General features: G+C 38.7%; 1 protein-coding gene and 1 non-coding gene across 3 annotated transcripts; both read right to left on the bottom strand.

The window, feature by feature from the left end:
* Positions 1-1,288: 1,288 nt before the first annotated feature.
* LOC131228444 (U11 spliceosomal RNA) lies at positions 1,289-1,413 on the bottom strand. Its single transcript, XR_009162947.1, has one exon. It is a non-coding gene; the product is annotated as a U11 spliceosomal RNA (small nuclear RNA).
* A 377-nt stretch (positions 1,414-1,790) lies between these two features.
* On the bottom strand, positions 1,791-27,638 carry LOC131227996 (transcription factor TGA2.3-like). Of its 2 annotated transcripts, XM_058223811.1 has the most exons (11): positions 26,913-27,638; positions 25,682-25,785; positions 24,485-24,558; positions 24,168-24,362; positions 10,801-10,878; positions 10,639-10,698; positions 9,588-9,665; positions 8,392-8,443; positions 5,949-6,220; positions 3,072-3,320; positions 1,791-2,403 (listed from the first exon to the last, which is right to left on the bottom strand). In XM_058223811.1, exons 1-11 carry the CDS (start codon positions 27,011-27,013, stop codon positions 2,257-2,259), a joined length of 1,410 nt encoding a protein of 469 aa, XP_058079794.1. In that variant the 5' UTR covers positions 27,014-27,638; the 3' UTR covers positions 1,791-2,256. The 2 variants fall into 2 exon arrangements, with proteins under 2 accessions (XP_058079794.1, XP_058079795.1); XM_058223812.1 differs by lacking the exons at positions 25,682-25,785; positions 26,913-27,638 and adding an exon at positions 24,789-24,807.
* Between the last annotated feature and the right edge of the window lie 23,350 nt (positions 27,639-50,988).

Here is a 50,988-nt window from a genome sequence, read left to right as displayed (position 1 = left end):
ATGTGCCTTACCTGATGAATGGCCTAGATCTTTGACAAGTGTGATGTACACCCAATCTTGGACGTGTCTGGCCCACTCAGGTCTGGAACGTGTTTGGGAGAAATCGGATCTAATGTGATAGATTTTCAGGGCCCACATTCTATCAAAACCCCATAAGGTAAGGTGGCGTTGTTACGTATACAATGACATTATTGTAACACCTTCCTATAAAAAGATTGTATACTAATACGAAGGACAGTTCCTCCACCACATGTATTTCATGCAACTCATATCTCACACAAGTGTTCTGCGTTGGTACACATGCGGATATATAGAGATAGGCAGGCTTTTTACTAAGAGAAAAAATAAAAGAAGAATCAATAGAGGTGGGATACACAAATGATCTTTTTCCGTTACATGTGATTGTCAAACATTTTTTTAATGAAAATTCTTAATAAATAATTTCATAAAATTGTTCTTGTAAATCAATTCTACACTTCTTAAATGCAGCGGCCTCTTGTTTTTCCTAGTAAGAACCCTGCCTATCTACATCCCAACATGTGTGCCACTGCAGAACACTTGTGTGAGATTTGAGGTGGGATACATAAATAATCTTTATTTTTGTTACATACACTTGTTGAATAATATATACAAGCAATCCTAAATAAATAATTTTATAAAGTTGCTTATTGTAAATCAATTCTACACTTCTTAAATACAATAATATATATATATATATATATATATTTCCTTAGTAAAAACCCTGCCTAGATCATGCACGCTTGTGTGCCAATGGTGGGATACACAAATTTCTTTTTTCCATGAGCAATTCTTAATAAACAATTTATAAATTTATTTATAATAAATCAATTCTACAGTTCCTAAATGCAGTAATTTTAGCCTTTTCCTTGATAAAAACCATTCATATCCACATGTGAGCATGTGTGCTAGTGTAAAACACCTATGTGAGATCTTGGGTAGGACACACTATTTTTTTTTTTCCATAAGCAATTCTTAATAAATAATTTTATGAAATTATTTATTGTAAATCAATTTTACACTTCCTAAATGCAGTAATCTTATTTATTTTTTCCTTGGTAAAAACCTTACCTATCTACATGTGCGCATGTGTGCCAATGCAAAACACTTGTGTGAGATCCGTGGTGGGATTTAAGTCGGCTTGTCAAACATGTTTTTTTTTTTTTCATAAACAACTTCAGTGAGAACCTCTTAAATCAGTGTAGAAATGATTTAAAACACACTTCCTAAATACAATGGCAAAGACACCCCCAACTGAGTTGTTTAAATATATGATCTAAAGCCTTAAAGGATTAGTAGAATCACAAATTATGTGGGCCATATGTCTTGATAGCCATACAGCACTCACCATCCGAGGGCAGGCGTGGCATATTTAGCTAACAGACCACCCTTTTTTAAGAAGTAGAATCAACACAGTACATTTGTAACTTTAGTAGGGAAAGTTACAGAGAAGAGGCTCAATTAAAACTGATAGTCAAGAAATTTCTCAAAGCCATTTATTTCATTACCTTGGTTCTATTATTCAAGAGGATGCATATACAGAAGGGGACGAAGCATGCCACAAATCACACCGGTCAGGGAATCCTAACCCTTTTGATTGGAAGCCTTCCAACATTGCAATCTAAAAGTTCTCCAATCAAAGGCCAGGATCATCTGACTAGTGACCATTCCTATCTGTAGGACCCAATAAATCAACGCTCCAAATCTCATGCACATATAGATGTCAGCACAGAATCCTTACTTTCCCTGGAAATTAGTACTCAAAAAGACACTCAAGAAACAGGCTATCTGCTAAAAACCAGTTGGAGACCGCTACAAACCGTCTTCCACATTTCTACATGATGTTGCCATATTTCATCAATAAATATATTTTACATAGGGTAATTTCTGAAGATTTTCACGTGCAAACATTGGCATATGATGCAGAAGATAATTAACTGACTAACTAATCACTGATTATTGCCACTATTGTTTCATGCATTGCATTCATGTAACAAACATACAACAATCCAGTGGTGATACACGAGATGCTGAAGCCATGACGAGGATATGGATTTAAAATGCTGCGTGTTGGAACTCCTGCTACGATTGACAAGAGAGGTGGGCCACCAACATCACAGAAACATGACTTAAGCATTGCCAGTGCGACAAGCTTAAGCCCAAAACTGTTTGGATATTTGTGACTGCTGGCAGGACGCATTATCTTTTCTCCAGACGAAATGCATTCAATGCATCTCCTCACTCCCGGGGCCGGGCGAGCCAGAGAGAACTCAGAGCACGGAGGCGGGAGAAGTAGTCATTTATGGCGAGTAGGGCCCGTGCTGATTGACGTGTCGTTAAGATTCGGTGCATTTGTTGTAGTGTTTGCTGCCGCAGATTGTCAGCCTGTACAAGTAATGAGGTCACTGTAAGATGATCATGGCACAAGAACTACTCGAGCCGTTTGAGAAAGAACTCATGGGACTCTCCCGTGGGCTCTCAATTCCAGGGCATCATGAAAGTGGCTCCCAACCATGTATTTTTTGTTTGCCCCAAAATCAAGACAGCCAGGTCATCAGTTAGTTTGCAAGTGTGCAGACTGTGGACGGGGGGTGAACTTTTCTAACCATCCAAATTTCACACAGACCACCATGGGACAGGCCCAACAATGATACTTCAGTAGGACCTGCGCGAACAGCATGTATGATATCATATTGGGAGTACGACCCACATGAACAGCATGTATACGGTATTGCATTTGGGTTGAGAATCTTCATTGCAAGTAGTTCATTTAAGTACACATAAGCGTGTAGTTATGATATCACATTAGGAGCAGAGACCCACAGGGACAGCATGGTCATGATATTGCATCTGGATTGAGTATCTACTCATTGCAAGTAGTTCACTGAAGTAAACATACGGACATAACTACACATGCTTATATGGACATGCAGATGTAATGATGTTTTTCTTTTCTTTTTTTTAATTCAGAATGTAATGATTTTTTTAGAGTTCCAAAAACAGAATTCACGGAGGACATCCACATAAAGGAAAGCAATTGAAGAAATATTTACCTGGCGGAGGAAGCCCTCAAGTGTCCCAAGCTTTCCCATGGCCATTGCCATCTGACCCATGTAATTCGCCACATTCCCAGATGACCCCGAGGGTCCAAGGGACCCGGATGCCAATGTTTCTGCCAGAGATTGCTGCAATGCCTCCATCCCCTGAGATAGTGCATCCTCCGCCTGCTGGGATGACTGTTGTAGGTTGCAGATGCCAACCAACTGTTGTTCAGTGAGCGGCTCCAGATGGCTCACAAGAAGCTGCAAAGGTGCATGCTCAGTACAAAGAAAATCCATCACAGAAACACTCGAGTGGAAAATATACAAAAATATCTGATCATGCAATTTGCACTTTTGCAACAATGTACACATGGACAAACCTTTTGGGTATCAAAACTGCTCAGCGGAATCATTTGGATGTAAGTTTAAAAAAAAAAACACCCATTAATCGTCCTATGTAACATTGCCCACTGGCTGTAACTATCCAATTGTAAGCCACCAATCAGATTGACTGGATAATCCAAGAGAGGACTTGACCAAGGGTAGGATCCCACCTGTATTGCAGGGTTGAACACATGACATTTCTTCCATACAAACACAACCTTTTTTCTTTTTTTTTTCGAAAGGTCAATCAAACACTACCATGTATAGCTGGTTGTAAAATCACCCAACATCATACTGAAGCTGATGTGATTCATCTCAACAACCCATAAAAGAACAACCCAACAGGATGACAATAACACCATTCATTTTGACCAATAAACCCAATAGGCATTCAGCTCGATAGAAATCATTTTTAAAACTGATCCCCAACAGGATATTCAAACTAATGCAGTCTATACAAACCCACCCATGAATAAAAACACCTGACGGATTCAAACCAATGCAATTCACTTTGGTCAACTTGTCACAGAAATACAATCGATCGTTTGAACAAGAAAACTCATCAGTAAAACACCCAAAAGTGTGACCCAAGACTCATTTTTTTAGGATCCCAAGTTATTTCAAGTTAGGGCCATAATTTGACAATCCAGACCATTGATAAAATGGCCCTCATCCATTAATGGAACATAACAAAAAAATGTCCTTGATGGGACCATCCTAATCCTTCAATCAGGCCAGTGTTCATTTTTCTTTCTTTCTTTGTTTTTTTTTTTTTTTTTGAAAGGTAAAGATGACCAAAAAAAAAAACAGAAATGGCCCACGATTTGGTAGACAATGATTGGTTGGCTAGGATCTTCCCATCTGGAAAGTTTTGGGTGCATGGACCTTCCAATATGGGTCCCCTCAGTCCAACAGTCTTAGAATCTAGATATCTGAACTGACGATATCATATGTATGTCAGATTGAGGATCATATAATTCCTCAGTTCGAAAATATCACACCAGCTGTGTGCCAGAGACCTGGATATGACACAGAAGAATGAAAGCTCCTGTGTGCTTTTAACAATGCGGATGCATGCTTAGATTTAAAGATCGATTTTTTTTTTCTTTACAAAGAAGGGATAATTCCAATTTCTTGCTGCTAAGTTTTTCTTTCCAATTCCTAGGAAACTACTACACTCTCACATTCTTTATAGAGGTTTCCTAATTTTCTGCACTAGTAAATCCCAGCTCCTCTACTAGATGCCATGCCACCTGTGCCAACCTGGCACGCGTGGCATCCTAGCTGGTTCATTCATCGGACATTTTTAGCCGTGCACCTGATGAGTAGATCCTGATATTGACCAGGTTCCCGAGTAGTGATTGAGGAGAAGATCGAGTCTTCTCCATATCCTATTCCGGAAAGAGCTAAATCCATTGGCATAACTCAACTGATGGACAGCTTGGATTTTGCATAAAATCATGTCATGGCATATAGAAGGGGTGTACCAAATCGGTTAAGTATCAGCCGTAACGGCCGATACGTAATAGCAATGGCCGAGTCCATTACGCGATACGGGGGTTGAAACGGTGACCCCACAGTTTTTTTATTGGATTGGTCGTTACGGGGGCGTAACGGGGGCCACAACAACTGTTACGCCCCGTAACGGCCGTTATTGCCCTTTAACGGTCAGGGTGTAACCGGTCATAAACAGCTAGTTTATTTTTTTCTTCTTCTTCTTTTTAAGTTGCGATTTTCTCATTTTTTTGGCACTTTTCTCTTCCACATTCTGACCACTCTTAGCTTGAATTTGAGGATCAAAATAAACTATTTCAAGGATTTTGTTGAATCGAAGGTCCGTGGGTCATTTCCGAAAAATCTTTTAAAAAAATGTATTTATACCTTCTTTTTAAAATATTTGTTGTTATGGTTGAATATGATGCATTATTCAAATTATAACATATGAATGTGCATTTTACATATCATGCAACTGATTTTCTATATTTTTTGTATTTTGAACTATTTTCGATCAATTTTTAAAAATTAGCAAACACCTACACGTGAGATATTTTGATATTAAATTCATTCTAATATATCTATCTTTAGTATTCGATAGAAAATTAAATCTATGAGTTTTGCAGTCAATTCCAAGTTGTCAGGTTCATAAATTCATCCCGATACAGCTTTCTCACCAAAGAGTGAACCGTTACACCACCATAAACATGTTCAAAATTATAAATGAAAGCATATTTAGAATATTTAGAATTTTCTGGATTTTTTTAGAACAAAATTTTTTTGACCGTTACAAGGCGCATATCAGCCGTTACGGCCTATACAGCCCATAACCGTATCGGTAACGGTGGCACCGTTACCGCAACGGTCCACCTTGGGCAGAATCGATGTGCATGTGGAACTAGCAAAACTCGTGTCTCATCGGTTGCAGTTCTTTAAATGACTAGGAAAGAGGGCAGTTCTTTAAATGACTAGAAAAGAGGGAAGCTTGCTGGAATATCAAACTTTGCTCACCTTAAGGAGTTCAGATGAACGAAAGCCCCCCAACCACATAAAACACCTCTCTGCCGGAGTCTTCCACATGCCCGACAACATGTGGAAGACATCAGCTTTAGCAGCAACACCCTTGAGCCTAAATATGTCATCGTAGTGGGACATAACACTGTTAACAATAGTGCGAAGCTCATTATCACCCGCATGAGAGTTCACGGCTGCCCTCAGCTCATTGACCTGCCGGTTGTGCTCTTCCAGCCATCTTGTATACTCAATGTCAAACGCCAAGGCGCCTACAAAAAGATGTTCAGTTAATAGAAGCACTGATGTCCAAAAAAAAAGGGTTAATACTTAATAGAAGTGTTCCTTATGGAAATTATTTTATAAGAAACAATGTTTTAGAATGTCAACTGCTAGTTGCCACTGATGGTGAAGGGAACAATAATAGAAGCAGGGAAAGTCCTACATTAGAAACATTAGACTCTCGTAAGTAGACAAATGCCTCGTCACGTAACTAGTCGCACATATGAATTGATTGCCAGTGGTTGTGCTCAGTGGGCTTGTCTGGCACTGGATGTTCTAGAAGATCAACTGGTCGCAGATTCCCTTTTGTGGGTAGCCCGCCATAGTTATGCTAAGGTAGTGTGGGGCCTCATCATGTTAGCATGTGAGTTGCATTGTTAATCATGTATTTATTTGTGGGTTGCTATTCTGAGCAGCAAACTACTTGAGCATGACCTTTCATGTGGGTTGTTTCATGCTTACCTGTTTGCCTGGTAATTGGCCTTCCATGACCCTACCTTTGCTTGCAAACTCTTCAAGGTGTGTATGCAATAACTGGATTATGGATAAAACTGGGTTGAATTTGGCATGTGAGTGGTATCACAGTGAGACGCTGTCATTGCTAGTTAAGTGGGGGTGGCAATGGGTCAACCCTACCCAACCCACTTGTGAGGCGGGTTTTGGGGCAAGCTAAATGGGTAGTGAGTCAACTTCAGGTCAGCAAAAGCAGCCTGTTAAGTAAATGGATCAGGTTCGGATTGAATCCTGCGCAACTGGGGACCTGTTCATATATTTATAATGGGCTGGAATAGATGATCCGGCCCAACCTAATCCAAAACACAACAAATTAGCAAACAATAAGTAGATACATGCACAGAATGTATGTGTTGGTATGAATTCGCTAATTGGATCAGCCCAGCGTAACCTTAGCTCCATATTCAATTCTCAAATGTAAGTGTAGGCTGTGCTAGGTTGGGTCAGGTTGGTTGATCCTCACCCAATAGCCACAGGGTAGTAGGTCGTGTTCAGCCTGGAGTTCTTGCCCCGTTCAGTAGAAAGGTCATGCTTGGGCTGACCTCGACCCAGCTTGAACCCAACCTGTTGCCACCCCTAGTTCCAAGAGCATAGATAACAACAGAAGATTGATATCTGGTAGCCGATCTACCATTTTAAAAGCCAACCCCAAATCACCGGTAGAAAGGCTAAGATTAAGATAACGATTACAAACTCGCATGATCAGTGCCATGAGTGGAGAAGCTATTCTTGGGATGCTAAGAGATCTTACCCACTACAAGGTATGACATTTCCATTAAAGGCCATTATAGACCATCTTGAATATATTATCCCTTTGTAGTCTTCTTTGCCCATAGGATTCATTTAAAATCTAAAAATCCCCTTTATCATAAGGAGTCCAAACCAGCCAGATGATTTTTAAGACTTTAGTTGAAAGTATGCATGCATTAAAGTTGCATAAGGCAAAACACAACTGTTGCATACATCACTCCTCAAGAGCCCAAATTGATAAACATAAACCAGACATCAACTCCATAACCAAACCGAGGAGATGAAATGGACAAAACAATCCTAGTAATGATGGAAATTAATGAATGTTCATAGTTTGAAACTCGTCCAGGCTAGGTGCTGAGCTCAGAGATGTTAATGGAATGAACCAATTATAGTGAGGTGGAAGCAAGGGCTATATTATGGAAGGTTTCATGTCTGTCTATTTTTCTGTCCCCCTGAGATTTTGCTATGACTTCCAACCCCTTAGTGGCTTCTTCTTTTTTTCCAGAAGAGATTCCAAAGTTAGCTTCTAGAATTAACATTTTCTTCACTTATGTAGGAAGAGAAGTTAACGAAATCACTTATACCTTATCTAAAGGTGCAGTGAGAACGCCTCTTTGTACAGGGAGTGTTCCCCTTGCCTTGATCTTCTAATTTGTTTTTAATATACTTACCTTTATCAAATTTATATATATATATATATATATATATATATATATATATATATATATATATATATATATATATATATATATATATAAAACAGAGAAAACCGGATCTCACATGACAAAGACAGCAACCAAAATCAAATGGAAATATCTCTAGCGCCTACACATAAGATGAGTTTTGCTATCTTGATTGAAGGATATTTTTCATGAGGAAAGAGGCAGTGAAATACCATTTCCACTCATTGAATGGGCTTGATCTCCTGAGCTTGAAATGAAGATCCCCTGCAAAAATAAATCAATGGGGTAAGTGCAGTGAGTGCAATCATGCATGATATGGACCCATCATCCTAAAGTGAGCATAACAGATTACTAGTATGGCAAAAAAAGGCATACTAATAAAATGGAGTGCTAAAAAGGGCAGTGATTCAAGGCTGCTACCATGATGGTGTGCTCTGTGGAGTTCCACTAGGTGTGCAACAAAACATCTCTATAGCATACATGTGGCACTTATGTACATGGATCAGAATAATTGAGTTGATTTGGTTGGCCACCACATGGATGGACCATATCTCAGAAAGTAAGACTGAGGTAGCCATCTGATCAATGGCCTGGACAAGAAACTGCTAACTGATTTTAAAAAGAAAAAACAGCAAGAGTTCTCTGGCCACAGTTGGATGGAAGGGTCAATAAAAAAGGATGGTTCAGGTTGTCCAATCACACCTACCTACGGTGTTTTAAATAGCTATGCTATGTAGTGTGTAGCTTATGCTATGTAGCATAGCTTTGCCTTAATGCTATGTAGCTTGTGAAAATAGCTTAAGTCGCGTGTAGCCTACGCTTCATGATAATTTGTATACACTACATTCTACTTGGACTACGCTACATGCTATGTGGCTCACATTACAGGTTATTTTTACTATAACATTAAAATCAATTAATGTTTTCAATGATTGGTTACATTCTTCTATTTTCAATAATAATGATTTTAGTAAAAATGATATAAGTAACAGTATTAATCAATTTCCTTGCTATTTCTTTACCTTGACACTTAATGATTACCCTTTCCTATTACTTTATGTTGTCTTTGGTTGCACCAAATATCATAAAATTTTGTTAAATTTCATTATTGATCAGTCTAATTTGGTGAATACCATGAAATTGATGCAACCAAGCGCAACCTTTATTAAAAATCTGGAAGTAGCATGTAGCTTACACTTCAGGCTTCAGAGTGTACGCTACACTACACGGTGTTCGCTATTTAAAACACAGATCGCACTAGGATCTTTTTGCTTACATACCATCCGCATGGTGATCCACCAGATCAATGATCCCAACCACAATACATGCTTGCCACACATGCAGTAGGGATGGCACTGGCAGCACCTCATAAGAGCTTCACCTCTAGAAAGGATACTGGAATCCATACCTGCTGGCGAGCTCGTTGTAGCTCCTGCTCAAGTTGGGTTAGCTTCAGCCGGCTACTTTCTAGCTGTTGTACATATGCCTACCAAAGAAATAAAAAGGGGCACCTCAGTAGAAGTATTTCAAGCAATGACAAGATAATAAATTGAAAGGTATAATAAACTTTTGGAGGATATGAGAAAATTTTACTTAAATACAGAGTTCAATATGGAGTTCGCCTTTGATGACTTTATGAAAAATATAAACCATGTACCTAGTGCAGATCGAGACATGACACAAAAAGGAATGGATGGCATTCTAAATCTACAGAGAAGAATATTGAACATGAAACAGTTTTGTTTTTTTTTTTTTTTTTTTTGTCATCCAGAACATCTACATAATCCATCCCACGGATCAGAGTTGCAGGACCCTGTAGAAGTTTGGTCCATGTTTGTTGACAGAACTTTTCACCTGATCAGCCTTACTATGGGATGGGAGATGTTCAAATTTTCCTAAATTGGAAATGTAACAATTCTTCAGTCAATGGCCAACAAATAAGTGGTGAAGAGGAATACAACAAAGTTCACAATAAACTAGGAATAGGCCATGGATAAAAGGATTAGGATCTTCCAAACGAGGAGATTTTGGGGAATCTCCATCCAAAGTAGGGCTTGGGCAATATGGTGGCCACTCAATAGCCTGGGAGAAGGAGAACGGATCGTCTCAGGTAGGCAGCTGGTCATAAAGCTTTGGCCAAGCAATCATGATAATTCTTACTTTAATGTGATTGGCAAAATGGGATTTGCAAATCCAACCCCAAATAGCCTGAACAAAGCTCTGAATCTCTGATGGCTATGATGTCAAATCATGAGAACTGACAAGTGTTTGGAAAAATTATAACAGCAGGATATGATCATTACGGAACTTCCCTTTGGTGGTTGCCGTGGTACAACATTTGTCAAATTACAGCTACTGGTGATTACTTCCTACTTACTGGAATTATTTAGTGATTCTCAGTATAGCAAATATCATTAGCAGGAATGAACAATATCAAATCAAATGATAAAAGAACCCACTTTCTTCCTTAACCGGCTCTTTCTTGCAGCTTCACGGTTTTGAGCAAGCCTACGAAGTGTCTGCAGATAAGAAAAAATAGAAGCAATAAATAAAAATGGTAATAGTTGCTACTGACATCAGGGAAATGCTCTTAAGTAGCTAAAATTTCAGCTGATCATAACCTTTTGATCCCCCACTTTATCCTTTGATCGGTCACTGGAATCAGAAGCACCTACCAGAGCAGACTGACCTGCTTCAAACTGAGCATGAAGAAAGATAAATGTCACTACCTCAGTAACTTCACCTATATGCACATGCATGCACATAACTCTTTGAATAACTGAGAAAAAAAATTAACTGTACTACAACATGGACACATGCATGGTATCACGAAAATAGAAGAAAATGTGTCCGTGCATGCACGTCAAGCGCCCATGCAGATAATTGGGGTATATGAATCCTCATAGGCAGATAAATGTATACATATATCAATATGAGAAAGTATCATGTGCAAAATGCTACATCGTAGTTGTTGAGCATTCAATCTCCCTGCAAGTGGCGCATATGTATGCTATCACTGTCGATAGGACGTAGAACAAGAAACACACTAATGGAGTAAACAGGCTACTGATGATGAACACTATATATGAATATGAGAAACTTCGCTTTTGCAAAACACTATATCCTAGTAATCAAGTTTCAATCTCCCTACAAGTGGCACACGTGGACAATATCCAGACGGTTCATTTGCTGGAACCTGCTCTGGATAGAACGTAGCACAAAAATACACCAATAAGGTAATCAAGATACTGATGAGATGACTTTTGAGGATTACCACTGGGAGGGATATCATCATCATCATCATCATCGTCATCTAAGAGCCTTATAACAACTAATTGGGGTCAGCCACATGAATCCTTTTCCCCCATTCTACTCTATCCAAGGCCATAATTTCAGTTGACCATAGGTTAAGTCTTTTATTACTACCTCAATGGTGTGAGGTAGGAGACAATCCTACCCACCCCCCTAAACTGAGGGAGCGGATTAGATACTGAACACTTCAGTAGCCAAGAGGCTACTGAAGTGACGTGGTGAAATAGGATTGGTTGAACGCCAAGAGTCTGTTGCCTTACAATTAATGCTCTTTCCGTTGGAGCTCTGTTAGACTTCTCTCTCCGTTTGGCAGTGCACGCACTCGACCATGAAAGGGTAAATGATCTTTCTGTTGGACTATGATGTATGCCCATTCGTTTCGCAAGATCATTTTAGGGCAAAATCCAAAGAGTGAGAAAGATCCAAATTTCAAGTGCTCCCCACCGCAGAAAACAATGGGGATTGAACGCTTACCATTAAAACCTCTTTGGGCCACAGAAGCTTTCGATCAAGCTAATATTTATGCTTTACCTTATTCTTTGTCTTTTTTAACTTATAAAAAAGTTAGATCTCAAATAAACATCATGGTCAACCCTGGGAAGGTTTCAACGGTGGCCGTCACCATCCCACTGTTTTTTGTGGTGGGGTCCACTTAAACTTTGGATCTGCCTAATTCTTTGGCTCACTCGCTAAAACTCTCTCTCCAAATGGATGGATGGTGTGGATACAACACATACATTATGGTGGGGCCCATAGAATGTGGTGATGTGGTGTGCATACAGCACACCATGAGTTTTAGATATGCGTCATTTTTGGGCCTACATTATAAGATGATATGGAAAAAAGGATGGACGGCGTGGATTTCTCACAAACATCATGGTGTGCCCCACCTAGCTTGCCGTTGAAGGAAGTTCATGCTGATGGCTTTGGCCGTAATCCGCGTCCATTGGAAACGGAAGCTGGTTGGCTACTTAACCAGACCTTAGCGAGTCCGGCTACTGAAGTGACGTCAGCACGTTCTTTGGGCCCCATCATGATGTATGTGTTGTATCCACACCATCCATCCATTTGGAGAGATCATTTTAGAGAGTGAGCCAAAGAATTAGGCTGATCCAAAGTTCAAGTGGACCCCACCAAGGAAAAAAGTGGGACAGTGACAGTCACCGTTGAAACCTTCCTGGTACCAACCATGATGTTTATTTGAGATCCAACTTATTTATAAGTTAAAAAAGACATGGAATAAGGTAAAGCATAAATATTAGCTTGATAGAAAGCTTCTATGGCTCAAAGAGGTTTTAATGGTAAGCGTTCAATCCCCATTGTTTTCTGCGGTGGGGTGCACTTGAAATTTGGATCTTTCTCACTCTTTGGATTATGCCCTAAAATGATCTCGCGAAATGGATGGGCAATGTGGATACAATACATACATCATGGTGGCACCCACGGAAAGTGGTGACGTCACTTTAGCAAGGGAGCCAATAAAAGAAATGACTTGAAAATGGCATTGGTCGAGTGTATGCACTGCCAAATGGAGAGAGACGTTTAACGGAGCTCTAACGTAAGGAGCATTAATTGTAAGACAACAGACTCTTTGTGTTCAACCAATCCTATTTCACCATGTCATTTCAGTAGCCTCTTGGCTACTGAAGTGTTCAGTATGTAATCCGCTCCCCTGCACTGATGCAGGATTAGTACCACTTGTCATTTCATTTTCCAATTATGTCAACATTGAGTCCTCGGGACCGGCACAGGAGGCCAGAGTAGGGAGACTTCCCCCGACTTATAGAAAGAAGTATATATTTATATAATAATGAAGAGAAAAAAAAAAATTCTTAAAATGACGCTTTTGGCTCCCCCTTTGAATTTTCAATTCCTCCTTCTTGTTCTACTTAGGTGGAGCAATCTGAACTCTTGACAGAATATAAAAGAGGACCGCATGCCTATGTAGATAGCTAGATAAGATAGCTATCAGCTAAGAGGTGTCAAAATACATGATACTATGGAATTTCAACGGTGCGTATGTTTCCAATCAGAAACCCATTCAAGCAACTCTTTACAAGCTTGATCATCAAATTTTTTTAAGAAGAAGAAGAAGAAGAAGAAGAAGAAGTAAAAACAGAAATTTCAGATTCGTGCCATGTCCAAATTCAAGCCTATCACACTTCCGCAATGTGAATCTCATAAATTACTGATTAACCGGGACCCATAGGAGATAGAACCCCCATCCTAGCATAGGGTTAAATTTGAATTCAATGGAAATCATGTGTCTTGTAAGAGTTTTGACGTGTTACGGCTGTTTAAAGGCTAGGGAATATGGGAAATGGGTTTAGGGTATCCAGGCTTAAAGGAATTAGGGTTTAGAACATTAGGGTAGAAGTTTTGGGAGGTTTCGGGTTAGGATTTCAAATTTTGGGTCAGGGTTTTAGAGATTTAGGGTTAGGGTTTTGACAACTAGGGTTTTAAAAACTAAGTTTGCAAGGATTAGGGGTTGTCGAAAGAATGGGGAAAAAAAGAAGAGATGAAGAAGGACGAAAAGAAGAAGATGAGAGAATATGATACCTTGTTGAGGAGAGAGAAAAGTAGAAAAGATAACTAGGAAATTGCTCCCCATGAGTTCGCACCACCAATCCAATCACAAGATGAAATTTTGCTCAATCTCAGAGCCAAATGAGAAAATTTTCTTTCATTCATAACATGTATAATAACTAGTGTGGGGACAACCCAACCCTTTATAATCTCAGAAAAGACCATTTACAAAAAGTCGCTCTCATATAAGATTCTCAACATAAAGACACTCGAATCAAAAGCTATTCCTAACCCCAATCTAATCACAGAGATGAAGAAGGAAGAAAAGAATAAGATGAGAGCATATGATACTTTGTTGAGGAGAGAGAAAAGTCGAAAAGATAACTAGGGAATCGCTCCCCATGAGTTCGCACCACCAATCCAATCACAGAATAAAATTTTGCTCAATCTCAAAGCAAAAGGAGAGAAATTTCTTTCATTCATAACATGTATAATAACTAGTGTGGGGACAACCCAACCCTTTATACTGTTAGAAAAGACCTTTTACAAAAAGTCGCTCTCATATAAGATTCTCAACATACCCAACGAGGTTTGGGCGAATGGTCTTCACCATAGGTTTGCTCCCTATAGGTGAGGGTTCGATTCCCCTCCTTGGCTTTACCCGATACGCGTGGTTGTGGGTGATTGCGTGTATCCGCAGGGATTAGTCTCACTTCAAAAAAGAGGTGGGGACACCCTGTGTCTTCAATATATATATATATATATATATATAAGATTCTCAACATAAAGATGCTTGAATCAAGAGCTATTCCCAACCCCCTAATCTTAACACGAACATGAGCTATACCAAAAATAACGAAACATGTAAACAAACTAAACAACTAAACAATTGTGGCCCATGGGGTCCACAATCAAGATGTTCGATGATTATGATGCAACGGTCCAATCATCGTGTCCACTCAATCTAATGGTCCAATGTGTTTATCAAGCTCTTATATGAACCCCACGTACATTTTCCAATGTTGGATCCTCAAAGATGCACGAACACGCACATGGGGTCTTCAATGTGGCTAGGAATGTGAATTGGGTCAGGTGGGCCCTATGTAATGGTCATCTAGCCATAAGGAAATTGGCTCAGCACTCCTCTGGTATGGTGCTCGAGTGCCCTCATCAATTCCCCTCAACTGAGGAGATTTCGCCTCTGGGGAAATAAAGTTGTGGTGATGCTCGAGAATATTCGAGTCTTGTTGTTGAAGCTCTACTTCTGTAATCCACGTACTGTTGGACTTTGGCCTGCCTTTCCACTTGTCGAGGTACTCCTATTAGCCTTCATGTCGTGTGAAAATCACTCGCTTATCCCAGATATCCTCTATCTTCTCTCTTGGTAGGTATGTATGGCAAAAGTGGTGGATGCTGGGAGGAATCGTCGGATATAGGCCAAGGGTCATGAGATAAGTCGAGAGGGAGATCATCAAGATCAAGGTGATGGTCTTAATAAAGGCTAGTAGGTATCGATGTTGGACCCTTAAAAGCACAAGATCTTCCACATTGAATGTAGATTTAATACCCATGTCAGGTGGAAGATCCACAAAATATGCATCATGCCCCAAATTACTCAATATCTTATAGGGCTCTACACTACAAGCTTGTAGTTTGTTAACGGTTCCTTGCGAAAACCATTCAGGACTTGTATGAACCATCACATAGTCACATACCTGAAACTTTCTAAACCTGTGATGAGAGTCAGCACCAGGGTATCCCAAATCGGTTACGAATCGGCCGTAACGGCCGATACGTAACGGTAACGGTGGGACCCGTTACGCGATACGGGGTCGAAACGGCCGTTATGGAATTCTGTGACCGTAACGGCCGTTACGCGGACGTTACGGGCCATAACGGCCATTACAGGAAAAAAAAAAAAACCTTACCTTTTTTTTCCTTTCTTTTCTTCTTCTTCTTCTCTTTCTTCTTCTTCTTCTTCTTCTTCTTCTCGAGCAGCTGCGGCTGCGGCTGCGACTGCTTCTGCTTCCTGTTCTTCTTCTTCTTCTTCCTCTCTCTCTCTCTCTCACTCTCTCTCTGTCTCTCTCTCAATCTCTTCTTTCCCGTTTCCCTCTTTTTTTCTTTTCTTTCTTTCCCTCTTTTTTTCTTTTCGTTTCCTTCTCTCTCCATTTTATTTTTTTTTGCCGCAGCTGACTGCGGTACGTGTCACGCAAAGACGAGCGCTGACACTCCTCAAGCTCCGAGTTGTACAAACGGTTCAAAGGAGATCAAAGTTATATGGGCTCCACGATGATGTATTTATTACATCTACACTGTTCACCTATTTTCAAAGATCATTTTAGAGCACCAGCCAAAAAATGAATTATATCCAGAGATCATCTGGACCACACCAAAAATAGTAGCAGGGATAATGATTTTCACGATTAAATAATTTTTAGGGCGCACGTAACGTTTATTTTCCATCCAATCATATCAGACCCGAGTGGGCCTCACCATAATGTATATATTTTATCCATATCGTCCATCCATTTTGCAACGTCATTTTAAGTCAGGATTCAAAAAATTAGTAATATCCAAATCTCAGGTGGACCACACCATAGGAAATAGTGGTTATAGAATGCTCACCATTAAAAATTTCCTAATGTCCAATGTAATGTTTATTTTCAATCTAACCTGTTAATTGGGTCACATTGACGTGGATGAAGGGAAAACACCCATGTTAGCTTGATCTAAAACTTTTCTAGCCCTCAATAAATTTTTAATGGTGAACGTTTAATTATTATTGTTTCTTACGGTGCAATCCACCCGAGCTTTGGATATGCCTCATTTTTGGGCTCATGCCCTAAAATTATTTGGCAAAATGGATGAATGGTGTAGATATAACACATTCATCACGGGTGAGGCCCAAAAAACTTTGACACGTGTGCTGCACTTTACATCCGAGTCCCTCCTAATTCAAACCTTAAAAAATTGTACACGAGACATATATTAACTTGAAATTTGACAATTAAATTATGGACTGCAATTGCTAACTCACAATGCCAAAATCAAATTATTTGAATAGTTTTAATTGTTAATTTGTGAACTTTTATTTTTTAAAATAGGGCCTTTTGATTTTTATTTTTATTTTTTATGATTCACTATCCAATAAATGTCCACCAATTTATAAGTGGGATAATGACAATAAATGGCATGAATTTGAGGTTGATTTGGAGAATAAATTGGTCCTCCAAGTCAGCCCTAAATTGGCAACGCCATCTACCTGAATTTAATTTTATTTTTTTAAAGAACTATTGGGAGAAATGATATCAAGATGTTAAGTATATAAATTACATATTTAAAAAATTAAATATATGAATTTTGTAGTCAAATTCAAGTTACCTGGTTAAAAAATTAATCAGACAGTCTGATACAACTTCTCACCAAAGAGTGGACCGTTACACCACCATAAACATGTTCCAATTTATAAATGAATGCATATTTGGAATGCTTAGAATATTCTGGATTTAATCCATATTTTTTCATATTTTTTTGGCAAAAAAAAAATTTGCGCCATTACGGGCCGTTACGCCCCCGTATCGCCGTTACGCCCCCGTATCCGTATCGGTTTCGGAGGGCACCGTTACGCCAACCGATACCGATACGGGACACCTTGGTCAGCACATATCTTGTATGTTTCATTGCTCATGCTAATCCGTTTTCTAATTTCAACATGCAAATCATGGATATGAGGTGTAAATGCATCTACAGACTCTAACGACCTATGTGAGACTAACGTGGAAATAAGATCTATAAGCTTCCTAGACTCATCTATTTGCCTTTCCAGATCCGCTTCCTCTGCGAGACTCATTTGTTTGTGAGGAAGTTTTGATAAGATCAACCCGAAGACAAGATCTAAGGCATGTTGAATGTCCCGCACGGGTGTAAGCTCATCCATTATGTCCTCTGGGATAACATCACTAGACTCCTGCAATTCCAAACTCACCTCAGGTGGTAACTCTACAATACCCTCAGGTGTAACCTCAAGTGGCATCTCCATACTGACCTTAGGTGTGACCTCACTGCCATGTGGGCATACACTGTCAAATCAGCTCTCGTCTCCCTTTCAAACTCTTTGGCATTTATTATAAGGAGAGACTCAAGTTGGAATTTTCTCACATCTTCAGGGTCACGTTTCTTGACGTCCTCCTTTTCCAGGGTGCTTTTGGGTGAGAGAGGATTCAAATTTATCCTCTTATCCTCATGCACAAATGAACACATTCAAGCAACCGAATAGTGTCACATCGTGATCATACAACCAAGGTCTACACAAAATGATATGACCTACATTCATAGGCAAAACATCACACAACGTGTTCGTATAAGAACTAAGCTGGATGGGAATGAGACAACATTGAGAAACCAAAATTGAAGGCGCGTCAACCCATGAGACTCGATAGGGCTGAGGGTCAGGAATAACTATCAAACCTAAGCGATCCACGGTGCTAGTAGAGACCACATTGGTGCAACTGCCACTATCAATGATCACTTTGCAATAGCGTTGAGGGACTCAGTAAGCTATTCCGAGTTCATTGTGAGGTGTAGACCAAAACCACGCCCACTACAGGTGGGCATACACTAGACACGCTAATTGGGGAGAACTAACCACTAAAATCCTAAATACAATATGATGAGAATGGAATGCTATTAACTCAAAACACGAAAATATGTAAACCCTAGACTCTAATGCGATGGATGCACTAACCCCAAACTCTAAATGCAATAAGCACATTAAACCCTATACTAACCTAAGCTCTGATGCCAAAATTTAATGCAGGACAGAATGATCTAACCTAATATGATGCCATAAAATTAAAAGACAGGTTAACTAGAGCAATGAAATGATTAAATAAAAAAAAAAAACTAATTTACCATAAATTCAGAAATTTCATATTCATGACATGTCCAAATTCAAGCTTACGACAGTCACACAATGCGAATCTCATGAATTATTGATTAATCGGAACCTATGAGAGACAAAACTCCCATCCTAGCATAGGGTTAAATCTGAATTTAATGAAAATCATGCGTCTTGTAAGAGTTTTGAGACGTTAGGGCCGTTTAAAGGCTAGGGAATGTGTGAAATGGTTTGGGGTATCTAGGCTTAGAGGAATTAGGGTTTGGAACATTAGGGTAGCAGTTTTGGGAGGTTTCGGGTTAGAATTTCAGATTTTGGGTTAGGATTTTAGAGATTTAAGATTAGGGTTTTGAGAACTAGGATTTCCAAAACTAAGTTTGGTTGGATTAGGGGTTGTAAAAAGAAGAAGAATGAAGGTTTAAAAGAAGAAGAGAGGAGGAAAAAAAAAAGCGATGAAGAAAGAAGAAAAGAAGAAGACGGGAGAAGATGATACTTTGTTGAGAGAGAAAAGTAAAAAAGTTAACTTGAGAATCGCTGCTCGTGGCTTCGCACTACCAATCTAATCACAGGATGAAATTTTGCTCAATCTCAAAGCAAAAGGAGATAAATCTCTTTCATTCATAACATACATAATGACTATGGTGGGGAAGCCCAACCCTTTATAGTCTTAGAAAGACCTTTTACAAAAAAGGAGCTCTCAGATAAGATTCTCAACATAAAGACGCTTAATGAATAAAAATTTGTTCCTACCCCCCTACCCTCAACACAAATATGAGCTATACCAAAAATAACAAAACATGTAAACAAACTAAATAACTAAACTATGTTTTGGTCCATGGGGGTCCACGATCAAGATGTCCAATGATAATGATCCAACGATCCGATCATCGTGTCCACTCGATCCAACGGTCCAATGTGTCTATCAAGCTCCTATATGCAGCCCACGTGCATCTTCCTAGTGTGGGGTCCTCAAAGATACACGAACATGCACGTGGGGTCTCCAACGTAGCTAGGAATGTGAATTGGGCCAAGTGGGCCCCACCCATGTTATGGCCGTCTAGGATGTCCTCATCACAAGGCTATTGTCATTAATAAGCTTACTAGCATTAACAACATTAGTCTCTTCTTTATCTTCCTCTTTTCGTGGCTTTCGGTTGTTAGTTGGCTTCAAGTTGTTAGACTACTGGTACCATAGACCTGATTATCCTTTGGAATAGACCGTCATTATTAGTTAAGTGTCATTAATACCTTTCTTTCTTGAAGGCCAATTAATCACGTCGAGAACTACCTTCCATAAATAAAAAAGTTACCCATCAATTTGTCCTCCTTTGGCCAGCAATATCATCGAATGAGGAATTGCAGGCTGGCATCTTTGGGCATGTCCACCCTCACTCAATTCCTCTTACGACGAATTGCAGGCAGGGCTCGAGCGCATGCTATATACGCAAGCAAGTGTGCATGCGTGTGTACACACATATAATTGGAATCTCTTTCGCTTCGCTTCAGCAGACTAAAGTTGATTAGTCCCTAGGGGAGGGGGACAACGGTATTGACAAAGGAATAAAAAATCAGGGCAAAAACCATATATAGATTTCTTCATCAAAGAAGGCGCTAGTCGGCCTTTGGGTGCACACTCCACCCCTCCCCCTAAATACTAGAATTTGACTAATTGAAAGGAGAGGTTTCAGTGATGGTGAGCCCCGAACCGGAATGGAACCATAGACTCCACTCACATCCTTTTGGGCCTTCCCCTTGCCATTTTAGAGCCTTCAACTTGCACCAACTCATTCCTTCTAACCAGAAACCATCTAAGTCTACTTTCCCTCATCTTATTACCTAGGTGTTACTCCTAAGTTCCCTCGAATGCATTCATTTCTACTTCAATCCTCCAGTGTCTTACCACCCATCCATCTCAACATTCTAATTTCGACTACACATCCTATCAACATGTTGTTCCTTCACTGCCTACATTCTCTCCTATAAAGCATGGCTAGTCTTACAGCTATCCTATAAAATTTCCCTTTCCGTTTAAGTGGTACATGATGGGGCAAATAAGAGTGAGAAGCAACGAGTGAGATGATGATTAAGATATCACCAATGGAGGAACTCCATTCCAACCTAAACTGATGGCCATCAAAGAAAGGAAGTTCACAATAAATCTTATTCAATAGTGTCTAAAGATCCAAAAGAAGGTGCATATATGCCAAAAGTATACCAGTCCAAGATGGTTAGCTAGATTAAGGTAGGGGTGTACACGAATCGAGCTAGCTCAGTTAGCTCGCTCAACTCGACTCGAAAAAGCTCGATTCGACTTGGTTCGAAGTTGAGTTCAAGCCGAGTCGAACGGATTTTTTGAGCTCGAAAATGAGTAGCCGAGTCGAGCTGATTTTTTGAGCTCGAAAATGAGTAGCCAAGTTTGAGCTGGCCCCAACTCGACTTGACTTGGATCGAACCCAACTCGAATTGAATTGGAATCGAACCAATTCGGTGACTCGGTTACTTTGATATTGATGTTGCTCACCATGTGTTTGATGAAATGACTCAACAAAGTGTGGCTGGTGGCAAGGTATATATATAAAACAAATACCCTTTTTTTCTTGATTTTTATGTTGCTTAGAAGGTGTTTGATAAAATACCTGTAAAGTTGTAAAGCTGAAATTTTGAAGGTGCAGACCATGTGTTTGTAAAAATGTTGCACAGGCGAACTTGGCTCAAACTCGGCTCGAACTGGCCCGAGCTGCTGACCGAACCAAGCCAAGTTGGCCAGTTAGGCTCGAGGACCGAGCCGAGCTCGAGCTGGGGTCAGCTAGTGGCCAAGCCGAGTCAAGCTGAGGCCAACTCGACTCGGTGTACACCCCTAGATTCAGGTTTGAAGTGTGGAAAAATATTACCAAACTGGGGGATGGTCAGAACGATTGAAAAAAGATTCTAAAATGGATTAGATTTTTTTTTTTTTTTAAAGGAGTATGAGGTGAGATTTTGAGAAGATATGAAGATGGACTAAGTAAGTGCCTCCCATCAGCCATGAGAGCTTTCCTTAGAGTCCATAAAGGGGCTGCGACAAAGGGCTCCCTCATGCAATATAGTTACGAAGCGTAGGGTTGCAAGACAGTTTAGAAATCAACTGCAGAATAAACCTCAAGGGCCTATTTGGCAGGACCGATCCCACAGTACTAGGAGGGATGGGATCACGATATCCCGAGATATGCATGACGAGCCAAACAGACCCAGTGAACTTGTCCCAGGATATAAGCAATCCCATGGATCTTAAAACAATCCGCTGACATCACCATCATTACCTTAAAATTGATCCCATCCCTTGGTTGGACGGATTGGAAGGTAAAATCCCGGGATATGCCGGGCGTGCCAAACAGACCCAGTGAACTTGTCCTGGGATATAGCAATCCCATGGATCTTAAACCAATCCACTAACACCACCATCATTACCTTAAAATCCATCCCATCCCTCCTAATCCCATGGGATTCACCGGGCCAAACAGGCCCCAAAGACGTGGAAGTGGAGTTCACTCAAATGATGGGTAATCTCAATCATATCTTAACAAGAAGGAAGTCACATCCAAAAACAGAGCTCAGACGGTTAAGTAGATCAGGGTATGGAAATTTTTAATAAAGTGGGGAATGTTTAAAAGGATGCAAACTGCAGAGAAGATTCTAAGAGAATGAACTGGATTCAAAACACCGAAGGGAGATAATGGGTATAGGGAGAGCCTCTCATGTGAGCTTCCCCTAGGCTCTGTTTAGGGTGATTACCACAAAGGGTTCCCTCATGAAATGTTGTTCAAACAGGTGATGGATAATCTCAATGAAGGCTTTATTTCTAGAAAGGGTAGGATATTCTCATGCAGAAATGGACCTCAAATGGCGAACTAGATTTGGGTCCAGAGTCATTTGAACAGGAACAATGTAAGATTTTGGGGAGAATGTAGGTGCTCTCTCACACACAAACTGCAGCGAGATTTTATTATTAACTCTCCCACATCCAAACTGCAACGAGATTTTATTGAACCAAAAGCCAAAAAGACAAGGAAAGGCATACCAGCAATAGGTGACCCAAAACTCAGCAAAAGAACTCCTAGACGCCGCAAGAGAGTGGGACAAAAACAGACAGCAAGATATGCCAAGCCCCGCCATCCGCTCATTATATCTCGTACAACCATGCCCAGCCAGCAATCAAAGAAAAGATGCCCTGTTGTATGATTCGACCGAAGCAGCCTGCTTTCAAAAATCCTCCTTCCCAAATCAAACCACTGGGAAGCATTTCCAAAGATTTTTTTTCTGGCATGAATCAGATCACCATTCCATATGTTGATCAAATATGCTAGAGGACTGTTCAGGACACAAACCATCTCAAACTTGGGAAAGAAATGACACAATACAGTTCCAGCCACGTTGCAACGAAGAAATAAGTGATCCACACTTTCTTCACTCTCTCACCACTTTTTTTAAAGATGCACTTTCTCAGCACACGACACACATGTTAGGCATAAGAACCATGCTTTTCACTTTTCACTCATTTCTTTATTTTATTTTGCAATTTTAGTCATTGAAAGTTTTGAAGCATCTAGGGTGGAATTTGGTGATCAAATGAAATTTGTATTCTAGTCAAGTAGATTCATTTCCATACTACTTGCTTCATCAATCATTGTCTAGTTCAGGACTGATTGTTTCCATTTTCTATTGGGCACATGCTACAGAAGATTTTACTATTCAAAAGGAAAAGCTTTTCGAAGGTTTTAAGACTGTTTTAAAGATATTTTAGGTCGGAATTTACTTCAAATTAAGACTGCTTATATGGACTAATTTCTTTTCTGCTGGAAATTTTCAGGTGGCTGCTGTAGGTCTTTTTGAAGCTTTGTTACGAGCTCCAGAGGTCTTGGTTGCTTGTTCTAGTTGTTTTCCTTCACTATGCCTCTCTAGTGTGGGATTTTGCAACTTTGTTTTTGCATCGCAAATTATTATGGTGAAAACTGGCTGCCTATTACCAGGAAAAAACGCGAAAAGTCATACAACCTTCCAAGCATAGGCCCTGTAATAGAGCAAAGCCACAAGAGGCCATAAAACATAAGAACCCTAAACCAATCCTCACTCGTTAATCCTCTCCAACTGGTGCAAGAACTAAAAAATGAATCTAAAATGACTGCAAAAAAATAAACAGAGAGAAACAAGTGAATCCTTCTCCATTCACAGAATTTCAAAGCCAGATATTCCAAAGAAAGAAAATTGAGAAATCACCCTTTGATTCTTGTCGTCTGTGTCCACATCTGTTGAGGTATCAGTCCTGGGACTAGCATCGGCCATTGTAGACTCTCCCCAGTTCTCCAAATGGCTACTAGGCAAAGAAACCAGATTAGGCTGTTGTGCTTTTTGTTGAGGCAATCTCTGAGATCCAACTCTAGCTGCTGGAGTTATATCAGGGGAAGCGAACGTCTGCTTTTAGAAGGGGGGAAAAAGGCTAATCAGAAACAGCAAGCTTCTATCTATTGCCAACAGGCAACTTAACGTAACTTATCAATGTCTAGAACATAAACTAATATTGAAAGTGCATTTACCTTATTAAAATTGCTGAATTGGAGTGGGTCAGAAGTAACGGCAGGGCCACTTGTTTTTGAATTGAACAATGGGTCTTCAGAGCATGAAGAAGAAGGAGAGAGAAAAAAGCAAATTAGCATCTCCTCCAAGAATAAATTACAAGTGAAAAAAAGATCATGTGTCACAAACAGAGTATCCATCAGGTGGGCACATATCTATGAGATCCGGACTCTTCATCAGGTGGGCCCCACCAAGGGGTGTATGCCTATGAAGCTTGGCTATGCCTGATGAGAACTGGGAAGTCAGGATCTTATCCACATGTACCATCGAGCATGTGTTCAGTTTTTGGACGGCAATTTAGCGCCCATCACCAACATAGAAGTTGGGCCACATGACAACTGATCCAATGAATTGAGGTATATACAAGCTTAAGTCATTGGATGGAGGCATCAGACGCCACAAGAAATCTTACTCAACTAGTAAAAGGACCTTAATACTGCAGAAACCCAAATGTATAATTTGATCGATGTTACAAAGAAAAACGATGTGGCTTTCTTAAAGGTTTTGAACATCAGTATCGGGGTTGTATTGACCAGGCCCAAGATATAATACAGGTCATTGGACAGTATCAGACCTGATATATGAGACCATATCGCCCGAAACTTTTTTGGCCCAAAAACATTTTAAGAAGCATTTAACGAGAAAAAAAAAAAGAAGGAAAATTTGTAAACACCAGAGTCTTTATCTTTTATTATTTATATATGCAATGGTATTACAGAAAATTCTGATAAAAATGTTGCCTGCTGACGTGAGCTGCTGAAAGTAAACAAACTAAGCCCTAATAGAACACAAATCAAGCATATATGGTAGATTAGGACCCAGTATACTGAGATACAACAAGAAAATAAAGTAAAAAAGAAGAAACCAATGATGGCTTACCCCTTCCGCCAACTTTTTTCCAAAAATGGTCCATTTTGTTTCAATTCGTCAGCTCCCACTCAAATCTTGTATTTTGATTCCTAAAATAAGCCTAGATCTAGTCTATGACTCTATAATAGAGTTACAAATGGCCATACAGTAACTACATAGCCAATTTTCAAAACCATCGCTATCGGATTCATAAAACATTTCTAATAAAGAAAAAAAAAAAAAAAAGAACCACAACACATATAGCTCAAGCAAACATCTTAGAAAGATAAAGCATTTTGTATACATACTTCGACTAAGATCAACAGCATCCTCTAGGCGAAACCCAATAGTTTGTTCAAGCGCCCCAAAGTCAGAAACACGAGACGTATGGATGTGGCTGCCCTCTGTGCCTCTGAAAAAATGCAAATGAAAGTATTGGACGTGTACTACCACATTAAAGTGCAAATCCAAACCAAAAACTAAGTTAAAGTCATTCAAACTTTAAGCAAGGTGGTAGAATGGTGAGGAGAAATGCCTCGTAACTCAGAAATCAGACAGCATCATTAAAAAAAAAAAAAATGGTTAATTAGAATGGTAAAAACGAATTGAATGCCCAGACAAACCAATAGATCCCATTTTTAAAATTTAAAAAAAAAAAGACTATCTAAAATGCCCACCATGTATGATGCACTTATCATGTGCTACTGGAAATATCAGATGCATGCCATAACAATCTGGTGGTTTGAGCTGCTTATCAGCTGGGCCCCACTGTGTAAGGGCCACGGTCCAAAGAAATCATGAATCGAACAATCCCACCCCATCTGATCAATGAACTTCTACCCTTTTTTATCGGAAACTTCTTCCAGTTGAAAGTGGATCATCGATGGTATTCTTTTCTACAGTTCATTTGCAGGTCGCGGATAAAACCATTCATGAGATTGTTCGATTGATAAGAGTTTTGGGCCATGAAATGAACAATACAAATCACCCGATTGTTGCTCCAGCTTATTATTTTTATTGGAGCACATGGTAAAGAACACGATGCAGGGTGCACAAGTTATTTTTTTCCATAGAGATGAGGGAACTCTAACCCAAATGCAATGCCCAAATTTCTTTATCTGGTGCACCGCCCTCAAATCAGGCATGGCACAACAGAATGATCCAGACCATTCCTTGGGCGAGCTGCTCTGTTGACAGACCACTTCCACAAATGACCAGTGAACCTTTTTTACACTCATAGCCAACCATTTCCAGCAATCCACCTACAGACCACTCATGGATCACTAATCAAACAGTTCAACCATCCGAACAGTGAGATATTCCTGCGGGCGATCCACAGTAGGCGCTCCAGTTCATGGACCATGGTGCTACAGCTACATGTCCAATTCGATAGCATCGCACCAGGAATGAAAATCAATATTCTGCGTGAGGTAAGGTTTCTTCAAGGAAGGAATGAAAAGAGAAGGGAGCAGACTTCAACATGGAATAACCGAAGCAATCAAAGAGAAGGGATTTTGAGGCAGAGAGTGAGAGAGTTACAGTGCTTGAGACGCAGGCAATGGAGGAACGAAGCTCGGCATCACTCCCGCCGCTTCCTTAGCATCTTCTGCACCAAAAATCCTCCCTTTATTACTCCCCATCCACCACCATCATCACCATCACCACCTCAATCATCAAAAGGGGGAAAATCCCAAAACCCTAAAACGCAAAACCCTAGAAGACGAAAAAGAACCAGATATCAAAAACCCTAACTTCTCCAAAACCCCAATCGAAAGCAGCAATTCTCCCCAACCCAGATCACAAAAAATCGAGTACTCCGAATGTTACAATCTCTCCAAAGCTCCAGATAGCTCTACAAAATCCCCTCCTGTATACTCCTTTTCCAGCCGGTTTTTTCCCAGATTTCAGTCTACCCAAATCACGAAATTCCCAAATCTAGCCAAACACCCCAACCTCCCTGAAGCTCTCAGTGCCTCTTTAAAATCGCCTCTTTTAAGACTCGTTCTGTAGCTGTTCTTCCTCAAATCCGATCGCCCCAGATCAAAACGAAAGAAAAAAACCGAAGTACCCAAACACCCCAAACTCACCGAAGCTTACAGTAGCTCTTCAAAAATGCCTCTTACAACTCGTTTGGAAGCGATATTTCGACAGAAACTGAAACAAAATCCCTAATCGCGGAACCCTAATTTCCAGGAGCTCCTTCGATCTCTCTCGCTCTCTCTCTCTCTCCCTGCTTTTGGCGACTGCTTACTAGCAAAATCGCCTCTTTTGACTCCTTTCTTCGGCGATTTTTATTCACCGTAGGAAGAATCATATACGTGCGGTGATCTAACGGATTATATGGTGAGTCACGCGGGTAAATCAATCAAAACCGTCCAACTGATGGCCCACTGGTAAGGGATAGTTAGATTTGGCCTGTGAAATTTGGACCGTTGATCATTTTCCTTTCTGCCATCTAATTGGCAGCCACTGCCACTCCCAATGCCCATCCACAGGCAAGCTCACGTGCCAATACGGCACACGTGTCTGAGATCTAATCTCTCCATCTGGTGGGCCCGATGTTTGCATCTCTTCCCCAAAAACTCAAGCTGTTTCGCTCCTCAGGCGGCCCATGATGTCCCAAACAGATAGTGGCGAGCAAAAAAAATTGAGCCGTACGTTGTTTCATGCACCAGGGCCCACTGGAAGTGGGGTCCACGTTTCTTAAAAAACGAGCCATTGGCACTGTTCGTTGCATGGACCATGCCTCAGCATCCTCCGTGCGAGATGATTCCAGCACTACCAATGAAAATAGACAATGCCCACCAACGGTCCAGATTCTATGTACATCTCCTCTGACACTTTTTCCGGGGATAGAGTACCATAAAAGGATAATCCACCTTACATTGTACATGGGACATGCAGGCACCACGGCCCAACCATCCGATTTTGGCCCCACAATCGATCAGCTACCCAGATCTCATAGATCAGAAGATGGCATTTCCCCACCAAATACGAACTATGTTCACCATAATTTCTAATCATTCATAGGCGGCAACCACGTCGACGGTTAGGCTTGGGTTTGGGTCTCGGGACCACAATTTGGACGGCTACGATTTGTTAGCAAGTGTACCAATGTGAGTGCGTGTGTCATCTACTACAGTACTCGAGCGGATTATGGTACCTATCACCAGACCAACTGCATGTGTACGATCCTCCATACTCTGCCATGTACCATGCGAGTGACTTCTCACTTTCAACCGACCCACCTAGGCTTTTGGACTTTTTAATCGAGAACTACTTATTACTCCAGTCATTCAAAAATTGTACACGTGTCATACATTAACTCGACTAAACCGACTATAGTGTTAAACTCACCATATCCATGTCAAATTCTCGAAATCAGATTCGTTGAACGATTCTAACCTCTGATTCTTGAACACTCGTTTGTTGAATTACAACCGTTGGATATTGCTTATTTTTTAACCGTCCAATAAATTACCACCAATCCTATAGTTAGATAAGCGAATGTGCTTAATTTTTTGTCCATGATACATCTTAGCTGAGCCTCATAATTTGGACAGTTTAATTAGAATTATTTGTATTGATGAAATTTCTAATTAACTTATTAGTACCGGCGTATCATCCATCCCAGTCTGCCCGAGTATCAAAGCTTTTCTTATTTTTAATTGGGTAAAAAACGTGACGTTAAGATCATTCCAATCACTGGAAATGTCATTTTCTGTCGAGCTTGAAATCTTATACAGACCAGAAAAACTTTCATACTCTGGCGTAGTGTGATAGATGATACGCATGCACTTATTACAAACTGCATAAGTGCCACAGAAGAAATTCAAATTAATCTGACCAAATTGTACGTCACTGCGTAGATGTATCATGAACCAAAAATCACACTTAGACCATTTGATTATTAGATTGTTGGTGATTTAATCAACGGTTAAAATATCTTAACGAAGATGTGTACACGAATCATAGGTTAGAATTCTCCAACCAATCCGATTTTTGGTCTGTCACTTAATCATAGTAAGTACCACAGTTTAGTTGATGCATGCCACGTGTATACTCTCTAAGTGCTTGCGTATCAAGCATCATACTCTGCTAGAGTATTAAATAACCCCTCAGATGTTAGGTAGGGAGTAAGAAGTTCCGAACCACTACACGCAGCCACATCACTTGAGACAAAAATCCAATTAATACAAGCCGTTCAGATCATGGGGCCCATTCTTGATGCCGAATTAAATTGAAATATTACATTCATATGTATTTCCTAGATTTTTTGGTGATTATCATCAAATCAACGGTTAAAGTGAGAAATATTCAAGAAAAATGGTCCACTGATCTGGAATTTCTGGTTCTTATTTTGACTTCAAATCCAGGTATATCAAATTTGTAAGGTGGCCGTAGAATTTGAACGGTATGATTTTCATTGCATGCACTCTATATATGCAGTACCTCAGTGCATGTGCATGAAGTTCCGTACTCCGCAGGAATTGTTTTTACCGCAGGAACTGTTTTCTTTCTATCTTCTCCTTTTCACCGGCAGAGAATCAGGCGCGCAGTCTGAAAGAGATTCAGCTCGCCCACGGGTGGGGAAAAGGTTATAGAGGTCTTTCGTAAATTGCCCATGTCGTTACCGATAATAACGAGAATGCCACTAGGTTCGAGACGAGACTAATTGCGTCCTTTGACAATATGAACTACGGTGCGCACTGACTGTCCATACGCATGCATGCACCCATCGTACATGTGGGATATAATTAGTTAAATCTAAACCGTTCAAATATATGGGTCCAGTAGAGATTTATTGTTCCTGATGTCACAGAATTGAATATCTCTAGCCTCGGAATAGTGGATTTTTTAATTTTGGACCATCCATTTGATGGGCATTAATCGGATGGTTAGGATCATATTTCTCAGTGTAACTTTTGGACTTTTTCTTGGAGCCGCATTGGGTTCAATGGTCTAATGTTCTGGTTGAGGAACATGCATGACATATGTACAGTGTTGAGTGCCTGCTCGTAGGTCCCTTACTGTAGGCCCACCTTGATGTATTTCACTTAATCCACACCGCTCATCCGTTTTGACAGCTCATTTCAGGGCATTTTTACAAAAACGAAGCAGTTCCAAATGTCAGCTGGACCACACCATGGAAAACAGTGGTGATTGACTATTAAAAACTTCTTCTCACCACAAGTTTTTGATCAAGATGATATTTTTCTGATCCCTTGGAACAGGTATTTGTGACAACAGTTTGGATGGAAAATAAGCATTCCGGTGACCCCATTTTAAACACCACGGTTTCTATGGTGTGGTCCATTTACTTTTGGATTTACTTCATTTTTGGGATCATGCCCTAAAATGAGCTGTCAAAATGGATGGACGGTGTAGATTTAAGTTACATGCATCACAGTATACCCCCCAGTCAAGGATCTACCAAAGCCTAGTGGAGAGTTATACTTGCACGGGATCAACTCAGTGGGCAGTTTAAATTGGGTCATGTGCTGCTGTACATCAAAATTTGATTAAGTAGTAAGATTGAGAGGGGATTTGGTGAAACTCTGGCATGAGAAGATGAGCCCACGTAAAACATGTTTGAAAGTAACTCTGGTAAGGTAAAATAAATCATTTTTTACACAATGGGACTTACCAAGTTAACTCCCACATGGCACAAAGTACATTTCAAAGTAGTTCCGTGGAGTACATCACATAGGATCGGCTCAATCAAATCTTGCCACCAAAGGGCCATATCATGTTTGGCAAGCCCGGAGCCTCATCTGATCCGTTGCCTATGCATTTTGATTATACCCTAAATAAATGAAAAAACATAGAAGATAAAAAAAAAAAGTTGATGGGAATGTAAAATCCTAGGACTCTTTAGTTTACCCAAATTCAATGAAATATCATCCATTTTTGCATTGAATTGAACCATTTAATTATGAAATATTATGAAATTCCATAATATTTAGTACAACCAAACACGCCCCAACAATGTGGCTTGACAAATGAATAAAAGCATGGCTACCATCCATATTCGTGTCCATCTTCTGTCGTAAAGAGCCAGTAGTTTTGGGCAATTTTGTCTTTGCAATAGGTCTTAAAAGCTTTAGTTATTAAAGAGTAAAACTATTGTTAAAAATGAAACCCTTAGAAATAGTTAATAATTAATAACAAGTGTAATTCCCATGCTATTTTTACGGTCGATGATCAATGATCAGTAGGTTTCTGTTTTAATACTAAAATTGAGGAGGGTGTGAATTTCACGTGAGGTCCATTGTGATGTGTGTGGCTTATCCATGTTGCCCATCTATTTTATATGATGATTTTAGACTATAAGCCTAAAGTTGAGGCAGATCCAAAGCTCAAGTAGACCACGCCATAGGAAACAATGGGAATTGAACACCTAGTGTTAAAAACTTTTTAGGGGCCCTAGAAGTTTTAGATCAAGTTAATCTTTGTGTTTTAATGGTTTACAAATGAGCAATCTTATAAATGTAAGGATTAAAAATAAAAATAATAATGGTGGATATTTTACAACCACGATTTTTGTAGTGTGAGCCATCTGTGCTTTGGATTTGCCCTATTTTTTAGCTCATGCCTTAAAATGTTCCAGTAGATGGACACGGTGAGTATGTTAGATGCATCATGGTGGAGCCCACAAATTTAAGTTGGTACTTTCCAAACTACTTTCCAAGGAGGAAATACAGCTTATCACTTTTAAACATAATAATTTACTATTTACATGGTATTTACATAAGAAATAAAAATTCAAACACTCTTTAAATAAATGTACGGGTAAGCTGGCAGTCCACGTGGTGGTGACCAACTTGGATCACATGCACCTTTTGAAGCTATGGTAAAAAAAATAATGCTAATCTCCAAAACTGTATGCATGGCATAAAATAATTAAAATCAAACTAACAAAATTGTGGAACCCTCTGTCACATTCATATTGACTAAATCAGATTAATGGAAATATGACTTTTTTCCCTTTTTTAAAAAAATCATTTGCTAGGGACATTTTTTATTTTATTTTTAACCATCTAATAAATGTACACTGATTTTATGTTCAAACAATCAAATAAGACTAACTTTACTGTTCATGGTATGTCTAAACCAGAACTCATAATTTGGACAGTTTAATTTAAAATGCTTGTTTGCCATGCAATTTCAAGTGCATGTGTATATTCATCATGCCTTGCCATAGTATCAAAGTTTTATGATTTTATGTTTGAGATATACTTCAATGTAGCCATGCTATTTATAATGCTCATAGTTCGTTAGCTCACTTGGACAGTCTAATCAATCAATCTCAACCATATACTATATAAAAATTGCACCAATGATTATCCAATCCACCCCTTGATTTGGCCTTATTTTCTATAGCCGTCCCTCCCATTTACAGGGCATCGATGGATGGACTGGTTACCATTTATCTAATAAAAGTGATTCAATATAATCATATCCAAGTTATAATATGCCCTACCAAATAGTTAATTAGATATGTCTTGTCTAGACAATCTTGACCATTCAAATTAAAGGCCTTCAAGTGGTAAATATTTATCAGATGAATGTGATGTTGGATGGTTTCCGGCATTGGCCCCCTATTCATGTGCCCTACCTCGAGAGCGTAGTAGCATGTCCACTTCAATAGTGGCATGACCCACCCATTAAATGACTCATATAGCTCTCACATGTAGAGTTGTACACGAGTCAAATTGAGTTGAGCTTGGGACAGCTTGGCTCGGCTTGGCCAGTAGCTAACCCAACTCGAATTCGGCTCAGCTTAGCTCAGTACTCAAGCCTGTTTGGCCAACTCGGCTCGGTTCGATTAGTAACTCGGGCTAGTTTAAGTCGAGTTTGAGCCCATGTGACATTTTCTCAAACATGTAGAATACATCTTCGACTTTTTATGGAATGCAAAACAGTAACAACACTTTACATGTATTTCATCAAATACTCAATTAACAATATCAAACTCAAGATATGAGGATGGTTTTATAATGTAAAGGATTTTTTTTTTTTTTTTAAGTAATTTGTTTCGTATATATTCCTTCTTCGCCACCAGTTGATCCTGTGGAGAATGTATACACCTAAAACAACACTTCATTAAGTCATTTCATCGAACACTGGGCGAGCAATATCAATATCAAAATAATTGAGTCACTGAGCTGATTCAACCCAAGTCAATTCGAGTTAAGGTTCAATCTGAGCTGAGTTGAGATAAGCAAACTTGGCTCAAAATTTTTTCAAGCTCTAAAAACTAACTCAACTCGATCTAAATCCAATTTCAAGTCAAGTCGAGTCGAAGGTGCTGACCGAGAGATCTCGGACTCGTGTACATCTCTACCCACATGCACCATGTTAGCACGTGAAACATGAAATATGCATTCGCCATTCATTTCGGCATGTTGGTTCCCCATTATGCACATGTGAAATCCGAACCATGCATCTAGTACACTGTCTCATATTCAGTGTATATCTCAACAACGATCCTGATAAAAAATTCGGGATGGACACACCACATGGAGTAATGTACGACCGTGCATTAAACTCATGTATTCACATGGTGTGGCCCACCTGAGTTTTGGAATGATTTGATTTTTGGCACGTACCATAGTCTCGATGGGAACACCTGATGACTGTGTTGGATGGCATATACACAACACGGTAGATCCCATCTTCCATCTTGAAATTTCCATGGCAGGCTTGTTCCCTTTACTGTGGCCACCTGAGTTATATATCAGGCTGGGTTTTGGGATGTACGGTTAACAGGGTGGGACATATCCAATGGATGGGTTGGATGGCATTCACACATCATGGGCCAAGACAGCTCAAAAGAGCATACACCATACGTCTCCACAATTTCTCCTTAATAATGATTTTCTTGTGATCTGCGTTTTATCTTCAAGACAATGAAATAAGGCCTCTCTGACCTTATCTTATTGGAAGCCGATTGCGTAGTAACTGAGTAAATTATGTGAGGTCCACCATAGTTTATATATTTTATCCACTCCGTCTATCCATTTTATTAGATGATTCTAGGGCTCGAACTAAAAAAAGAATCATGTACAATGTTACAGTGGACCACACTATAGGAAACAGTTGAATTGAACGTCTACCCATTGAAAATTTCTTAGGAGCTACAAAAGTTTTGGATCAATCCTGGATCAATCTTATATTTGTGTTTTCCCTTTGTCTATGTCTATATGATCTCTTGGACAGGTTGGATGATAAATAAAAATCACTGTGAGGCTTAGCAAGGTTTCAAGAGTAGAAATCATTATCCCCATTGCTTCCTATGAAATGATTCACTTGATCTTTAGACATACTTTAATTTTGGGTTCAATAAAATTTCAGATGGAAAAATGGATGGACAGCATGGTTGGAAGACATACATTCAAGGTGGGCCCAACTGAGTTTACTCTGTACAATTGGAGGTACTGGGTAACTCAACACGCAATCCGATTTTCACCTTACCTAAGGGTATGTTAGGAAAAAATTAGCATTGTAGATGCTTACCTTTTAAGGTTATTTCTTTTCAACGGCTGAAAATTTTAATTATCTAAGTAGTTTTTTAAGATATGGAAAGATGTATTTGGACAAAAATACCTCTCATTTTAAGGTATAAGCAGTGAAAAAGGTTAGGGTGTTTTCATCCAAAATGGGTTTATCCGTACATCTGAGGTTTAGTTTGGTATGTTAGGTTTTGGGTCGGTTGAGAAAGGTAAGATGGGTCAAAGGTAGTAAAAAATCAACCGTATGTTAGTCAGTGACTTAGGTTTGCTCAGTCCAGACGCATGCACATCCTAACTTATGCACACGCAGGTATACGTGCCAACATGACACATATGTGTAAGATCAGATCTTTCCATGACATGTGCAGAAGTGTCCAGATCATCTTTCTCAAAAATCAGGCCGGATAACTCCTAATACAAGGCTCGGTGAAGAAATCAAATGGACGGCTAGAAAATGTCATTTATAACTTGTATCCGTTTCACATATCATTAACTACCCGAGGAGTGAACTGCGCTGATTTTTCGGACCGTATGATCTAATAAATATGACCCATTTCATGAAAAGCACGGATCTTGTACACGTGTCATATTGGCACGTGCAATGGCGTGTACATTAGCAAAGCTGTATAGACACGCGTGAGCTTAGCAAATTCAATTGGGTAGGCGGTCTACCCCACCGGGACACAAGGGCCTACCCAGATACGGACGGTCATGTCAGGGGCTCTGTCAGGCCCACCATGATCCCGTATAATTTTGGAGCCAGGGGGCTAAAGTGGACCACACCACATGAAGCTGTGGGGATTTAACTCTCATGATTGAAAATTTCTTACGACCCTTGTATGCTTATCTGTCATTCAACCTATTCATAAGGTAACATAGACTTGTAAAGAAGGAAAGCATAAATATAACTTTGATTCAAAACTTTTGTGGCTCTCGTTAAGTTTTCAACTGTGAGCTTTAAATATTCACTTTAAATCTCCAGTGATTCGTGTCATGTGCTCCACTTATTCTTTTGATCTACCTTCTTTTTGGGCTCATGTCCTTTAAGTGATTTGTCACATAAATGAATTACGTTGATAAAGCATATATATCAATTATTACATGTATATTACAGTGGGCTTCATAGACCTCCTAACATGACTGTCCATCTCTAGTTAGGTCATCATGGGATAGTATCCAATGGCCACCCCTTAGATATTATCTTTTATCTTGTGCAAAATCTCAGTTGTTCATCATGTGGGTTACACTGTTTTTTTGTAGGAACTTCGTGCAAGGGGATGTTAGATGGGTCTACCATGATGTTTGTGAGAAATCCATCCGTCAGTCCATGCATTTTGCTAATTTATATTTGCACGTGAGCCAAAAAATAAGATAGATCTATAACTCAAGTGGGCCACACAATAGGAAAAAATGGGTAGAGAAATGTCTACCATTAAAACCTCACTAAAGTCCACCGCGATGTTGATATGTCATCCATACCGGTCATAAGTTCATTTCTACAAAGATAAACTGAAAGCACAAAATATTAGCTTGATCTAAAACTTCCTTAACCCCATGAAGTGGACATTCAATCCTCACTATATTCCCTCGCATGACTCACTTAAGTCGTGGATTAGGCTCATTTCTAGCTTCATGTCCTAACATGATTTGACAAAAACGAATGAACATGGTGAATTTCTCACAAACATCGCAGTGAGCCTCACCCAACTTCTCCCCACTAAAAGCTCCTACAAAAGGCTTTCACGGGCAATAACTGCAAATATCTCACTATTGTTATTTAGGTCCATTTGATTTCCAAAAGGTATTTTCAAATTGAAACTTGGTTCAGGAAAAAATTGATTTAAATATATGAAATCTATCATGATATATGTGACATATCGACTTGATTATCCATGTGCATGAGCCCAAATTTAAGGCAAATCCAAAGCTCAAGTGGCCCACACCACGGGAAAGAGTGGGTTGAACACCCAATGTTAAAAACCTTTACGACCTACTCTTTCATGTGGTGTGAGCCACTTGAGCTTTGTATCCGCCTCAATTTTGAATTCATGCTTTTAAATTTATCCCACAAAATGGATGGATGGCGTGTCACATATATCATGGTGAGCCTCATATAAAATCCATACCCTCCTTAATTTTAATATTTTAAAAAATAAAAGGTTATTGTCAACGTAGAAAAAAACATAAAAATTATATTAAAAATTTAAAGAATAAACACCCCCCTAAATGTATGGGAATTTTACATATGTTTTATTCACAGGGTCTATCTACTTTAACGAATAATTTTAATTAATAAGCTCAAAAATGAGGCAGAGCTAATGCTCAAGTGAACCATGCATTAGGAAAATGTGAGGATTGAATGAATACTGAAAACCTCTCGAGCTACAAAAGTTTTGAATCAAACTGATATTTATATATTTTTTTTCCTTCATCAAGGTCTATACAGCCATATGAACAGGCCCTAGTAAGGCTTCGACAATGGAGTCATAATCACCATGTCTTCATGTGGTGTGGTCTACTTGAGTATCCTATTTGCTTTCTTTTCGAGCTCATGCCCTAAAATAACCTGTTAAAATAAATGGACAGCTTTGATAAAACACATATATTACGGTGGGCCCACAAATCTTTTGATAAGATTTATTGTCTTTAGAAAAGTTCTAGTGGGACGCAGATGGGTGAAATCCGACCTAACTAGAGTCGGACATGTCGTTTTAGCAAAGAACCCAAGAAGGAGACAAATCCATAGCACAAGTGGACTACACCGAAAAAACAGTGACAATGGCACCCACTGTTGAAACCTTCCCGGGGCTCACAGTCACATTTATTCATAAGGTCACATAGGCCTTAGATAAAGGAAAATAAATAAATATCAGCTTGTTCCGATTGTCCGTTGCCAGTAAAAAGTTTTCAATGGTAGGCATTTAATCTCTACTATTTCCTTTAGTGTGGACCACTTAAGCCTTCTACTTGCCTCCTTAGTGGGGTCATCACCTGAGATGATATTCCAAAATGGATGAACCCTGTGGATAAAACGCATACATTACGGTAGGCTCCACGGAACCCGTGCCTAGTCTGTCCGTCTCTAATCATATGCTGGTGGGGTAGTACTCGTTAGTCAATCCGCGTGAGTTCTGATCGGGGAGTACCCAATCCGCGTTAGAAATTAATGGACAGTTGAAGAAGAACGAAGACGGTTCATATTCAATGTACGCATCACATGTGCTCCACGAGATGAATAGACCATTCTGATTATGGCGCCGTTGAACATAAAAGGTGGGACCCACTGGTGTACGGCTTCGGTTTTATACACGTTCTGCGCAGGAAAACACAGCCTGCAAGTAGGATTGGGCTGGACTCGGATTCGGTAGTGATCTCTCCGGTACCGAGTGTGTCGGTGCTGTAGGCCAACTTGATGCATATACTACATCCATACCCCAGCTCATTTGTGGCATTATTACAAAAATGATACATATGTAAATCTCTGGTGAAAACACAGGAAAGTATGGTGATTGAACGCTAAACCCTACCGTGGGACGTTTGGCGTGTGGTATTAGGTGGGATAGAATTGCATTTGCTCCTTTGCGATTCTATCTATCATTTGGAGAGCATAAAAAAGGCCGGGTTGTGTGGGATAGAATTGCATTCAGTCTCGTGGAGTTGCATTTAGTCTAAGCTGGATTTTCATGATTTTTGAAATTCCCTACACATTTGGTCCCCACATTGATGCATGCATTTAATCATGACTTTCATTCATATGCACCATTTACCTATGACATTCTAATTATATGTCCATCCATACACACTGTTTGCATATGACATTCTGGTTATATATTTGCAAGTGAATTGCATTCATTTTGAATTTGGTCTGTTGATTACAAATCTATGATCTACCATATGATTTTGCTTAATCTAGGGTTTTCTCATAGCAAAAATATTGCCCTAAACATTGGATGGCATGGCTACAATGATGGTATTTTCAGACATACAATCATTGTGTAATAATGATGTTAATCTCATCTAATACATTTCAATACCATTCAATTCCAAGGGCCAAACACACCCTTAAAAACTTCCAAAGGTATATAAGTTTTGGATCAAATTGACATTTATGTTTTCCTTAAATCAGATCTAATCATCAGGTTGCCATGCAATTCGGCCTTAGAAAGTTTTTAATGGTGGCCGTTTAATTACAATAGCTTCTGATGGTATGGTCTACTTGGGATTTGGATCTGCCTCATTTTTTAGGTACACACCTCCAAGTGAGCCACAAAAAAAAAAAAAAACAAAGGACGCCATAGATAAAATACACACACTATGGTGGGCCCACAGCACCAACAACCTCGGTACTGGAGGGGTCACTACCGAATCCAAGTCTGCCCTTATCAGGGGTAGTTTCGTAATTATAAGATAAAAAGGGGGCGACTCTTGTAGGACTGAGCGTGCCTTAGCCACGTGAGCGAGATCTTCCGCTTTTACTTTTGGGAGCTGATACGGTAGATCCGAAAGTAGTGAACCACGGCACATCCATCTATCCCACACTACACACAACATGGTTCTGCAATAATCTGATCCGTCCATCTCCTGAAATATATTACAGATAGTCCAAACAAAAAATACTAAATAATAAATTCCATCCATACCTTCACTTTCTCATTCGACACATAGATCATAAATTACTTATTTTACAACCGTTAATCTTAAAGCCACCAATCAGAACCTCCTCCCATCCAATGGTTATTTTTAACTAAATCCAAATGAACGGTCCTGATTGACAGTTCCTTCACACGTGTGCTGAAGATAGATGTCTCCACGATATCAAGGTTACACAGACTCTAACGCATCATACCTCCTATGCTTTTCTGCTGCTTTTAGAAAGTAAGTCGTTTTTACATGAATTATTGGATATTTGTTTATTTGGATTCAGCCAATCGGCAGCCTTTGTTTTCCGTTCGCCGTCTGCGCAGAAGATTGCAGAAGATCTCATAGGAATTATTATCTTAATCATTAATAATGACGATTTTGCCCCTCTTTTCAAGGTCAAACAAGGTAGGGAGATGGAGAAAAAATAATTATACAGTATGTGCTGGAACAATCGAAATACCGTACACCCATCTCTATACAGAACACGTGGCATAATGATCTGTCAATCGGAACCATCCAAAAAATGGAAATTACTATAGATGGATATATTCACTTTCAAATTGAATTATGACCGTTAATTATTTTTTACCTCATTTTTAATTTTATTTTCATTGAGGAACGTATGTAATTGATGAATATATTTTTATTTTAATATTTATTTTGGAATATATAATGGGAGGAAATACATGGACGGTTCTGATTGATACATTAGCTGTCCATGTTTTATATAGAGAGATGGATCTACCTTAACCTTGTTTGTCCGGTTCTACCTTATCGTTTCCTCGGGAGAAGCTGTCACGTGAATGTTTTTACTAAATGACCATCATATCCCGTGTCCATGTTGGCTTCTCGTGGATCCATCTTCACTTTACAAAAATGCTCTTATTCGTGGATGTTAGCATGTAGGTTCATCTAGACCGTCCAGAAATTTTTAGTAACCTGTGGCTGCAGTGTATCGTGAAAACAATGCTTGATTGCATGATTTTAACCGTCTAATTGTGGCCATCGATGGGGTTGTAAAAGAAGAATGGTTCGATGGTCCAGATTGAGCCTTGATCAGCATGATCGATTCAGATTGCGTAGTGTAGCACACTGCACGGACTTGTACTGAAAAGCTCTGTGGGCCCAGAATGATGTGTGTGTTTTATCCATGCAGTCCATCCAGTTGGCCAACTCATTTTATGGTATTAGAAAAAAAAATTTAAAAAAATCCAAATCCGAGGTGGACCACACCACGAGAAACAATGGTAAATTCAACGCTCGCCGTTAAAATATGGACAAAAGGAATATAAAACTATCAGCTTGATTCAAAACTTATGTGGCCCCCAAAAATTTTGTAATGATAGGTATTCAATCACCAGTTTTCTATAGTGTGGTCCACCTGATCCGCTCATTTTTTTATTTTAATTAGGCAAAATAGACGGAACGCATGGATAAGTGGGGCCCACAACTTTTCCTACGTTTGAGAATATGAGTTCACGTTTGTGCATGCAAATGGGCCACGTATACTGGCAAATTATTCCACGTCAGGATGTGTAATGTGGAAACGGATTGGCTACTCCCCCTGCCACTAGCCCCCTGGTGGTGGTCGGTGCTCTGTGGGCCTCACCACGATGTATATGTTTCATCCATTCCGTTCATCCATTTTTAAAGATTATTTTAGGGATTTATTCCAAAAATTATAGGGATATAAATCTCAGGTAGACCACACCACAGGAAAACAATAGTGATTGGATATCCACCATTTAAATCCTCCTAAGGCCCACTGTACTGTTTATTTGACATCCAATCTGTTGATTAGGTCATACAGACCCAGATGAAGGGAAAAAACAAAGATCAGCTTAGATCCAAAACTTTTATGGCCCCTAAAAATTTTTAATGGTCTAAGTTCATTCAACACTGTTTCCCGTAATGTGGTCCACTTGAGATTGGGATATACCTCATTTATGGTCTCATGCAATAAAATAATCTAGAAAAATATATGGACAGCATGGATGAAACACACACATCATGGTGGGGCCCACAGAGCACCGACCACCAGCCATTTGCTGGTGGCAGGGGAGTAGCCAATCCGTTTCCGTGCAACGTTGGCTAGTGTACCACCACCAAGCTGGCTGATGTGTTGACGTAACCAAGTTCTGTGGGTCCCATCACGAGGTATGTCTTATCTCCAAACCGTCCGTTCATTTGGTGAGCTCTTTGTGAGGCTTGAGTCTAAAAATAAGATAGATCTACAGAGCAACTGAACCACACAGTAAAAAAACGTATGCCATTAAAACCCTTTTGGGATCACATAAGTTTTGGATCAATATAATATTTATTTTTTCCCTTCATCTAGATATACGTGACATTATTAACATGTTTATGGAAAATAAATATTATGTAGGCCTTATAAATGTTTTAACGTTACGGGGTGGTCAACTTGAGCTTTGGATAGAATTATTTTTTGAGCTTTGGATAGAATTATTTTTGTATAGATGTTCTAAAATGATGTCTTCAAATGGATGAACGGTGTAGATATAATAAATACATCACTGTGGGGCTATGTAACTTTGATCTCATCTAAACCGTTCATAAAAAAGCCCAACTCCGCATTTGCATGACACGTACTCACACCAGCCAGGTCGGTAGTGTATGGTACACCAGCCAATCTGCTTCCGTACAATGTTGCCTGCGAAATTGTAGCTTGAGAAACATACAAAGACGAGAGACTCGGACCCTTGATGTCCAAACCTAGGATGCCATTGTCCAAGCACGTCTTCTTTAGTGAAATTGTCTTCGTTGAAAGAAAAGGTGACAGCCTCTGAAAATTGCATAAAAATAGTCATGAAAAAAAGAAGCTTAAAACAACCTTATAGAAGACTTTCTCGTGATTTATCTTATCAACTTTACCTTTGGATGGAGAGTGATCAATCAAGCATATATGTTTCTTGTCTTCTCTATCTTAAGCAATAGTGTGGTCTCACCACTTGGGGTGCTAGGTCAGGTTAGGTTAGGTTGAAGATCAAACTCAGCCAACCTAGACCTTAGGAGGACCCAACCCATAACCTAATTTGACCCAATTTCCAATATAAGGTGCCTAACCTGATTCAAATATATGTCAATGTTTTTAAACTAATATACGTAGATTTCCTGTGCAAGGATGCTAGATGGGGCCCACTGCCATATTTTTGGGAAATCTACCCTGTTCATCCGTTTTGTGAGCTCATTTTAAGACATTCGACCAAAAATGAGGTTGATCCAAAACTCAAGTGGGACACACAAGAGGAGAAATTAGGGGAAAAGGACTATCGTTGAAAATTTCCTAGGCTCCACCTTGGTATTTATATGCCATCCAAACCATTTATAAGGTCATTACTATTGGGATGAAGTGAAAATATTAAAAAAAAAATAGCTTGATACAAAACTTTTATGGCCACAAGAATGTTTCAATAGTTCTCATTGAATCCCCACTTATTACACTTGAGTTTTGGATCTACCTTATTTTTGGTCTTATGTCCTAAAATGAGCTCGCAAAATGAGCAGATGGTGTGGATTTGCTACAAACATGTAGGTGGGCCCTACCTAACATCCTTGCCTAGGAACTTCTTGCAAAAGGCTTTAGTAGGAAATCCACGTCCCAAACTAACATGACTTGGCTTGAATTTAATCAACTAGAACCTAATCCAAATTTATATTAGGTGACTTTTTCAACCCGAATCCAAACTACTGACCTTGAGAACTCTATTCATCATGACGCGGACTCAGGTTGGGTCCATCAGGTTCAAGTTAACTTGAACCTAAGTTGTTGCCCTTGTCATCACCATTTAGACCATGATTGGAAATTATACAATAAGATTAATGATAGTGGAAATGCTGAAAAGTAAGCCAATTTAAAATTTATAGAAATGAAATTATTTCAAATGTGAAACCATGATCATCATCTTTATTGCATGAAAACACATGTATGAAAACACACATACGGACAAAGATGATGGCTACTAAAGATGTTTATTCTTGACCATGAGGGAGGAGAATACTATATACACAATAAGATTTCTAAATTTAGTAGACCAGGAATTCTAAATGTGACCAAATTTCTTTGGGGCTAAGGCTTGAGAGGATAGAGAAGTGTCTCAAACTAAAATTATACACTTATATTTTATAAACTTTCATCATAAAATTGTCCTAGTTAGAAAAACTAACCCAAATATTTCTTATATTATGGTGGCAATGAAGTATGTAGGCTTACCATACTCACGCTAATGAGAACTTAATCTACAACTTCCAATAAACCTAGTGTGAGACAATCCTCCTTTGGGGATGACATCGCACCAAATCACAAATGCACTAGAAATGATCTGTGCACATCGTAATTGCTTGTCCAATATCGTTTAATTTCATCACACTCAACCGGGCATTTTTATTCCATATGTGCACACGTATAAATTCCAACCTTCGATCGTAACATGCACTTGGCCACTTTCAATATTGAATGAATTTTGTCTTAGCTTGTTGAAAATATTAATATAAAAACATACAAATATATATATATATATATATATATATATATATAAAATTCATAATAAATTCCAACCATCAGTTTAATTCAATGTCTTAGATATGTCTCATATGTATCATCACCACTGTGCAATCATATATGATCTTTCTCTAACCCATCTCCGTAGCCTGATCTTGATTTGACCATTTTTCAGTGTGTTTTTCGTCCAATGTAGTCATGACCTTAAGAATGCACACCAAAGAGGCATTACATCATTTCGATATAACATAGAGTAATAGGGATAAAAAAGTCACTTATAAGAGTAGCATACTTGTATAACGATAAAATTGAAATTAATTCATCTCTTGTAGGTAATTGGTCTTGGACTCAATTCATATATAACAAATAATTAAGTATTTATTATCTATGCAATCATCATGCGAGATCCATCATATCAATCAATGGTCCATCATTACTGTAATATATAGGCATATACAATTTGGTTGAGTACGGAATGTTGGAATTGTCCTGAAAAACCCATGTCCAGTTGCTCTTTTAGATCTTGTTTCCCTTTAACCTAGTTTATACATTGTTTATTAATATCACATGATTATTATATGTGGACATGTTTATTATTATTCATTTGAGTTTTCGAGGTATAGCCTCTGAGTCCTTAGGCATTGGTCAGATCGACCAAATGCCAAGGGAAGATGTGGTACATGGATATCAATGCCTTGACCATGACTATAAAAGTACCAATAGTTACTTTTTGTTTTTCATTAATAGTTATCTAAAAGATGGACAATATCTATCATTAAGCCTAACTTATTGTCGATGAGCCTTTGCCCTGCCCCACACAAGTATACGTTTGAGCTATGGATGATATGCGCAGTTGGATCTTTGGTTACTCACATTAGCGGGATCGCTTGCAAGTTTCTAAATTGGAAGGCTATCATGTTTAGGTTAAAATGATAGTTATGGATTTGCACTAGCTCCATTCATATCCTTAGACCTAAGGATGTGTGACGAGGTGGCTTGATAGTAGGTGCTTTAACATAATTTATAAGGTCACTACATAACTATTGAAAGTTGGTGATAATGAGTATTTTCATTAAGTCCATTAAGGACCACATGATCCAACATGGCATCCATTTAGTTTACCTAAGAATTCATGTTAGTGAGATGATCTCAAGGTCTGAATCATTTATCAGATGTTTGAAAGGCTGGGCAATATCTTACGTTTTCTAATTGTTAAAAAAATAATAATAATAGAAACTTCAACTATGGAACTTTGAGTTTTAATCGTTAATTTGTTTCAAATCAAGCTTAATGGACAATCAATTATTAAGATCTGATGGTCCATGCCTTGGGTGGCATGGGATTCATCTAATGATGGATAACACGGATAGTGAAAGAAATAGATGATTATGGTGCATGGATTATGAAGGTAAATGGACCTCCTTCATAATAGGGTACACAAAGACTTTTTGGAGTCGTGGAGCAACATAACATTGGATTCTCTAAAAATCGTAAACATCACTTATAAGATCCTATCATATGAGGGATTTTATAGAGATAGCCCTAAGACACCTAAACCCTTTAGACGTCCCCACCTTTTGAGAGAGAGAGAGAGAGAGAGAGAGAGGAAAATAGATGATTTTAATTCTCTTTTTCACCCCTACAAGAGATAGAGATGTGGGTTCTCCTCCTCCTAAACTTATAATAGATTGGGGAGAAACTCTGTACCCTAAGAGATCGTCAGTGGTAGAAACGAGTGGATTGATCCATACTTAGGTTTGATAATAACATTATTTTCACTTATTGAACAAGGTTTAATTTATAAATGAAAATTATAAGATTAAAATCTAATCTACAACATAAAAATATTTTCTAAAAGTTCTATTTCACATCATTTTTCTCCCTTAGACATTAACAAGTGGTATCAAAGCCACCCGTTTCATGATCAATTGTCTATTTCCTCCTGAAATCACAATTGTTGTGAACCCGTTGTTTGTGCAGATCGGCTAAGATGAAATACCATGTAAAGTTTCATAGTCTAAAATTTTAACTCAAATAAATGGACAAGCAGTTTAGAAGATATATGATTTTAAATGTAATCATATCGCCACCTATCGAAATTGGAGGCATGATTGTTTATGGATATAAGGGCTGATTTAATCAACTTTATTTCATTAAATGTGATTTATTGTGGTTTATATGATGAATGGTGAACTAGATAATGATTGTGACTTTGATTTTTATACCCTTCAAGAAATCCATGTTTATGTACAATTGTATAGAGATGGTGATTTTTAGGCCATTCTTGAGTTATACTTTTTTTTTTTTTTTTTTCCCTTTCTCGATAGGATCATAGATTTCAACTTGTTAAGCATCTTAAAAGGCCTAGATTCATTGGGCTTGGATGTGTGTGTGTGTGTGTGTGTACAACACTTTCTCCTGATTTATCTGATCAACTTTACCTTGGGACGAAGAGTGACCAATCAAGCTTATATGTCCCTTGTCTTCTCTATCTTAAGCAATAGTGTGGTATTACCACTGGGGTGCTAGGTTAGGTCAAGTTGAAGATCAAACTCAGCCAACCCTAGACCCTATGAGGACCTAACTCATAACCTAATTTGACCCAATTTCCAATATAAGGTGGCTAACCTGACCCAATTACTTAATATTCAACCCAACCTGATCCAAATATATGTCATTATTTCTAAACTAATGGACGCAGATTTCCTGTGCAAGGATGCTAGGTGGGGCCCACCACCATATTTGTGGGAAATCTACCCAGTTCATCCGTTTTGCGAGCTCATTTTAAGACATTCGACCAAAAATGAGGTGGATCCAAAACTCAAGTGGGCCACACAAGAGGGGAAATTGGGGAAAAATGACATTTGTTGAAAATTTCCTAGGCTCCACCTTGGTATTTATATGCCATCCAAACCGTTTATAAGGTCATTACTATTGGGATGAAGTGAATATATATATATATATATATATATAGCTTGATACAAAACTTTTATGGCCACAAGAATGTTTCAACGGTTTTCACTGAATCCCCACTTTTTCCACTTGAGTTTTAGATCTACCTTATTTTTGGTCTTATGTCCTAACATGAGCTCGCAAAATGAACGGATAGTGTAGATTTGCCACAAAGATTAGGTGGGCCCCACCTAACATCCTTGCCAAGGAACTTCTTGCAAAAGGCTTTAGCAGGAAATCCATGTCCCAAACTAACATGACTTGGCCTGAATTTGATCAACTAGAACCCAATCCGAATTTATAGTAGGTGGCCTTTCAACATGAATCCAAACTAATGACCTTGAGAACCCTAGTCATCACGACGCGAACTTGGGTTGGGTCCATCGGGTTCAAGTTAACTTGAACCTAAGTTGTAGCCCTTGTCATCACCATTTAGACCATGATTGGAAATTATATAATGAGATTAATGATAGTGGGAATGCTGAAAAGTAAGCCAATTTAAAATTTATAGAAATGAAATTATTTCAAATGTGAAACCATGATCATCATCTTTATTGCATGAAAACACACACAAGGACGAAGATGAAGGCTATTAAAGATGCTTATTCTTGACCATGAGGGAGGAGAATACTATATACATAATGAGATTTCTAAATTTAGTAGACTAGGAATTCTAAATGTGACCAAATTTCTTTGGAGCTAAGGCTTGAGAGGATAGAGAAGTGTCTCAAACCAAAATTATACACCTATATTTTATAAACTTTCATCATAAAAATGTCCTAGTTAGAAAAACTAACCTGAATATTTCTTATATTATGGTGGCAATGAAGTATGTAGGCTTACCATACCTACTCTAATGAGAACTTAATCTACACCTTCCAATAAACCTAGCATGAGACAATCCTCCTTAGGGGATGGCATCACACCAAATCACAAATGCACTAGAAATGATTTGTGCACAACGTAATTGCTTGTCCGATGCTGTTTAATTTCATCACACTCAATGGAGCATTTTTATTCCATATATGCACATGCATAAATTCCAGGCTTTGGTGGTAACATGCACTTAGCCACTTTCAATATTGAATGAATTTTGTCTTGCCAAATTTGATTAATCAAAGCCTATTGAAAATATTAATATAAAAACATACAAATATTAAAAAAAATTAATTCATAATAAATTCCAACCGTCGGTTTAATCCAATGCCTTAGATATGTCTCATATGTATCATCACCACTGTGCAATCATATATGATCTTTCTCTAACCCATCTCCGTAGCCTGATCTTAATTTGACCATTTTTCTTTGTGTTTTTCATCCAATGTAGTCATGACCTTAAGAATGCACGCCAAAGAAGCATTACATCATTTTGATATAGCGTAGAGTAATAAGGATAAAAAAGTCAATTATGAGAGTAGCATACTTGCATAACGACAAAATTGGAATTAATTCATCTCTTGTAGGTAATTGGTCTTGGACTCAATTCATACATAACAAATAATTAAGTATTTATTATATATGCAATCATCATGCGAGATCCATCATATCAATCAATGGTCCACATTACTGTAATATATAGGCATATACAATTTGGTTGAGTACGGAATGTTGGAATTGTCCTGAAAAACCCATGTTTATTTGCTCTTTTAGATCTTGTTTCCCTTTGACCTACTTTATACATTGTTTATTAATATCGCATGATTATTATATGTGGACATGTTTATTATTATTCATTTGGGTTTCCGAGGTATAACTTCTGAGTCCTTAGGCATTGGTCAAATTGGCCAAATGCCAAGGAGAGATGTGGTACATGGATATCAATGCCTTGACCATGACTATAAAAGTACTAATAGTTACTTTTTATTTTTCATTAATGGTTATCTAAAAGATGGACAATATCTATCATTAAGCTTGACTTACTGTCAATGATCCTTTGCCCTAACCTACACAAGTATACGTTTGAGCTATGGATGACATGCACAGTTGGATCTTTGGTCACTCACATTAGCGGGATCGCTTGCAAGTTTCTAAATTGGAAGGCTATCTTGTTTAGGTTAAAATGATAGTTATGGATTTGCAATAGCTCCATTAGACATGAGGATGTGTGACGAGGTAGCTTGATAGTAGGTGCTTCAGCTTAATTTATAAGGTCACTACATGGCCATTGAAAGTTGGTGATATTGAGTATTTTCATCAAGTCCATTAAGGACCACATGATCCAACATGACATCCATTTAGTTTACCTAAGAATTCATGTTAGCGAGATGATCTCAAGACCTGAATCATTTATTTGATGTTTGAAAGGCTGGGCAATACCTTCCGTTTTCTAATTGTTATTTATTTATTTAAATTATAGAAACTTCAACTATGGAACTTTGAGTTTTAACCGCTAATTTGTTTCAAATCAAGCTTAATATTGGACAATCAATTATTAAGATCTGATGGTCCATGATTTGGGTGGCATGAAATTCATCTAATGATGGATAACATGGATAGTGAAAGAAATAAATGATTATTATGAAAGTAAATGGACCTATTTCATAATAGGGTACACAAAGACGTTTTGGAGCCATAGAGTAACATAACATTGGATTCTCCAAAAATCGTAAACATCGCTTATAAGATCCTATTATATGAGGGATTTTAGAGAGATAGCCCTAAGACACCTAAACCTTTTAAACGTCCCCACCTTTTAAGAGAGAGAAAGAGAGAGAGAGAGAGAGGAAAACAGATGATTCTAATTCTCTTTTTTACCCCTTAATATAGATAGAGATGTGGGTTCTCCTCCTCCTAAACTTATAATAGATTGGGGAGAGATTCTCCACCTTAAGAGATCGTCAGTGGTAAAAACAAGTGGATTGATCCATACTTAGATTTGATAATAACATTATTTTTACTTGTTGAATATGGTTTAATTTATAAATAAAAATTATAAGATTAAAATCTAATCTAAAACATAAAAATATTTTCTAAAAGTTCTATTTCACATCATTTATCACCCTTAGACATTAACAAGTGGTATCAAAGCCACTCGTTTCATGATCAATTGTCTATTTCCTTCTGAAAACATAATTGTTGTGAACCCATTGTTTGTGCAGATTGACTAAGATGAAATACCTTGTAAAGTTTTATAGTGTAAAATTTTAACTCAAATAAATGGACAAGCAGTTTAGAAGATATATGGTTTTCAATGTAATCGTATCGTCACCTATCGAAATTGGAGGTATGATTGTTTATGGACATAAGAACTGATTTAATCAACTTTATTTCATTGAATGTGATTTATTGTGGTTTATATGATGAATGGTGAACTGGATAATGATTGTGACTTTGGTTTTTATACCCTTCAAGAAATTCATGTTTATGTACAATTGTATAGAGATGGTGATTTTTAGGCCATTCTTGAGTTATACTTTTTTTATTTCTTTCTTGATAGGATCATAGATTTCAACTTGTTAAACATCTTAGAAGGCCTAGATTCATTGGGCTTGGATGTGTGTGTGTAGCATCGTGGACACCTTCGAAGAATTACATATCAAATTTGGCCTCAATAAAAAAGTGCTACAAGAATAGGAGATTAGATAATTCCAATCCTGAATGGATGGCCAATGTGGGGCCTATGCTTAAGGCGATGTGATGTTGTCCCTCTCCCAGCTGATTAGAGTGTCCATAAGGGGTGGGTGGGAGAAGGGTGATGTCATGGTGACATCACTCTCTTTTCCCATAAGCTTCATTCTAGTATCTCCCTCCTCTGATTAAGCCACTCAATACTTTTCATTTTAAAATTTCTGAAATCTAATTATTTTAGTTATTCAAATATGTCCAAATAGAAAATATTGAATCTTTGAAAATTTTAGTTTTGAAAATTATAAAAATAATTGCCCTTGATGTCCCATTCAATCATGGCTATTAATGTGTACTTTTGTGTGATGGTGGACCACGTTTTGGTAGCCTTCTTGATTTGTTGTCCACAAGTTTGGAACATGTG

The sequence above is a fragment of the Magnolia sinica genome, chromosome 15, assembly GCF_029962835.1.
Source record: "Magnolia sinica isolate HGM2019 chromosome 15, MsV1, whole genome shotgun sequence".
Lineage (NCBI taxonomy): Eukaryota > Viridiplantae > Streptophyta > Magnoliopsida > Magnoliales > Magnoliaceae > Magnolia > Magnolia sinica.
The sequence above is the reverse complement of the archived record's forward strand: the minus strand, read 5'-3'. Positions and strand labels throughout refer to the sequence as shown.

What these genes read in the sequence shown, in the direction of transcription:
- LOC131227996 (XM_058223811.1), bottom strand. Translation starts at nt 27,013, where the DNA reads ATGGGGAGTAATAAAGGGAGGATTTTTGGTGCAGAAGATGCTAAGGAA. An exon ending in CAGACGACAAGAATCAAAGG is followed by an intron (nt 10,879 to 24,167) that starts GTGATTTCTCAA and finishes CTTCATGCTCAG; the next exon opens with TTTGAAGCAGGTCAGTCTGC. An exon ending in ATAAAGTGGGGGATCAAAAG is followed by an intron (nt 10,699 to 10,800) that starts GTTATGATCAGC and finishes TCTTATCTGCAG; the next exon opens with ACACTTCGTAGGCTTGCTCA.